Genomic DNA, 60,948 nt, shown 5'->3' with positions numbered 1-60,948 from the left:
TCCCAGCAATCATACAGTCCATCCACTCAAGACACAAACAACAGCAAACACAAAGACAAAAATCTGTTTTAGCATTCTGCCTTCATACTGTCCTCATAGTTCATTTTCTGCCACATGTACACCCACTGCAGCATTCTTATTGCTGTCTGTTAAAAATCTACACTCAAGACACACAAACACCAAAATACAGTAATTTAAGATTAAAGCTATAATCATTAAGTTTGAAGGAAACCAGGAAGAAGGAAAAAACAAAAACAAACACCTGCCTTTTATATCCCATCACTTATCATCAAGCCAGCCCAAGTACAGTCCCATTGCTGGAAATTCCAATCACAGCTATTAAAAAAAAAAAAAAAAAAAAACTACTTTGAAATGCTATTAGATTTACTTTAAAAGCTGAATTGAAATGGTTCTAGGAAGACCACAGCCTTTAGGTATGAAAATAACCATCTTAATTTCAAGGAATTTGGATGGAGAGGCAGGTTAGATGTGCTAACAGACTTTATCTTGAACATACTGATTATTCTTAATAAGCTGTATCAGACAATGATCTCGCCTTCAATGAAATGGTAAATAGTTGAATTGCCAAAGGGAAAGAAAAGGGGAAAAAATAAATAATTAAATAAAAATTTAAATGCCCCCCAGTTGCAAGACTGCCATTGGTCTCTTCATTTGCATCAATACAGATTTGTTTGGTGCCACTACTTCAGTCTATGACATTCAACATGTTAACATGGAGGAACAATAATACCCCCATCGCCCAAAAAAAGGAAGAAGAAACAACATAAAAGGGAAAATATTTTCATAAGTAAATAAAAAAAGAATGTGTAATGAAGCCATTTAAAACTCATAATTAGGGATTCTTATTATAATGAAATCAGGCCAAATGTCAGTCAGAGAAGACTGTGCAACTACTTCCACCTCAAGCCATTTATTTTACAGCATAATCATAAGGGAAATACGTGTCTAGTTGAGTGCAAAAATTAAAAAAGGCTGATATACAGATATGACATTTCTTGTTTCACTTCAGTGAATGAAAGTAGCACCACAATTCACCATAAATTCAAAGGCAAACTTTGTAATTATTTTGGATAATTGTTGAAATTATATAATGACTGAAATATCTAACTTTTTTTCCCCCCCAACTATATGTGTGATGTGGTCTGAAACTGGTGTAGTGAATTGTTACTGTGTGAGCTATTGAAAAGATTGAATATGGGTTTAACTGTGACTTGCAGTGGTGCTCTGTTGGGGACGCTGCAATAAATCCAAAGCAAAATAATAAAAACATAAGAAATGCACATAAATACCATGTTAGGTAGTTGCTCATTTTGTCCAAGCAAACCTTATCTACTGAAAATCAATTCTTCTAAAGCATTAACATAATAACCTCAAAGGCTTCACTACAGGCCCCTGAACAGAGAACAAGCAGCAGAAATCCAACATGTTTGATATGGGTTTCAGAACACAAACCAGATCTTAATACAATACACAATATCACTGTCACTACATTGAGTGTGGAACCCACATGCCCTTGATCCTGAGCAAACCTCTGCTGGAAAAGGGGACCTGCGGGACTGGAGGGTGATCAGTTGAAACTACAGACACTAAAGACAGGTTGATGTCAGGCTTGGTTTCTCCATTTTAAAAGGTAGGTCACCTCTTAGCATATTCTTATTTGTACACCACTGAGGGGAATCGTCTGATTCAGTTGTGCTCAGAAGATGTCAGGGCACATATCCCAGCTGCCTTGGTCCTTTGCCTCCCAGTAACCCCCCTTGTAGACATGCAAGGTTTCTCCAGATACAGGGTCATCTATCTTCTCAAACCACTGTGCCTGGTAGTTGTCTTGATGGGCACCTGAATTGGGAAAAAAAGAATATCATTTACCATGAGAAAGCCTTCGAAGATTTGATACAGGGTTAGGAAGCCACTGAGCTATGCCACTATATCATGCTGAAATTAAAATGACATACTCTTGAATAGTTGACTAAAAACAGAGATAAACTTATTAAATGCTACCAACTAGTTTTTGTGTCCTGCATCTGAAGACAGAGCAAATACAGGAGGCAAAATACTGAATCAAACTTGATTAAAACAATGGCTACTTTTGGATCATGTGGCATGTAAAGTGAAAAGAACAAGGCAAACAGCCCATGCACCAATGCCCAGGACCAATGGATAATGATTGATGACTAAGACAGTACTACTCCAACTACAACTGCAATTTCTACAGTTCACTAAAGCTAGTCTATTAATGCACGTTCTAATAACAGGGAAATGAAAAAGAGGACAATAGAGGGCATGACTTATGTTACTTGCTTTTAACTGGAGCGCCATATGGACTTTCCTTGCCTTCCACTAAGACAGAGCAAGATGTAAAGAACGTAGGGAGGGAAATATGAAAAATGAAAAAGGGTTTTTAAATCTAACCTCTACTAAATTGTGAGAAAATCTGAAACGATGGCACCGTGTGATATATCATAACCAGAATACTTGCTTAAATAAGGGAACATTGATGGTCCATAAGTGGCTGAAAAAGAAAAATGAAGGATGAATGTTTGGAAGCTAAGAATTCAAATAATATGGCATAAAAATGGTGTGCCAAGTAAAATAACTATGAGTGAAAATTCAAAATGTGCTACTTGCATGCAACAGGTGTATTAGGGGTTGAGTCCTCTGTGTCAGCTGAGCAACACCAGCACACACACAAAAAACAGTAAATCCACAACTTGAGGAGAAAAATACACACCTAATTCTTGTTTGTGTATATCTTAATTAGGTGCTGTTTGTAGCATCTTTGTCAAAAGAACTGTGGCAGCTCATCAATAACAAAATTTGCCAAAGTCAACAATTTAGGAGAATCTCATGCAAGTTTCACTCAAAGTTAAGGCAGATTTGCTCTGAATGCCTTTGCTTTGTGCTATGCCATGCATTTTTGCCATAATTAGTCTAATTGCCATTTATTCTGACAGAAAAAAATCCCAATGTATTAGCTAATGTAAGGGAAACATTGGTCACAGCTGGTCTCATTTGTTTTTTGGGATTATACTAATATTAAAAAATTCAGAAAAATTTTGTCTTGTAAAGTGGAAATTACATCACTTTCCCAGATATAGCTTTCTCCGTCATACACATGAGCGGAAAATGCCAAGTGACGTAATGTAAGTAATGTATTTTATGCCAAACAGCATGTGGCTTCTCCACAAAGGTCACCTATATTTTCAGTAACTGTGTAGTCATTAGATCGGCAAGACATCGGTCCTATTCGTCTCCTGTTGATATACCAAGTGCATTTTTCACCCACTCAAATGCCACTCAAAGCACTTTTAAAAGTACATTCTGTTTAACTGTGAAGTGATACTTGCTTTGATCAGAAACCTCACTTGCTTCTGTGCCAGTCTCCTGTGCATCAGCTAAACAGAACAGAAATGGATGAAGGGAAAGTAAAATGTGAAAGAGCTGTTATCAAGATGATGTAGAAGAAATTTTGCACCTTATTACATACAGAAACATGGTGTCTCTGTGTGCGTGTTTGATTCTAGTGTCAATATAAAGTGAAGAACTAGGGTGGGGAAAAAGACTAAGAGAGGAGTACTTGCTTTTCAAGGGTGAGTCATTGATTGAATCCTCAGTGACAGCTTAGGGTTGAGACAGAGACAAGCAGGCAAAGCATGCCAAGACAGACAAAGTGGAAAAAAGTTGAATGGACAGAAAACACTGAACAGAAACACAGTCGAAATACGTAACACCAAAGCCTAACTGCCATATTTGTTTTCCTACCTTCCTCAGGTGAGCTGGCTGCTTTAACAGCTTCCCTCTCCCTTTCTCGACGGGCCGTGCGCTGTTTTTCTTCCAGTCGCTGTTTCTCTGCATTAGCCTCATCCCAACGGCCATCCTCCATTAATCGCTGGTCAGGGCGTCTTCGGCTGTCTGTTGGTGCCACTCCCTCTTCAGGTTCATTTAGAGTCAAGGCCAGGGAGGAGAAGAAGTACATGTTCTCTGCTCCTTCTCTGGAAATTAATCGCAATAAGAGATCAGAGACACAACTACCTCCACACCTACATTTATTCTAGTTTCCTCAATATTACCAATGTTCTATGAAGTGATAACTTACGGTAAAGGGTTCTTCGTCCAGACTCCTTTGGCTTTGAGGGTTTGATAAACAGTCCTCTGTTTGCCTTCTGTGCCATTCTCGCCTTTACTACTCTGCATGACCCTGGAAAACTCCATCTTCTCATCCCATGTTCCTGACAGCACGTAATGGGCCTTTCCATCCTTGTCTGTTACTACTCCTGTTACCTGGAATAAAGCCCAATTTTCAGGTAAGTATATTATTAAAAAGCGACCAAAACAAGAGTTCACACAATAAGATTTGGGGGCTAAATAAATCGGTGCACAAAAACTTGTGAAAAGGCTACCTTTCTTGGTATATCTCGGGAGAAGTAACTATATGGAGCAAACTTGAGGTGGCAGCGATCTCCAGTCTTGTGGTTCACCACATCTATCTCCCCTGACTGGATAGAGAGAGCAAATGTAATTATATCTAATTTATTTCTCTGTGAATCATTAAGTTATTTTACATGTTTAACACATTTACATGTTAATTTAAATCTAATTCAATACTTCAGGGTTACCTGATCGATCCATAATTTCCCCACAATAATGTTGTGTACTGTTGTAGTGACTTTTTTCCACGAGTAGTGATTGCTGCTCTTGTCAAATATGCACTGGATAGAACCTGGTAACAAAGGGAGTCTGTTACAAATGCCCATCTTCATCTTTATCCCCATTAAAAAAAATGCACTTATCTTTGATCGCACATATCAACATAGTCAAAATATGTTCTTTTAAATTTGAAAAACCATTTAAAAAAAGTGCACTACCTAACAAACAGTTCAACACAAAACACACACACACACACACACACTCACCCAAGGGCATGATGGAGAGGTATTTTCCTCTAAACTTGCTGGCCAGTGTAATTTCCTGTCTGAGGGTCCAACCCTTTTCAGAGAAGGCATGGTGAGCTGCAGCAGGTGGGTGGTGACTAACCTGAGAAAAGACAAATGAAGAGAAGACAAATAGAAAAGTCAATATGGAATCATTGTAATTGTATTATGGTTGGAACTATTTCTAGAAAATAAACACACAGATCATGTGAATGCTGTTTCAGAACAGCAGTCTGGTCAAACCTGAATGTGATCCTCAACATTCAATTTTTTTCCCCTTTTTTTTGTTTGTTGTTAAAGTGCTTATTGGGTGTTAGCTTTCTAAGTTAGGATGTTTTGGCAACATGCCTGTTCACACAGGGAGCGGTAGCCGCACTCTCTGAGACGATCAAGCTCAAAGGTTTCTCCCAGCAGAGGATTGAAGGGTTTTCCTGTACGGTGGACAGTGGTGGAGTAGGAAGAGACGGTGAAAGCAGCAACATAACACATCTGCTCCAGTGAACTCTGACATTTAGCAGCCTTGTCCAGCAGCTCGTAGTACTCCAGGTCTTCAGATAGACGTTGCAGCATTGAGAGGGGCTCATTGAAATTTACCTAACAGGTGTGAAAGTCAGACAGAGAAGCCTGATTACTTCTGAATATAAAAAAAAAAAAGAAAAAAAAAAGTGAAAATGACTTGGATGTCAACAAATGTACAGGTTTCTTACAGGCATTGGTATCTTTGACAGCTCCTTTCCAATGCAGTTCTTCATGATGCTCCACAGATTGAGGTAATAGTTGGGTTTGTCTGGGATTCGAGTTCGCCGTTTTCTAACTGGTTCTAGCTCAAATGGTTGGGGAGACTCTGGATTGGATGCCAAAGACAGTTCATCAAACTGAAGCAAGAAAAAAGATGAACGCATGTAAGGGTGGGTTACAGAAAAGAAGAGACAATAAAAAAAAAAACAAAAAAACAAAAAACAGGACTTTTGTGTAAAAACTAACTTGACACACATTTACTGACTGATCGTCCATCCCAGCCTCACTGCTGAATCCACTAATGTTGCTGCCAGATCTTCTGTGGAACAGAAACAAGACAGCAGAAAATTCAAGACAACACACCACAGAGGGAATAAAAACAAACAGAAAGGACTTGAAATTCAATAGGTGACATTTGAAATGAAAGAGTTTTATAACCTGTGATACTTGGGGTCAGCGGGAACAGTGATAAACTCTGCTGGGTCTTCCATGGCATCGAAGAACTCATTGTCATCATCTTCATCACTGGCATCGCCTTTACCTGAAGCACCTGATGTAAAGAAAGACAGTGAAAGAATGAATGACTAACTGGCTCTATGTGATATGCTAGAGAAAATAAGGGGTTAAAGACAAAAGCTCAATTTCAGTTGAGAACGATACCTTTGCTACCTAATGCAGGATTGCTGAATGAAGGGGGTAGAACTGTTGCTCCTCTGAAAGCTCTTTCCAAGTGGTTGTGCTGTTTAGCAAGCTGCTCTAGAGTCTCCTCCAACCTTATCCTCTGGTCTCTTTCAGTCTGTAAGGCCTTCTGCCAGCGTTTACTATGGTTCTGGGCCAGGGAGAGGAAGTCTCTGCACGCCTTGGGGAGCATGTGAACATAAAAACAACATGTCAACTAGAGCGTTAAGAGCAGTACAGCAGATTTTAAACTTTTAAACTTACATTGATCATGGCATTAGAGGTGATTCTGAAAAGTGTGGCCCTCTCTGTAACTTGTCTGATCTTTTCTCCCATGTCCCCTCCAACACGAATCCCTTCCAGTTCTGACAAAGACCTGTAGGAACAAAGTATTAGACAATCACTATCGCCCTTCTTTGTCTTGAAAACATTTCCATGAATATTAATTGTCTTGAAAGTATTCTAACTGCCAAATAGCTGATACCTTTGGAGTGCAGACCCATGCTTGACAATGAGATCATTGCAAGTGGTGAGGTCCTCCACCTTACTGTTCAGTGTTCGCAGTGTTGACTGGATTTCTGCATTACGGCCACTTCCAGCCTGTCCTGCTGTGGGGGGTGCTGTGGGGCAATCATCACCCGAGTCATCTAAGGAGGAGGAGAAAAAGGAAAATATGACCAGCATAAATAAATCATGAACATGAGAACATGCGTTGCACACAGTGAAATGCAAGCATATGTGCCCTACATAGCTGCTGCTTTATAAAATTTAATAAAATGTTTTCTCTCTCTCACCAGATTCGGCCTGCATGTGGACAGCCTTTGCTTTGGCAAGCTCCAGTGCAGTGATCCATCGCTGGCGCTCTACTTCTGAGCTGGCCTTCAGGTGGTAGGTCTGTGCACCACCATTGGATATAACAAAATTGCACGAATCCTCCACAGCAATATTGGCTGTGGCCAAGTTGATGGTGCCTCGGCATGTGTGACCCATCTCTGCTTGGGTCCTGAAGACAATAAAACGAAAAGACCTAAATAACCGATTTATGTACTAAGAAGAATTATCAACCCATTTCAATTAACCCTACTTAAATATGGCACATTTTAAGCATTAATAAAGCAAAATTTTACAACCCTGGGATCAATACAGATTTTGTTACTGTCAGAGAAAAAGCCCACCCCTACATTAAACTTTCGACATCACATTAAGCGTTCCTCTGTTAAGTGCCACCATGGCTTCAGGTCTAGGAAATTCATAAAAATTATATTTAACTTACCTGTAATATGACAATAATCCATTGCTAAGAACAAACCACCGTCTCTGGTAACCTTTTATGTAGTTGGTCCATTTGAAGAGCCAACCCTTGTATGTGTCTCCAGGGGTTGGAGTTGGGGATTTAGGCTCTGACATCACAACGGTCTGTGGACTTCACTGGTTGAGGTTAGAGCCTGAGGTGAAAGATAAAAAATTCTAACATTTCCATTACATTGATATACAACAGCAGCAGCATATTTTCCATACATGGGATATGTGCACCAACTGGTCTAATGAGCGTAATAGACTCTGGTTAGTTAAAAGAGTCATTGACTTGATTTTATTTAATTTAGAAACTATTTTTCACAATGTAAGGCTTAACAAAGTGTTGGTCTAACTGTGTGGTTCTTGAAATGTATATATATATATATATATATATATATATATATATATATATATATATTCGACACACGAAAGACTGACATCAATGCATTTATCTTCTATATCCCAAATATTATGTTTATAGATATGTGTTTAGTTATTATAGATAATGTTTACTCATGTTAAACCAATGGAAGTATCCAAATATGGAGGTGGGAATAATACAGATCGTTTCCCATAACATCGCCTTGACAGTTTCATTTATATCGTTGAATCTGTAAACAACATAAATGGTGACGAGCTGACACGACTCTTAATGCCGCTTAGCCATTGATTATTGCGTCTTCACGACAACCCTTAAATTGAGGAAGCCAGTTAACGATAACAAAAGTCATCTTATCCCGCTAGCTGCGTGCCAACACTGTCAGGACAAACTGAGGCATTTGGAGGAACAAGGTGCCGTTTTCAAATATCAAAGCTCCTTAAAACAGCTCCCGTCACTAAGCTCGCTGCTAGCTTACCAGCTGACACGCTGAAACGGTGTTTCAACAGTTTGACACTCTAACTCTCTCGATGCTTTCCTGTTTTCACTGTCACCGGGTTATAAAAATATGCTGGTATTTTCCTGACACCTACCTTTTCCGTGTCGGACACCAGCCATCAGCTGAGCATCTCGTGTTGAATGAACCAACGTTAGCTTGCTGCTCTTTAGCTTCTCTAACTACTTTCCTGCAGCTTGTGCAGCCAAATAGCGGCCGGTCAACAACCTGACCACGACATTTGTTCCGCCCATGTAGGCAACAGACTACAAAACTGTTTATATTTAAATGACTACCAATAAAAATGGTCATTTACTATGAATACTACTGTTGCTGGCTACTGAAAGACTGAGAATGTCTTTGGTTATATTAAAACTATGTAGTTAAAACAGTTTTGACACCACTGACTGCACAATATGCTCCCTAACCACGATGTCAGTAAAATCTGGATGTTTAATGTTATATATCCAAATATAACTTCACCCTATTAAAAAAAACAAAAAACCCCAGCAAATTATCCACTTCTTTCGGCAAAACATCACAAGGCTGCCCTCTATTGGATAAAAAAATTTAAATATTTGTGAAAAGTACTTCTGTTGTGTTGCTCATATCCATGTTCCATTAACCAAATTCTATGTTTTTTTTTATTATAAAATGACCTTTCTGAGCTCCCTTGCTGTAAAAGGTGACATATCACTTTAAGAATTGATATACATATTCAAGATGAGCCTTCGAAATTGGACATGTGAATCTTTGTTTTAAAAAAAATACAATTCAGTGTTTACATTTTTACATTTATTATCAATGGAATATGTAGACTTTTACTGCTAAAATCATAACACAAATGCAATTTATCTCCTTAAGTATTTCTTATGCTATGGAAAAAATGACCATCATTTCAAACCTAACAGATGTATTCAAACTTACACTGCTCAATTTCACACATATCCCACAAGTTACTTGTGAATTTACTCACAGGAATCACAGGAACAAGAGCACAAAAAAGAAAACATGTATTTTTCTTTATTATTTTTATTCAAAAAAATCTTTACTACACCAAAGATGCTTGAAATAGGGCAAGAAATTGTAGAATGTACTTTACTTAAAAGGCCCTGCACATGGATATATATGCTCATATCAAAGATAATCTATTTTTTCCTATTCACTCATTTTGTGATGGTGTTTGCATTCATACTTTTCCCACTCCCACTAAGCACAATGTAGGGAGTTTTCTGTGATTTCTGCTTCTCTTGAAGCAAAGCCACAGTCCCCAGTGGAGTGTCACTGCTGCTCATCTTCTTCAGCAGTGCCTCTTCCTCCAACTTTTTCATCCTCCTCTCTGTCTTCATCTTTCCAGACCCTTTTCCATGGAATCTGTGTGAAAGCTGTCTGAAAGCTTCTTTTGGAGTGAGTTTCCGCCCAGACTCATCCACATACTCAATCTTAACATCAGGCTTATATCCATCCTTCTCTTTGAAGTCTTGGGTGAAGCCTCTGTATTCTTCTCTGCGACTGTACTTGTCATCAAAGCCCATCTTGTCCTCAATGCAGTAGTTATCATTGGGCAATGCGCCCTTTGGTGCTTTGACACGGGCTACTTTCTGCATTTGAGTGTCCAACAGACCTTTGTTTTTGCACAACAGCAGAGCAGCTGCTAGGCCAGAGTTGACAATGGGCTCTTCATCTAAAATGGTAGCAGAGGCTGTGGAGAAGTCAGGTTGTTTTTGCTCCTCATCCAAGTTCACAGTGCTCCATCCAACATTTTCGTCCATTTCTGAGTCTGAATCTCCTGCATCATCTTTCTCTTCCTCCTGTTCAAAGTCCATTATGTCTTCTTGGTCCTCTCTGTTGCCTGACAATCCATAAGTTGGAATGTCACCCAGAGTTCTACAAAACTCTGAGGTGGCATTGAAAACAATGTTATTCCTCCTTTCAGGATCATTGTCATTCTCACCATCACCAAGTACTTTAATCTGCTCTGCCACTTTCTCCCCAGAGTCTTTTAGAAGCTGCTTCTGCTTCAGCTTCCTCTGCTTCTCCAGTTGTTTCTGTAGCTCTTGCTCTGCCTCATCCTCCTCAAGTACAACTAATTCAGGAGGTTGGAAGTCTTCCTCATCACTAATTTCCATTTCTGCCATCCTGATATCATCAGACATCTGTGGGATCTCTGTAGGCAAGCTACACTCCACCTCCTTTACTTCTTCACCATTGTCATCCACCTGTTGGCGACCACGGCCTCGTGTCCTGGAGCCAAAGTCAGAGCTGCGAGTGTCATCAAGCACAAGCTCATCTGCAATTGTCTGCTTTTCCTTCTTCCTGATCTTCTTCACACGGCGTTTTGTCTTTTTGAAGCCCACCATTTCCTGAGGTGTGTAATACTCTGAGGCGACAGTGAGAGCGGGCATTTCCAAGGACTGGGCCTGATTTCGTAGAGTCTCTCTCATGGCCTGGAGCTCCCGCTCTCGCTCCCCATCTGCAAAGCCGCCAGTACTCAACCGGAAGCTCTTTTTCTTTTCGCCCTCAATTTCCTCATCATACTTTGAAAGTACAGAGCGGGACTTGAACGTAACCATGTCGTCCACGCTCTCCTCCTCTTCATAGGGCTTGTAATCTGGCTTTTTCTTTTTCAACTCCACATTCTTCTCTGCTTTTTCCTTGTCCTCAATGCCCACATTTACAAGCACATCTTCCTCTTCCTCAAGGACACCTTTGTCCTGCAGGGTCAGGATGACAGTCTGACCCTCAGCGAATGAGTCCACCTTGTGCTGCACTTTCAGTCCCTTCAGATCTCGGGATGTGTAGGCCTCACGCTTGCTTTGCGCGAACTCCTCCTCGACCAGACTGCTCACACCAAACTCCTCGTCCATCTCCTCCAAGAGTTTGGCTCTTTTCTCTGCCATTTCTTTTTCTTTTGCCAACTTTCTGCTCCTCTCCACCCAAGCCCTGGTGTCATCTCGCCAATCTTCCTCAGCTAGGGTCTTTACTTTTCCCAGTTTCTGGTTGAGGATGCGCTTCTCTTTCATGGCGGCGAGCTTCTCCTTCATCTCCTTCTGCTTCTGGATGAGAACAGGGTTGATGGTAGCAGCCACCATGGGCTCCTCTTTGGTTCCCAGCTCCTTCTTGTTTTCGTTAAGCTCCAGGGGTTTCAGGCCTAGTTTTGCTCTGAGTTTGTTGGTTTCCTCGATGCTGAGGGATGCATCTCCGCTGGCGGACTGGGGCTCCACTTCTGTGTTGCTCTCCTCATATTCGGGATCGGGTTTCTCCTTCTTCACCCTCGGCTCGCCGCTGCTCTTCTCTCCTTTGCTGCGGCTCTCCCGACCGCTCCTTTCTCTGGACCTGGATCGTTTTCGTTTGTCTTTATCCCGATTTGCATCTCGATCCGAAGCGTCGCGATCCTTGTGGCGATGTTTCTTATGGTCGCGACGTCGCTCCTCCGCATCCTTGTCGCGACTCTTTTCCTTGTGCTTCTTAGACGACCCCATTGTTGATCAGAGCAGTGCAATAATAAACAGCGACCTGCGTTCGAGGAGACAAATATGAAGGAAACGCAATTGACTTTTCACCGCCGATGAGCTCGTGTTAGCTTTCAATGCTAACAGGCTAACCGACGACACGACTCAGAGCGGGGAGACGAAAATGAAAACTTACACTCGGCGTCTAAAGTCGATCGACGGCCGATGGTGTGGGCATATTATTATTTCTTGTTTTTCCTTAAGTTCACTTTAAAGGTCGACTCCACAATGAGGTTAGCGAGCTGGGTATCTCAACAAACGACCAACGATCATCAAATTTCTCCGTTTCCTTCCTGTTGACTTCCGTTGGCTAACGGCTGATGCTTACCGCCACCTGCCGTCTGGGAGTGTTTATATCAGACCGAGGCTGCATCTATGAGCTACTGCATGTTGGGAGAGACAAGACGTTTTCTGCTCTCAAATTACTTTTAACCAGACTCGGGGAGGATTTGAGAAAGCTTTATTGCACACACAACGTGTTAGACGACTACAGTACTTCCAAGTTTCACTCTGAATGGTAACGTCAATATTATCGGTCTTAACGTGTAAGCTAACTTAGCTAGCGCGTAGTTTGACATGACTAAAAGCCAGTGTTTTGTCTACTTGCTACTTTTGTCGGCAGTTGACTAGTGTTAGTAATGGTTATGCCAGTTATAGTTAGAAAACCCAGCTAACCGACAAACAAACCTAATGTGTATTTGATTATCGTGTTCTTCAACTTTTAGCGAGACATTGAAAGTTAGCTAGTTGTTGAGCTGCGATTAGCAAAAGCGAGATAGCAACCTATCAGCTACCCGCCGATTTTAGCAACTTAAGAGACTAGTCGGCATGCGGGTTTTATAGTTGATTCGTTTTTCTATGGACACAGGTAACACCTGACCCTCTAACCAAAGAGAATCAGAGTAATGGAAATCACAGATGTAGCTGATGCAGATCGGGGATATTGCGTGTTGCCATGGCGATCGTGGGACGGGGCTAGGTTGCAGTTGTTGAGTTGCTAAAGTTCACCAAGTCAGAAGAAATTCAGCGTCTTTTTGAGCAAACTACGTGTTTTTTTTTTCCTATCAGTCGTCGCTGCGCTTCTGTCGTCCTTAAAGCTAGCGGTTGCTGGTGTGTGTACCCCCGGGGACTGGTGACGGAGAGCTGACGCTAGCCTGCGCGCTGGAGGTGGAGGGAACGTCTCATTGTACTTTCCCGGGAATCTGAGCAGGCCACACATTTACCAAACCCATCGGTGAATAACATCCACGAACAGATCGCCAAAACTGCTCGGTAACGTTACAACATGGCCGTTTGCTTCTGGGCTAGCCTGTGATTGAAGCGGTAAGGTTAGCTAAACTTAACAGCTGTCGGTTAAAAAATGACGCATTTGATGCTTTCCCGCAGCCGGTTGCTGTAACACTTAACCCGCACCGGCTTTAGACAACATAACTGCGTTAGCTACGATGGCGTAACGTTACCCTAAATGTTTGACGTTATGCCTGTTTTGTTACGTTTTTTGAGAAAGGCGTCGTTCTAATAGCTAACTACTGTAAGCTAAGTAACCCATCTCATGCGGTTAGCTTAACTGATGCCAACAAAACAGTTGTATGCTTTTAGTTACTAACATTAGATATTGGTGACATTTTTGCATATTTTGCCTGAAATACATAACTTCTGCCCCCTTTCTCGTTTTTTTCCTAATGAATTGTCTTCCAGCAATGTAAACAAGCAGTCTTCACAACTGAAAATTTATTTTTTTGTTGAATGTTTTCATATAGACATTCAGATCCCCCTTTACGTTCCAAGGGACAGTTATTTTGTATTGAATTTCAGTTAACTGTAAGCGTGTGGCATGGCAACTGGAGGCACTCCTTTCAATGACAGCTCAGAAGAGCTACACAACTGGGCTGTAGCCAATGGCAGTCTGGAAGACAGACTCAACAACATGGTAAGGACTGTTAGAAACCACACACACTGGGCTGGCAGTTTTATTCTGAGTTATTACGCCTGTGTTAGTCCTCAATGCTTTATGCTTTTATTATGTAGCTACTTTAATCAGAATTTTGTCAGTAAATTGAATATATCTTTTCTGTTGATCAGGACTGGGGTGTTCAGCAGAAGAAAGCCAACCGATCCACAGAGAAGAACAAGAAGAAGTTGACAGCTGCTGTGGTGGAGAGCCGCCTGACTAATGATATTTCACCAGAGTCCACCCCTGGGGCTGGTCGCAGGAGAGCACGCACTCCTCATTCCTTTCCTCATGTCAAATATACCACCCAGATGTCTGTCCCAGACCAAGCGGAATTAGACAAGTTGCGACAGAGGATCAATTTCACGGACCTAGATGAGGTAAAAAGCTGCCACATCCCAGTGGAATTATTTTGTTTTCCCCATGGTCACCATCCTATTAGTCTGTGTCCAAGGAATACAGATGTTAGACATACAATAAGTGAGTAACTTAATGGTGTTGTGATGTCACAAATGAACAGGAGTGGACAGAGTCACCTGGTGTTGAAAATGACAGTCAGACTGTCACACACTGAAGTGACATAGCATCTAAAGAAATGACAGAACGTTTTTTATTCATTATTGTTGAATGTAACCTAAGGAAGATGCCCTTTTAGACTTTTTGACTACTAAAAGCAGTGTTTTTATGAAGGGATCCTGGTATGGTAAGTAAGGGAACACATGTGAAAGCCTCAAGCAACAGCATAAAGTAATGTTACTTTCTCAGAACTATCAGTTCCCATTGCTGTCAAGTATCAAGTTTAAGCCAGTTAATTTGTTAGTTGCCTTTTTTTGGTTTGTTTGTTTGTTGTTTTTGTGGAATCTTTTTCTTGGGAAAAAGTCCACTCAAACGAAATAAAAAGTTGTATTTCTTTTCAGTAATTAACTGCCATTATGCGATGCCTCTCCAGCTGCCTATAAAAGAAGTGATATTTAATATTAAAATATAAAAGATAATATTTTTCATAGCTTAGTTTGGGAATTTTTGGCTGCCCGTGTTCTGTTGCAGCTCTGGGGGGGGGGGCGGTGCAGTAGAAGTGAAGACGTTGATAAATTAACTGAATGAAGAAAACAAAACTACAGAACGAAAATATGTAAATATTTGATATAAGATACTTTATTGGACAAAGCTAAGTCAATTTATTTATTAGATGGCAATTTTAACGCTGTTCTTACTAGGATACTTCTGGTGCAGAAAAGGGCACAAAAACAAATCTGAATATATCTGAGTTTTCTGGACAAAGTATCCAGAATCGTGAGTGTTGAAATTTCTGACTTTTGTCTTTTCTTTTTTTTTTTTAATGATTCAGAGGAGCATCGGCAGTGACTCCCAGGGGCGTGTAACAGCTGCCAACAACCAGCGCCAGTTAGCTGGAGAGAACAAGAAGCCCTACAACTTTCTACCTCTGCATGTAAACACTAACAAAAGCAAAGAACTCCTCCCTCCCTCGTCCTCTGCCCCAGCCACCCCAGCTATCACCAAGGAAACCAAGAAACAAAGCCCAGGATTCAGGGATACATTAACCCCTGTGGTTCCTACCAAGGAAACGTCAAGACACAGCCATGGTGGCACAGAGAGAGGGCCTTCGGTGCACAGAGAGCATGGGAGAGTAGAACCAAGAATAGACAGCAGCCAGGTAATAATTGATGTTTACTGTACTAACCCTAACCCTGTACTCCAACAAAAACACTGACATGAATCTGTAAATCCATCAACTATGTATCCCGAAGCACGCAGAAATCAGTTTTCCAAAAAGGTTATTGCAGTTATATTTCTAAGTTGCACCAGTCTCTCAGAAATTAAACTTATTAAAGAAGATGCGTGTCCGATGAGGGAATCTTAGCAAATGTACACAGACCAACTGTTAGAGAGGGTTAAGATACAGAAAGTAATTCACATTGATGAACCTCTTTTAATACTATAGAAATTTGTACAAAGGCAAGTAAATATTGATGGTTATAACTTTTGATGATTTTCTTTAACTGTAAAGCTTAGACAGAATTGATTTTACATTCAGTTGGTCCCTCTTCTAATGTGTGTATATATCCCATTGTGTATGTATAGTTGCTCTCAGATTGCTACTGTGAAACCAGAACTAGGATAAAAGTGAGAGAGGAAGCGCTAGTGCAGCTGAAACTGGGTTGTATTTAGGGCAATTTATAAATATGCCACCCTTGGTGCCCAGTGAGTTTTGTGCCCAACCCCCTTTCTGCCCTTGTTCAGTCCAGGCTGAGCTGTTGGTACAGATACTTGCTCACTTTTCCTGACGTCTTTTTCTGTCTTGTCTTCATTTACTTTTCCAAAATCCACACCCATACGCAACCCCTCTCGTTTTGTACGGTCTCAGGTGGTAAGCAAACTGATACAGATCCGGGAGTACATCAGTAAGGCCAGCTCCATGCGGGACGACCTGGTGGAGAAGAACGATGTACCGGCCAATGTGGAACGTCTGTCTCATCTCATCGACCACCTCAGGGAGCAGGAGAAGTCTTATTTACGATTCTTGCAGAAAATGCTGGTAAGCTTATCAGTTTTTTGTCTGGCTACATATTTGACATTTTATCACAGCATCTACCTCTCTCCCTGTCTTGTGCTACAATTTAAAGCTATATATTTTTGGATACATTTGCTGTCATCTGCAAAGGATGTTTCTTAGTTCATAGCTGAAGTGGAATCTGTTTTTGTTGGTTGCTTTAGGCAAAGCAAATTTATTTCTATAGTACAATTCATACACCAGGCAATTCAAAGTGCTTTACAGAAGCACAAGGTTACATAAATAGAAAATGCATTTCAAAGGCAAAGAAAGAAAGGGAAAAAAAGAGCATACCACACATTTTAATGGCTGTCTTTCTCTGTTGTCTGAAACACTTAAATAGTAGAGTTGTGTTTCTTGTGCTGATAAAATAGAACATAGGACGCCATAGGGTGACTTCTTTTACTAAAGGAATATTTTTTTTTTCTGACCCCTTTACAGTTGTTTAACAGTTTTACTTAAATGCATGGTAGTTTGTGAAAGAAACATACATTTGAATGTACCTAATTTGTTAACTGCAATTATGCAAAACTCTTGATGGACAAAATGTTATTTTGGTCATCTATATTACTGTTTGGCAGTGAATGGCTATTCTTTCTACATATGTATAGGCACGGGAAAATGAAGAAGATGATGATGTTGGGACTCTGGATTCAGCGGTGGGGTCAGGTTCATTAGCAGAGAGTGCTTCTCTTAACATTGAACTTCAGTCTTCAGATGCTTCAAATGCAGTGGTGTGTACCCTTGCCTGTATTTTTTTCTTCCTATCCTAGCATCTGATGATCCTTTTCCATGATTTTAGCTGGGTACTGCTCTCATGGTTTTTTTTGTACACTCTGTGCTTGTAATGGCACATGGGTGTGAATCTAATAGGGTGGGCGGCCAGAAGTTGTGCGTGCTGATCAGAAGGAAGAGCTGGAGAACCTACGCAAGCAGCATGAGTTGCTCAAGAAGATGCTGGAGCAGCAGGAGCAGCTTAGGGCTCTACAGGGCCAGCAGGAGGCTCTAATGGCCATGCAGCACAGTGCAGAGCAGGCACTTGCTGTAATTGAAGACACTGGTAAGATGCACACATAGTCACATAGTCACTGATCTGAACACAGCCAAATGCACGTTAATGTGCATTTAGCTGTGTGTGGAAGTTGGAGGTTTTAACATCCCAATTCTTTTGCCATTTTGTTGTCATTAGTTGTCACAGAAACCACAGGCAGTGTTTCAGGCCTGAGCATCACATCAGAACTGAATGATGAGCTAAATGAGTTAATCCAGCGATTCCATAACCAGCTCCATGACTCTCAGGTATATTAAAAGCTCAACTGGGCTGCAATGTTTTCCATGAATGATACCATAAATGCTAGTCTTATGATTATACACTTAATCCTTCTGATTTATGTACAACAGTTTTTACATTTCTTAATTATAATGACATGTCTGTGTCAGTATGTGAAGATATTAATTTAACTTTAACAGATTATAGTATAAAATACTATCAGGAAATGTCAGCCTGTCATCCATTTGACAAGCAGTGTCAGCTTTAAAAAAAATATTTACTTTGTTGAGATATGTATATTAGCTAATTTAATGTGAAGAAATTACAGTTCAGGTCTTGCATTATTTGTGTTCTGTAGACTAAAGCAGTTCCAGACAACCGGCGTCAGGCAGAGAGTCTTTCCCTCTCTAGAGAGGTGAGCTGGTCCAGGACTCCCCAGGCTGTTGGCCCACCTCACAGGCCGCTCCTCCACTCTGCCTCTGGCCCACACACTGGGCTAGATACTGGAGCAACAGCTGCCAGTGCCAAACTCACCAAACTCCAAGAACTACAAGACAAAAAGCAAACCATGGACAAGATCCTGCGGGAGCTGCATTCACTCAGAGACCAGACTCTCAATAATAACTCATGTAAGAGTGTTCCCAAATAATTTTTTTATGATACTGTCCCATGTTGTAAATTGTTGATGAACTCCATGTGGTTCCTTTCAGGTCGTGGCTTCTCAACACAGTGCAGTCTCAGTATGGGAGGATCTTCAGATTGTCCATCTGCTCTCTGCTCTAATGGGGCCTCAGCTTCCACTTCCTTTCATCACTCACTCACACAACACCAGGACAGCTCCAATTCAACTGACAAGCTCAGGTACACAAAAACCCACACAGCTTCAAGAAAGTGAATAGGAAGGTCAGCTGTTAGCAGCAGGGTGCTGTAGAGTGGTGAGTGTAACACAGAGAATGTAGTACAACCCTTCTGTTACAAAGCCTGTCAAATGTCTTTCTGTTGAAAAGTTTCACCTTCTGCTAAAGGTTCATGAACAAGACAATGTGTTTTTATTAGGCTTTTCTGTACTTTGACATATGGTAGTGGGTGAAATGGTAAAAAAATACACAAGCCTTGTGATTACTAAGCCAAGTATATATTTATTGAGTTAATATATTTGTTGTTGTTGTTCTTTTCTACTCCTTACAGGAAGCTTAAGGAGGTTCACAAGCGCTTGAATGAGCTGCGGGAATTGGTTCAGTATTATGAGCAGACCTCTGATATGATGGTGGATGCAGTCAATGAGAATGTGAAAGAGGATGATGAAGAGGATGAGGAGGAAGATGAGACAGAGGATGGTTCGATGTTTGAGGCCATGTTTGACTCTGAGCAGGAGAACCGCCAGCCTTTAACTAACATCCGGTGGGTGTCTTGAGTAAATATATTGGTAAATGAAGAAGAGACACTTTTCCTGATTGGGCTTCAATTAAAAGGACAATAATTATAAACATAATCAACAGCTAACAACATGTTAAAATGCTGAAATGACACAGAACTGTTCCCACTAAGAAAGGGAACTTTTTTAGCATTGTCAACAAGTGTTTTTGTATCCATAACAGATTTTACACCTAATCTGTTTAGAAACCCACAGCGCAGTAGCAACTGGACAGACTTGAACAGCCTGACCAATGGACGTAGTGTCAGGAGTAGTAACACTAACAACCGTGATGGCAGACTCAACACTGAGTGTGAGATCAATAACCGGTCAGCTGCCAACCTTCGCAGCCTCAACATTCCCTCAGCCATAGGTAATCTCATACAGTCACCATATGTCAACATGCAAACTCGTAACAGCAGTCTTTTTTTTTTTTTATTTTACTTGAACAGTTGTTTCCATACGACTTAAGTCATAAAATACAATTCAAGTTACATAGTGTGATAATTTCTATTTCTTTCAGGAGAGGCCTGATTTTAGGAGCGCAGATTTGGATTTCAGTATTATTGCGAAGTTTTAAAGAGGAAAGCAACAAATTTAATGACATGATTCTATAGGCAAAAAGACTGTAAATAATATTTCTATAAATTTACTCCCATTTAGATTGCCAGTACAACAGGGACCCACCCTATAACCAGGTGAAGGATGAAGATGAAGAGGAGGACTGTCTTGATAACGATGCAGAGGCACAGGTTGTGGCTCCAGACAGTGAAGCATCGGGCTCTAGTCGGAGGAGCAGCCTAGGAAATGACAGAGGGTTTTCCCAGAAAGTTCATCGACACACAGCGAAGCAAAAACTACGGCAGCTGCAGGAACTGGTGGCCATGGTTCAGGTGAGTTAAATGACAAGTGATTTGTCAATAGCTGGACAAAGGGAAATATTGATGAAGGATCTGTAAATGTTACTAATTGAAACCATCATTTTCTATTTTATACATAATCCTTAGCTACACAGCATTAAGGTTGATGTTTTTGTCTGTATGTAGAGTGACGACACAGATGGTACCACAGCTAATGAAGATGAAATGTTACACCAACAGCCAAATAATACCAGAGCTACTGCAGCTCGCACACCTGCGGCTGGATCTAAACAAAATCCCAGGGATCTCACTCTCTCCAGCAAGGCCAGGTAAACCATATGAAAGATTTCAAAAGCCCAACAGTTGTGCTTGACCATTGTTTTAGTTTTATTCAAATTATTTCTTGCTTTGTGGTTAAACTGTTATTTAATTTGCATCGTAAAACTACTCTGGACTCAGGGAGAAGTTGTATGAGGAGAAACTGCTTCAGCAAAAACAGGAGTTAAAGCAACTTCATGAAGAGCGCCAGAGACTCATTGAAATTCAAGGCAAAATTCAGGACCTCCAGTGGGCTTGTCCAGACCTCCAGGTATTTTACACAATTTTTGTCTCACGTCTTACGAAAATAATACGCCAAAGATCTAAATTAGGATTTCATATGATGTGACCCAAATTTAAGTGCATACCTTTATATACACTGCCTATCCCTGCTCTAGTCATCTGTGTCCAGCACAGTGAGTCAGCAGGGTTTGCTGAAAAAGGCTCCAGTTGCAGTTTCCACTCCAGCCACTGTCCAGGCTTCTTCATCTGTACCTAAAACCAACTCAGCTGGACTCAAACCCACTGCTCCAGAAGCAGCTACTTCTTCAGTGACCGACAATGAGGTAAGATCCTCAGCTAACATTGGTCAAAGGCTGAAATGTCATCTGCTTGTTCACAATAGTGAAGTTATATTAACAGACGCACTGTTCTGGCATTGTCAGCAGCTTTGGACAGAGATGCGTCGCCACCAAATCCTGCGTGAAGAACTGCGGCAACGCAGAAAGCACTTGGAGTCCTTGATGGCTGAACACCAGAGGCGTAGTGCTCTCAGGGATTCTCCCTGCAGGACTGAAGTCCAAGACAGTCTTGCAACACCCTCACAGCCTCTCAGTAGAGATGAAAGGTAGAAGGTGTATTGCTCCACCAGCCTTACTTATGAATGTCCAAGTTTGAAGTTGGTTGAATATTTTGTTTACTTTATCTAAGTGGTACATTATAACAAAATTTTGTACCTTTTTGCTGCCATTAGGACAATGGCTACCTGGGGTTCCCCTACATGCCACCTTGAAGATGAAGATGATGATGATGAAGACGATGATGAATATCACTCAGAGATAGGTGCAGAGGAGGAAGAGGAGCAGGAAGAATGTGCAGAGAGCAGCACTGATGATGACATCCACATCTACTCTTCAAGCAGGAACCAGTGCTCTTACAGTAACAGGAACAATCAAGGAAGGTCAGACAAAGTGGAGGCAGAAAGAATTGTTATGAACCACATCTAATATCTTTAATATTTTTTAAATCATGTACTTTTTTTCTGTGTCCAGTAACCTTAAGCCTCCACCAGCCTTCTCAGGTGACAGTAGTCAGCATCACCATAACAAGACTAAGCAGCAGTCTAGAGGTTTGAACCAGTCTGCGAATCAGCACGGAGGTACACGGCGGCAAGAAAACCTGCGCTGGGCCTCAGAACTTTCCTTTGCTGAGGGCTCAAACCACTGGCAGGAACAGGTCAGCCAGCTGCACAGACAGCTGGACTTCAGTACCAGCATGTGCCAGACGCTCTTGCAGGACCAGCAGGTTGGTCCACTGAACAAATACATGCACTCACAGAGACAGTGACTGATCTTTATAACTGACACCAGCCTAAATTTTTTTGTCTCACTATGCAACAACAGTGTATATTGGACAGGTTTATATAATATATATATATATATATATAAATAAATAATTTTTGTTGTCTCTCATCTCTTTCCACAGACACTGTCTTACATGTTGCAAACCATGCTGACAGGTCAATACAGTGTGTTACCCAACAACCTGTCATCACCTCAGGTCCAAATGGTCATGCACCAGCTCAACCAGTGTTACACCCTTCTGGCATGGCAGCAAAACAATGTACAAAGGTGAAAGCAACAGCATACATGGGTGCACCCCTTTATTTGCATCAATTAGTATATCTTTTTACATTTCCACATTCCACATTCCTCCAGACTAAAGCAGGTCCTGGGTGACCTCCTATGGCAACAGCAACAACTACAACAGCAGCAGCCACCACCTTCATCTTCAACAGCAGGTTGGCAGACTCAGAAGCAGGACTCTACACAAGAAACTAATTCTGGTCCTTCAGCCTCGCAGGGTATCTTCCCTTTCTCTTCCACCCTGCATCCTTCAACCAACATGTCAACAGCTGCCATATCCCCATTCCATCCTGGTATGACATGCATATTATAACTCTTGAGCTTAATTCTAACAAAAATTTATTTTCTTCGACTCTAGCTCAAAATGTTGTCTAAAAACTCTTTGTTTACAATATGCAAGTGTTAGAATGTTACCTTTATTTAAATAAGAAATAAGCGCTTATTTTCCTGGCTTTGCAATTTTGTTGCTATTACCTATATGATTACAGACTTTCAATTAATTAAATATTTGAAGTATGAAATATATTCCAACTCCCAAAGTCTTTATTTCTATTTTTGAAGGGTTAACCCATTATCCAACTTTTTTGCTCACACCACAGGCTTCAACTTGTATCCACTGTTCCCTCCTGCCATGGGTGACTTGTCTCAGAATGCAGCAGGTCATGCTGTACCTGACCACCAGAAGCAGCAATTAGACCCAAACACCTCTATCAAAACGGAGTACATGAGTTTCCCCCCTCCACTGCAGCGTTCTCCTCTGAACACAACAACAGAAAGAGGGTATGTACACCATTTCTCCACTAAAAGATATTTCTTTTTTATTTGTGTAACGTTATTGTTCTTTTTTTTTTTTTTCCCCCACACAACCCCTTTAGAGCGGCTGGCTGGCTCAACACCTCCCATGCAAACAGCACTGTCCAACATCACCTGTCTAAAACGCAGCTACAAGAGTCCCCTGCCTCATCTCCCACTTTCATTAACCGCCACTCCAGACCTCAAGACTTTGATCAAGTGTCACAGGAAAGCTTCAGCAGTATACCAGATCCTGTTGACCCCACTACAATAACAAAGACTTTCAAGGCTGGACGTAAGGCGTCCGCACAAGCCAACCTTGCCTCCAGAAGCAAGACTCCCAATTCTAAGAGTCGCCGTCGAAGGGGCAAAGGGCACAGTAAGAACAATGAAGGTATCAAAATAGGGCACAATTTCTTCAAATGTTTTTCTGTAACAAAATTTGTAATGCCTTTAATGAGGAAAATCTAACTAGTGGTTTTTGTGTTTTCCTCAGGCCATGAGAGTGACAGTGTAAGCAGCACTGCTGGATTTGCCCAGGAGAGGGCAGCCCTGCCACGTCACAAGGATCAGAACCAGAGTTTGCTTGACAAGCTGACTCAAGAGAAACTAGACAGCAAGACTAAGCCTGGGAATAAAAGAAACGACCTCTCCTCTGGTATGGCTCAAACAATTTTAATGAAAGCTCTCCTTACCCTCAATTTATGTTGTCTTTGTGTTTAATTTTTCTTTGCATACATTTAATATCTGCGTTAGGTTTATTTTACATTAGAATATTCGTTTCTATGATTAAAACATCATGACATTTAAAATCATTTTAATTTACTTTTCTTTGCACATTTTTCATGTTTAATTACTTTATTGTCACTTTAATTTATCTTACTCACAGCCTATGCTTGGAGAACACCCTTCCTCTCTAACAGAATTGCATGCACAGAAGCACCAGGTAAACTCACAATGCAAATCCAAGTATCATTTGGTTGTTATGTCACCTAAACATCACATGCATGTACTATTTTTTTTATTTTGGCTTAACCTAAACCAAACCTTCATGTTAGGGGTAGCTTGTTGTTTTCACACGTGTATGAGATGATGCAAATATCTGTTTGCTCATATTGAACCCATAGATGCAAGCAGCGACTTCTCTCTGTTCGAGGCACTGAGGGAGACCATTTACTCTGAGGTGGCCACCTTAATATCACAGAATGAGTCTCGACCTCACTTTCTCATCGAGCTCTTCCATGAGCTGCAGCTGATCAACACTGACTACTTGCGACAGAGGGCACTCTACTCCCTCCAGGTAAGTGTAGACACATGCAGCTGCTTGCTCCGAATGTGTTGTTTGAATCTGGAATGGATATTACCTTTTATGCTGAGCTCAGATTACGAAATACTCCACTTGGACATCTCTTTGATCTGCCCCTAAAGAAATTAACTGTTGATTCTAATTTTGTGATTGATTCTAGGTCAGGAGTGGTTTGGTGCAGAATATCTGGTAGTGCAGCCAATGACTGATAAGAATTTTGTCTCTGATGCTGTTTCCATAAATAGAGCTGTCCTGATCATTTTAAATCTTTGGTCATATCGGAGAGACTCTGGACCAAATGTCTGCTCTCAGGGAAGATCATACTGTCAGGAGACATTTAGGAGGAGGAAGGGGTGGGGGCACCTGAAACATTAAAAAAATGTGAGGAGTTGATGAAATCATGAAAGGGTGAGAGGGCAAAGAGAAAAGCAACTCCATTCCACTTCATTCATTTTGTGTCGATGTTCCTTTCTTCTCTCTGTTTTCTTGTTAAAACTAACAATCTACTAAGTAATCCAAAAATGTCTTTTTTTTTTTCTTTTTCTTTTTCTTTTTTCAAATCAAGGTGTTGATATTGTTCAGTGTAGATCCCCAAGAGTCATTCCCTCACAAAGCATCAACTACTATCCTAAATAATTATAAAAAAGATAACATATAAGTAAACAAAAACAGAACCTTTCTCAATATAATAACGGTAACCTCACTCAGCATACAAAACTTAAATTAAACAAAAAAATAGGTCTGAAGAAAATCAAGCATGCATAACTCATAACATTATACAATTCGCTGACATTATTTTCTTATTACCAGCTCTTTCCCTGTACATCACAGTCACATATCCTATGATCAGACCCTGGCCTAAGATATGAATGCACCATTTCCATGACAATGTCAGTTCATGGTGACGAAAGGCTCTTCATGCCTTTTCTCAGGACATTGTGACGAGACACCTGGCAGAGAAAAGTGCAGCGGAGGACCAGCTGCCCCCCCTTGGTCCCGTGGTGTGGGCTGCAGGCTCTCAGTCTGAGCTGACGCCCAGTGAGAGTGTGGCCACCAGTGATGCAGTAAGAGACCCATTATTACCTCCCAGTGTGGCACTGACATTTGTCCTTTCCTTGTTCTTCTTTTCTCTCATTTTCAGTTGAAGCTTCTGTCTGCTCTCTTCTTTCCTTCCTTCCTTTTCCTTTACATCTCAATACATTTTGGATTAGTTTCTCAGCCTTGTCTTCTTTCATCCTTTCATACTTAGTCTCTTGTAACCCTCCCATGTCTCTCTTTATTCTTTGTTTTTAATTTTCCCTCAACCCATATTCATTGTCTTTGAATTTAACCTGGCAGCAAAGCCTCAGAAACCCCACAGTTTAAAAAAAAGACCCTCTGATCACTCCATGTGTCTTTTCCAATATGAGACATTCACTTTGTTCTGTGCCAAGGTCCCAAGAGGTCTGCTAATTGGAAGTCAGACCTTTGGTCTTTCTAAATCATTCCTTTGTTCAAGAATGATGGATGAAATGCTTAATTTGCCATGTTACGATAACTCCAGGAGTAGCTACAATTGCTACCATTGTATATGGTGTACACAAAAATTTAAAGGATCTCTTGCGTCTGTGAATTATTTAAGGGGTTGTTAGGCTGCTAATGAAATGGGTCTGTGTTTTATCATCCATTGTCTTATGGATGGAAGAATCAGGGGTGAAAATTGGATGTTGTGTGTGCCTCAAAACAAAATTGTCTTTTTCAGGAGGTGGTGGAGAAAAACTTGAGGCTCCCCCAGGAAACAATGAAGAAGAGGGATGAGACAGAATCTGTGGACAATGAGAGCACTGTATCAACTTCCTCAAACCTGGAACCATTTGCAAATGATGACCTGGGTATAGTTTTGCGCAACTTTAGGATTTGACTTTGCAAAGCTTGGGGAACCTATATCTCTTTCCACATTCAGGGTTTCCATCTAAATTGCTTTGCTTATTTCCTCTAACTAAAGCAAATTGAAATTCACCCTTTCCTGCAGGCCTTTTATCTTGGTAAACCAACCAGTTTACACACCAGGATCAATGCCAAAGAGCCAAATTAAACATTATAAGATCTCAGATGAAGGAGTGAGGATTGTGTAGAGGAGACAAATTGAAGGGGAACTTCAGTATCTTAGAATAAGAGTGGTGAGGCCTGGCATGCTTTGGTTGATCCTCTAGTGTAAACCTGGCTGTAGACGCATTAATATCCATTACTGTCCTCATTTCTCTCGCAGCATTGATTTTTGAAAATTTCATATCCCATTTCTATTTCTCCTTGCTCTCCTTTCTTTGCTGCTGTGATAGGCAACACGGTGATTCATTTAGACAAAGCTCTGGCCCGGATTAGGGAGTATGAGCGCATGAAGCTTAAAGCTGAATTTAACCACTCCAACGCCAGCACTGCAGGTGCGGGTGGCTCTGAAGTCTCACATGCTGAACATCCTTCTGCTAACCCTGCTGAACCAGTGGAAGGTACCCACGTAACCTCGCCTGATTGCAACATGATCGCAGCAAAGAACTGTAGCAACAGAAACACTGCTTTTTGCTGTGGTGTTGAATTTAGCAGAATTTATGGGGGAAAAAAAAAAAACATGTTATTTGTGTGTAAGCAGGCAGAGCAGCTGATGACGTGCGATGTCCTCAGATTGACACTCAGCAGCTGGATCGTCAGATCAAAGCCATCATGACAGAGGTCATTCCCTTCCTCAAGGTAAGATGGCCAACGCAGGGAGCTGTGGGAAATTTTAGTTACACCAGCAGAGAATGCACTGGAACCGAAAAAAATATTAGTTTCTTGCACTTGTAATGAACAACAAAACAGTAAGTCAGTAATTGATTGCTGAACATTTTATGGCTCAAGTTGAATTGTATATAAATAATTTTCATCTTGATAAATTTCACTCTTGAATCCATTGTAGGAGGTTTTTTTTTTTATCAGTACTGAGTACCATACCATTATTGTCACAGTCATTAAATATGGTAAATATTTTCCATAATTAGGAGAACATGGATGAGGTGTGTTCCCTCCAGCTGTTGACATCTGTGCGGCGCATGGTCCTCACTCTCACCCAACAAAATGATGAAAGCAAGGAGTTTGTTCGCTTTTTCCACAGACAGCTGGGAGGCATCCTGCAGGTATGCCCAGCAACAGATTCCTCAGACACTGGCCCTATGTGTTTAAGCAGATCAAATAAAGAAGAGTCTCTCTGACGTTTCATACTTTGTGCCTTGCCCCAGGACTCACTCAGTAAATTTGTTGGCCGCACTCTGAAGGACTGTGGAGAGGACCTTCTGGTGGAGATCTCAGAGATCCTCTTCAATGAACTGGCTTTCTTTAGACTCATGCAAGATTTGGACAACAGCAGCAGCATTGCCTTGGCAGCCAAACACAAAAATAAGAAGAGGGCTGAGCAGCCCACTAAAGCAAAGCCAATTGTTGAGGTCAGTTCTTTTTCTGTTTCCATGTTGTATTTTTGGGAGTATGATAAAAGAAGTGTTTAGAGAAAATAACACTGATTTGTTTTTTGGTTTGAATTTAATCCTCTCATTAGGGAAATACAGGACCCAATGGCGATAAATCAGTTTCTCCTGCCTACTCAGATGAAGTTAGGGTAAGTTGTTTTAGGACTGATAATGAAATCTTCAATACTCAGTTCATCTGTGTTGCAATAATTTCATCCCTCCTTTTTCTTGTTCCAGGACCAAAATGAGGCTGAGCAAGAAGGTGATTCCCACCTCCAGGATCTTTATCTGCAGACAGAGATGAAGAACAACAGAAGCAGTGAAGGCTCAGAGGTTGAAGAGGATGATGAGGATGAACAAGATGGACAGGAGATGCCTCTGTCAATCAGTAAGTGACAGTGTTTTTTTGTTTTTTGTTTTTTTTAAGTGCCCCATGCTACTAGTGAAGAGAAGGGCAGGAGGCCAACGTATAAGGTTGGTTTGTTATTTACACATCTAAAATGGGAAACTGAAATCAAGCTTTTCTCCTTTTTTAAAATTAAACTTTTAGGACTTTAGGAATTTTAGGTTATGTCAGGTCCTGTCTTTTTTTTTTTTTTTTAGGGCGGGAAACAACAAAACCAACAATCTGGTCATCACTAGAAGTTCTGAACCTTGTTGCATTAAAACATCACTTTTACTTGAGTAGAAAATATCATACATCATTGTGTCAAGTGTTTTAAAATAATAACTTAACAGCACAATGTGACAGGAAATTAGCATAAATACAAGTCCTTAAATTCTAAAATGAAAATGTTTGGAGTTTTTTTTTTTTGTTTTTTTTTTTTTTTTTTGTTATCTCATGTTTGCACATATATGCTAAATTTTTTTTGTCTTTCTTTTACTGCCTTTTTTACAGGCCTTTCCAAGGCAGAAACTCAGGCCCTGACAAACTACGGCAGTGGTGAGGATGAGAATGAGGAAGAGGAAATTGAAGAATTTGAGGCTGGACCTGTTGACGTCCAAACCTCATTGCAGGCCTCTGCTGATGGACACGTGGAGCAGGAGGTATGAGTTGGTCACAAGAGAATTTTTCCATAAATTACCATCTTACAAAAACAACTTCTGTCTCAGTCTCACTTGCGTAATTTGTGTTGTGTTCTAGGTGCCACCAGCCAGTGAAACCCAGGAGACCACAACACAACAGCAGAGTTCAGAGCATGATGATGGTGAGGATGTTTTGATACATTTAGTGGAGAAAAAAGTAGCAAAATGTGAGACTGGATCTTGTATTTTCAGAACCCTCGATAATCTGTTATCTTGGTCCTTCAGAAATCAACAAGCCAGTTGGGTCGTTAGATTCAACGGCAGATGAGCATAGCATCGTGCCGTGCCATAGTCCTGAGGAGAGTAAAGCTGGGACAGCTGCTGTGTCAGAAGAAAACACTGTTGTCTCTGATAATCAGGATGCACAGAAGGAACCAGCTTCTACAAGCAGCCCTGACACAGACTCACCCGTCATGATCAATGTGGATGTGAGTGTGAAGATGCTAGTTTAATTGACCCTTGTCAGGATATTTGTTTTCATCCTACCATTCTACCATGACAGTTCTTCTTTGTGTAATGAATGTTTGGTATTGTTGCTGTCATGTATTGTTTTTATTTATTTACTTTTTAACTATGTTGATGCAGGAGATGGGGTCAGGTAACACTAGTCAAAAGTCTGATGAGGAAGACTTTGTCAAGGTGGACGACCTGCCTTTGCAGCTCACAGTCATGTGTGAAGTGCGTACTGGCAAACCCATGAAATGTTAATCAATTTTTTTTATAAAAAGTGATGAAAATAAAATACCCTGTAAAAAGACATGTGATCTAATGGAATTTACTGTGTGCTGTAACCTTAGGAAGAGCTTCAGAAGAGAATAGTGGAGGAACAGCAGAATAACAACCTGTCTGCAGAGATCCTGAATGGGAATACTGAATCGCTGACTGGGCTGGTGGGAAATGCACAGGAACTGAAGGAACCAGGTATTGATTACAGTCCTTGTCACTTCGGATTACAGATTAGTTTGTGTTGTTCGCCTGATACCCAGCAAAAGCCAAACCACTGTCTCTTGTTACCGAGTGCACATCCACACAATTCCAAGAAGCTGCTGTGTATATCCATAAACTAATACTCACAATACTTTGGGAGTGAAAGTTGTGTTTTCTTTTGTTTTTCAGACACTGCAGGTGCCCAGAGCGTATAAAGAATAAGAATGTCTCAAACTCTGTCTTCACCCCCAGTCTGTTCTGGATTGTTGATCTAATCTGTTAGTCTAAAAGGAGCAACAGCTCATAATATTGGTCACAAATTAGTTTTTTCACACACAAAAAAACTAAAATCTCTACAGAGTCAACAGTTGATTTTTATTTTATATTTGTAAGAGTTTAATGTGATTTATAGGTAATCTGGGGTTGGGTTATCTCTCTGCTGCTGATTTCTGTTTAAATCTAGTCCTGAAACATGTTCAGATCTGCCTTAGTCTCTTTGGTTCTGGGATCAGTTGGACATTAGATGTAATTTTTCGTGGTTCTGCCTTACCGCTACAAAGCTCATCTTTTCTGCACTTGATTCCTAAATAGGAAAATATTGCATTGGATGGAAGTTCAGCTGCAGCCTGATGGAATTCAGCTAATTGTTTTTGCCAGCTTGAACTCTATTTCCCCTTTATGTCAGAGCTCAAAGATCAGACTTAGCTTTTATCCCTTCTGATGTATCTTTATATACTGTTCTGTTTGTTTAGTCTCATTGATTTTCATGTAATTAAATGTTAACTACAGTAATAGATTTTAAATAATAAAATGCTGGAACTCTAAACAGTGGTGGTGTCAACCTTTCTGATGTTGGTTCAAAGTCACAGCTTCATTCTTCAGATGCTTGTAGTGTTGTAATACGTAAATACTCAAAGCTACGTTCAGTAACTGTAGTTCCCATGGCTGGCCCCAGCTTTACTCTGATATAATACAAAGAAAGACTACCATGCTCAGAAGACCAGGGGCCTGGGGGTCCTGCTTCAGAGACATAACAGAAACGTTTCATGTGGGAGTTGATGTTCCATTAAGCTATGATCAATACTACAACACAAAAACTTAATTTAATTTAGCTCACATTGAACAATTTGCATCATGGTAAAAAGCCAACTTCTCCAAAACAAAAAAAAAAGCATTTAAGTACATTTATCAGTACTATGGTCAGTAGTGATGTGATCAGGCAGTACCTGTAACGTAGTTGTTGAACCTTTTGAGCCATTTGAAACCTTGATTTAAGAAAAAAAAAAAAAAAAAACATGCCCATCTGCTACCAATGCTGTGAACGGGCTGCATCTGAAAAATTATGGATTAACATTTTTACATTAACTTAATTCTACTTCTTGATCTCAGGCGTCCTCAGGGCCATGTATAATAACAGTAAAAATTAAAAATGGAACACATTTGCAGGTTTGAGCCATCCAAATTTCCCTCATCTCAGAAAAAGTAGGATTTAGCTTTTTCATCAAAGTGTCATTAAAGTTTTCCAGAACTGTGGAAAAAGAGGGGAAAACACCATAACAATATCACAGAAAAACTTTGGTTCAGAGGATTAGTAGGTGTGCAAACAGGAACAATTTAATGTGTTGTCCCAAGATCAGCTGAGCTTATCTTAATCGTTGCCTCTGTTTGCAGCGAAGCATTTACAAACTGATCAGAATTCAGCACTTCGAGGATCACCAGGGCATGCAGGGGTTCGGGCAGTCACGGATGTACGACTCCAATTTGCCTTCAGACACTTGCATCAACGTTGTGTACGTGGTCAACTAAAAGTAAAAATTACAGACAGGGAAAAAAAAAAAAATATTTACACCGGAATAATCCAAATATCTTAGAATACAGAAGCAGACTCACCTTGTTTAACACTGGTTTGGTTGAGAGCACATCATACATGGTCTTTAGAGAGATGCCCTAAACAGAGAGAGAAAAGTCTTTGATAGAAGAGGAATGGACTTCAGACCCAAACTCACATGACTGGGCTAACTTTACTGTTTCTAATCAGAAACAGAAAAATTGTGCAGCTTCGTAGAGGAAGTGGCTGACCGTGCAGACTCACCTTCTGTGTAGTTTGGTTCATGCACTTCATGGCGGGCGTTCTGCGGTCATCCAGGAACAAAGGCTCCTCCCAGTGGTCGTAGTTTGTCTCCAGGACAAACCATCGGCCTAGTTTCTGGTCGATCCTGTGACAGAATAATGAAATAAATTCTCAACATGTGACGTGCGATTGATTTGTGAGGTTGAGTTAGATCAGGTGATCTAAAACCACAACAGTCATCATTTCCTCTGTGAGCAAATGGGTGTTTCACAAGACAAACACGAGACAAGCTGCTGCATCATTTGAGCTCAACCTCAGCTATTACATTTTGTTTTAGTGGTGGTTTGAGGGCCCGGGATTGTTTATATTGAAGTCAGCCTTGATGGTGGAACTACAGGAAATGTAATAGGCAAAGTAATCAGAAACATAACGGTATAAGATCCGGTACTCACTCCAACAAATCGATACTGAGCAGTCTGGACCGGGTGATGATGCAGCCTTGACCCGTCTGGTTTCCCCCCAGAATGAAGTAGGCCGGAGCGAGCAGCTTTGTTTGAGCCAGGCGGGTTTTGGCCTCCTCATAGCTGATGATAATGAGGAAGGAAGGCACTTTTTTTGGGAACATTTTCATGTGTCATTGAGACTCAGCAATCTGCTTTTATGCATCACAAGACAAGAACAAACATTTTTTATTGCAGTTGAAAAATACCTGTTAGCATTTTCTAGTACAGAGCGAGTCAGAAAGCTCATCCACATCCCATCTCTCTTGCCAAGGATCCACTCCAGGATTCCTGCATGTAGACAGAGAGGATCACATATTAATCATGAAACTCAGTGGATTTGTCCTCTCTAATGTCTGTATCAACAGAGCTGAAAATAAAAGTTTCACTCACCAATGTATCCTCCATCGAGACTGAAGCGTTCATTCATAGTCAGAGTGAAAATGTGCTGAGAAGAAAACAAGTTTACAAGTTAAATATTCCATACATCTAGAAGTCTGGAAGAAGTATGCGCAATTTAGCAGCCATCACATCATGTTAAATATGTTATATGCCATTTGAATCTTCAGTAATGATACTAAATGACTTACAGGCTTAATCCCAGTCAGCATCCCAACGTATCCGGCAAAGTTTGTAGATTTGAAGACAGTCTGGTTATTTCTCTTGAAGTCCAGGTTGACCACCAGAGGCTTCAGCTTCTCACTTATGATCCATGACTTGTTTTTCACATCCCAGCTGTGAAGCGGGACAGTTTTAATCTCATGAATGTTATTTTTACTATCTTAGCCAAGATGATTAAGACTGAACATTGGTGATATTCTTACCCCAAAAATAACCCAAAGTCCAGATTTCTGCCATGAAAGAGGTTACCTGTAAGAGTGCAAAGCCAAAAAAGCTTTTCATGACTGATGCAGAATCATTTTGACTGAATCAATCAAAGTGACCCAGAACAACTGCCTACCTTTATCATCTTCAGCAACAATGGATGTGCACACAGTGAACACCTCATAGAATATGTTGAACAAGACAACTTCACCTTGAGTACAATAATGAAAAAAGAAAAACAAAATTAAAGATAGTAAACTCAATTTTTGAATGGAGAGTTGATAACATTTGTGTTTTCCTACCAAGAGGAATTCCTGAAACAGCAGCAATTCCTTTGATTTCGTCACTGAAAGGGTGTGGGAGTGTGTCCACCATCAAAGGCTGCAGAACATTAGAAATCATTGTGCAGTCACAAAAGGCTTTCATGACAATCAGTATGATACAGAAAGAAATGACACTCACCAGCGTAATGTCCACCAGCTCTATCAGCCTACCACTGGGCACAAACGCATTGGCCAAGTCTCTGATGGCCTGAATCATGTTGACCAGCTTCAAAGAAAATCATCATCAGTAAAAACTGGAGAGGTTTCTGTTGAAGCTTGGAGGATTACATTTTTAAAAAAAAATATTTGACTGGATTCTTACATCTGCTTTTTTTTCAGTAATCAGAGCCGTCCATCTCTTGCTGGGTGGTAAGTTCAGGTCCACTGTGTACCAGCTGACAGCTCCTCTGAACCTGAAATAAAACGAGAAGATGTAAAAATCCTCCACCGTGATGATAACGGCACTGATCAGATATGATTTTTACTTACTTATTAGTTTTGTATAAACTTGACCAAACAGCAAATCACTGACCTGGTGCTAAGTGTCTCATTTGGTAGCTAGAATAATTTCTAACCTAACCCACCATGTTCACATTCAAACACCAACACTTTAATTTAATTACAAAATGCATCATACAAAACCCAAACAGCAGAGGCCGAATGATCCTGACTGTTGTTCTGTAGTATTTTTCTTTTTTTGTTTTTTGTTTTTGTTGTTGTTAAATATGCAGCGGTCAACTAAATGAAAAATGAAATGAATGATATACATTATATACAATGTTGTGTGTTATCAATTATTTGTGTAAAACATCTGCGTGCATCTTCCTACAGTTCTTGACCATAAACACAGCAGGGACAAACTGTACTTTTGAGCATTTGGACAGTGAATTTAACGAGCAGAAAGTGAAAGCAGCACAGCTCCGTTTCAAAAGTCACCGATGACTTCACCACAACACGGCGTTTCTGTCCCCTTTCGCTGTAAAAACGCGTCTTCTCGGATTATTATTTCACTCACAGACTCATCTTACTTACGTGGGACCGTTTGGTGGATACATTCCTGTCCGACAGTCTTCTGTGTACTGTGAATAAATAAAAAAATGGAAAGCAAGAAATCACAACGATTGATGTTTTTGTGTGTCACTTCATCAACGCAGCGCAGCAGCAGTTGGACAACAGTTGTCAACGACACAATGGCGGAGCCCAACGCGGCTTACCGGAGGAATGAACTGCGTAGATGTGACAAAAATCAAAGTGGCTAAAACGAGAAGGACCCGTTGAGCCATTTTCACGGAAGACTTCACCAAAACTTGCAGCTTCGGCTCGTTAAATGAAGTTTACTCCCGTGACGGAGAGCTCATCTCCGCTCAAAGAGGAGGGGGAACAGGAAGCCGTAAACATGAAAATAATTTTCATATAAATATGAAACAAATAAATAAACTATTCACAATATAATTAACAATAAAACACAGTGTTATTTTTTATTTTTTGTTTTCTTTTTGCCAAAAAACAACAGTCTCGGACAAATTACATAACGATGTGATCCAAAACACCCCTCAAAACGGCTCTGGTGGTCGTTCCGACGCGGAAGTGAAAATAAAAACGTCATCATCAGTGTGGTTGGTTGTGTTTATCTCCTCCGATGACATTTGGTGCACTTATTTAAAGGATGTCTGAATATTTGAGTTTAAAACAATAACAATAACGCTACATTTGGTTTATTAATCAAGTGCCGCACTGTAGAAATATTTATCAGTCTATACGAGAGGGAAATAAAAAAATAAAAGTACTTTATTACATTCACCTGGAGGCTGTATTTACTTTGTAAGTAAAGAATTTCCATACAAAAAAATCTGATCTATACCTAGTTAAAGCTTTGTCATTTTAGTTAATAAATCTTAATGATATTAAATGAAAGGGAAAATATGACAGTGCTGTAATAGTACAACTTAGTTGCAACAGAAAATATGTGTTCTGACATGAGGTCATAAGATTGGTGGTCCATTTGTGTTTAATAAAGCAGCTATTTGCAAATGTCATTTTATGATATATTACAGGTATAGTCAACACTGATAATACAAACCTCTTGGATGTTTTCCATTAACTAAGGCTAAAAGAAATCAAACTATACAGTTTCTGTGAACATTAGCATATCCAGACAAATACAGACCAAATATGGAAATTTGGATTTATTGGTTAGGGGCCCATTGATAATTAACATTTTGTTTTGGACAGGGTTAATATAGGCCGAGTCACTGATCATAATATATGACCTCATAGCAACATTTTTTTAGAGGAGCTGGTTCCAATTTCAACATGACAAAACCTTGTCCTCCTACGTCAACGCTGTGCAACACTCACTGGCCAAGCAAACCAGGTCATACTGCTGAATGGGTGCAGTCAATATCCTAAATCTAGTGGAAAGTCTTCCTTAAGTTTATTGAAACAGCACTTTTTGAAATGAGACTTTGATCAATCAACACAAGTGTAACGTTTATTTGCACTGATAGTCCTATCTTTTGCTAATGAATGGAGAAAAGGGAAACATAAATTTCATTCACTCATCAAGTTAAAGCACAGTTCATGAGTGGATACTGTCAGACTGATTGGTCATAGTACAAATAAATAATATATTCTGACCTTCCATAAAAGATTATTCAAAGGTCAGTATTGATAGCTGTTTACCTGACAAGTACCACCTTAATTGTAGATTACAGTGCAATGCATTGACCAAAACATGACATAATCATTCTAAAAACAAGAACAAAAAAACCCCAAAACAAAACACGAAATTCATTGCAAAGTGAGATAATTATTTATACTGAAAAGGCCAATGTTTCACCTGAAGTGTATAAATGTCAAATCAAAGGTGAATTCAACTGACTGCAGAAAAACCAGCAAAACAGATTTGAACATAAAGTGTTTATTAAAAACATAAAAAGAAAAACACAAAGTACATCAAATGTTCGAGTAGAAGTTCAGATCTGTGAGATGATATTACAGATATGACAGCAATGCATTCAGTTGAGTCTTCATTTGCAGTACCTGTCTGCTTTCATTTTGCTTCTTCTACAAGGAAAAAAAGATGACATATTTCATAATTTCATCATTCATAGTATATAACTGGTCTATTATTTATAACCCTGACATATTTACTTTCAGACCAATATATTTTACTGTGATAATCACAAAGTGAAAAATCGGCTTTCTTTTGATTTTTGACGACACCCTTTACTAATTCATGCTGCCTTATTTTATTTTGCCTTATTTACCTTCTTTCTCACGTCTTGTCATTATTATCTGTTATGACATCTTGATGCTACCTGAACCATCCAATAATGTTTCCACAGATGTTGCTGTGATCTCAACACAGTTTCAACAATAGCTGTATAGACTTAATATTACACAAATCTCGGATGATGAAATGACAGTTTATGGCTCTAGAAATAATTTAAGAGAGAATGATTACATAAAATATATATTATATAACTTATTTTCATACCTGTCAAGCAAAGCTTCATGAAACTTCCCATCCATTCTGGCCTTCTTTAACGTGGTGGGATCTTCCTCATTAACCCTGAGCCGTCGATCTTGAAAACTCTGAAACTTCTTCCTGTAATTCACATGGCAACATTAAGGTTATGCAAACATAAATAACTTACAACCACAACTACACAATCTTTATTATACACACAAAATTTAATAACCCCCCCCCCCCTTTTTTTAAACTGACACCTAGGTTCTAAGCAGCTTAATCAAAATAATGAGCACAAGTACAAAGTCGAGTATTTAAATGATGACAGTGGCAGCCAAAGAGCAGTAAACTAGTTGACTAAGCCTGTAAGCTGCCACAAAAAAACATTATTTAAATTATTTAAATATTCTGCTAAGGCTGGTGGCTTTTCAGAGGATAACAGTGGAATCAGCAAATGAAGGTGATAGGAGGAGTTCATCCTCTTCCACAAATATGCTCCCTTACAAAAGAGCAGCTTTATGATCCCAACTCTCTTAACACCAATCTAAATACCCTGCACACCAGTGTCATAAACAATCATGGCAACTTGTCAGAAAGCTTTCATTTTTTTCTTTGCTCTTTCTGTGTTTTATGATTTGCAAGCTGCATCCATCCTGAGAAGACATTTCAGATGCTAAACACTACATCAAGACACGCTCAAGGGCAGCCATTATCAACATGTCAACATGACGAGTCCATTTCCCAAGCATTCATCTGAAACAAATAATAGAGTGGGAACACAAGCCAACGCATGCCAAGCAAAAAAACAGCTGCAGACATACTGCCTGGAACTTAATAGGCCTTGGACGGGCCATATATAAAACACTCAGCAGCAACAGAAGCTAAAACATTGTGTTGCCTGTTTTCTCATCCCACTCTAACAGCACGCTATCTATTGTATTCTTCAGGCAAGGAACAATGAGATGGTAGCTTCAATGTGTGATCTCACATCCAGGGACGTTATTTTGTGAAGGTTTGTGTGCAGGCTGCTTAGAATGTGAGGAAAACAGGAAGGAAATTATAAGGTTTAATTTCCCTTCAATGTAGATTCTGCAAGGTATATGCATGTGTAAAAAATGTTATTTATTTATTGAAATAGTCAGCAGGGTGCTGTTCGTTGCCTGCTTGTACATACCAGTAAAATGTGAAATGGTTGTGAAACACAAGTACATTTACTGAAAAGTTGACATTGTTCAAACAACAGTTTAGAGAATAAAGTGGGAATAGTTCTGAGAACCCAATTTGATTTCCAGGGCCCCTTGCTGCTTTGCTTTTCCTCTTTTGTCCCTTATCCAGTGAAGATATCAAAATGCAAAGAAATAGAAAACCAAAGATAAATGCAGTGCCCCCCCCCCAAAAAAAAAAAAAAATTATAAAAAAAATAAAATAAAAATAAAACTAAAACTAAACATATTTCTACTGGCATTGCTACTGGCCAGGTCAAAGATGGATATTTGCCTTCGTTTCATTTAAATCATTTGCAGGGAAATTATTCATTGACAGCAGAGGGATGAATTTTAAAAAGTTAATTTAATGTTGTGTAAGAAAAATGCATGTTTTTTTTTTTCCTTTCCCATTCCATCTTACAACCCCTCATATGCATGTTTTGTGACCCCTTTGCTCGAGTCCTGACCCTTAGGTCAGGAACCACAACAGTTATAATATATTATTTACCTCAATATGAAGGTTCAGCAGGGATAAGACGTGACTGGTGCACTGCGTTGCACTGTAGCCAACATGGCTATTAAACAAATACATTAGTGGCTAAATTTGCAAGCGCTTGGGTGAAATAACTTTACCTCGAACCAATGATGGATAAATGGCAGAAAATGAATGGATGTATAAATGGATTTTTTAATCTTAAAATTGCTCATTGAATGCAAAAAGCTCCACTAAACAGAGAATAACAGTTAATTTGAAAATTATATGTTGAGACAATCCAACGTAGGTTCCCCTCATTAGTTTCTGATTGGGCTGCTTGTGTAATAAGCTGATAAAGTTATACCCAGCGGAGGTTACTTACACATAATTGACCTCACAGGACTTCACGTTCCCCCTGTCCTCGTCTGCAATGTCATCTTTATGCTTGACCTCTTGTTCTGCACTTGATCTGATCTGTTTATCATTCAGGAAAAAAAAAAAACTGTGAGAAATGATGGATTAAATATCATTACCATGGACTCCCCTGAAGTGAGGTCAAAGACGTGTTTGCCTCCAATCTCAAGGGTCAGGCCCTCACAAAAATAGCATGCTTAAAACAAAAGGATTTAAAAAAAAAAAAAAAAAAAAGGCAACCGCATAGAAGAACACAATTTACACATCACCTTCACCATTTCGCCATCCCCTGCTGTCTTGCTCTTGGCCACAATGTCCCCACTGTCACTGTAGGAGATGAAACAGCTATTTGCTGCCATGAGAGCCATTTTGCCCTGAGGCATAACGAGAGAATGGCAGAAGGTTAGGAGTCTTGAGGTTGTGCCAGGAAGGTTGTTTATGGGTTCAAAAAAGCATCAAGCTGAGCAATGTGCTATAGTGGCAAGGTAAATGCATTCTGCATAATGAATTAATTGTTCACGGCCGTAGCTAAGTGTTATCTCTCACAGGCTGAACTCCGTTCATCAGTGAGGCGTGAAAGGCATGTGACATCAGGGAACATATATTTATTTCAAATGATAATTACTGTTCATGTGGGCATTCATGGAAGGAAAACATTCACTTGAATGTATAGTGGTTGTATCTTTCATTTTGTTATGACATTTTATAGACAGAACAATATTATTGAGAGAATAACAAGCAGATTAACTGATAATCAAATAGGGTAAAAGTGCAGTAACGGCAAAAAAAATATATATATATCTATCAGTTTTACAGATTTTTCAAGCTAAACCCCCAAATATTCCTCTCATTATTATACAATTACAAAAAAGCATTCAATAGTAAATATTGAGATTTTGCTTAAAAAAATAACTAAAACTTTAAAGGACACTGTGACTGCCCTGTATGACTACAGTTCATGTTTGTTTTTTGAAATTAAATCTACATTTTCCCCGATATAAAAGGTATTTTTTACAGCTTGAAGTAAAATAAATAAATAAATAAATAAATAAATGTTTGACATTCATTGACATTCTTCCACCACAATTTTCATTCTGATTCTGTGCACAAGAAAAAAAAGTCTTACAACAAATATGAACAAAATTGTCATGGTTAACATCCCAACCCATCTCTCAAAGAAAGATATTGTTGTCATATTTAAATATGGTCAAGGTTGTTTAAAAGTAAAGAAACAGTAACATTGGAATAATTGTCAACTCACATCCTGGAAGACTGGTTCCCATTGTTCCCTGGAGCTGATGGCATCAGACCGCCCTATTACCAAACCCTCAGAGTTGATACCAAGGTACTTGCCATATCCAGACTTCAAGGCTATTCTGCAGCAGAAAAAATTACAAAACTCGCTATTAAAGGTTTTAAAAGGAGACAACAGAAGAAAGGCCAATCTAAAGTTCATAGCAAAAAAACAAAACAAAAATATAAATCAATGAAATTAGCACCTAAAGGTAGCATAGTAAGAAGAATTTATTGGAAGAGTTGCCCTTTGGAAGTGTAAATTATCTAGACAATATAAACATATTCTTCATATAAAATTCAGAAGTGATGCATTAAATCTGTAGGTGCAAACACAAACACAATTTGTCTTGTTCTTACCTTGTGTCTGAGACCTTGATGGCAGTAAACTGCTCTGGAGGGTCCGGTCCTTCATCATCTGAAACAAAAAACAATGACCACCTTTTAAATATTTGTGATAGCTGGAATTACTATTTGAAATGCAGTGTCATTTTTTCAAATTGCATTTGGGATTGTTTTCTAATTAGTTTTATCTCACATTATCGATTTCAGTGTCATTTCCAGTTGTACAATGTAAAAGAGAGTGAACTGCTCCCCCATGTCTCTCTGGTTTTAAATAAGTGTTGAATAAATTCATGATTAAGATCGTGTCTACCTGTTAATTAGCAGTTAAAATATTCTATGATGAAATATGTTTGATCCCTAACAAAATTCATATTTTTCAGATTTCACAGAAAAAGTTTTTGCCACACAAGAATAATAATATAGTGTTTGATTTATTAATGAGCAGAAATGATGTATTATTATTAAAATCTGCATGATTTCTTTTCACACCAAAGCTGTAAAACCTGTTTCACATTTTACTCATGCATTCTTGTAATTAATAATGCAAACCCTCCAGCTAAGTGATGCTGTGCAGATTTGCTCACTAATGTAGATATTGTGAATATGAGTCAGGGGGAACTGTTGTGTTGCAACTGAATGCTTTATTTTTATTTTGAACCCAAGCTCCTAATGATTTAATAAAAATGTGATTAGGCCACTTGCCGACCATTATGATAAATTCAAGCTTTGTGCAATTTAAACTGTGTCACATCTACTGACATCTGGTCAAGGAAGAGCGGAGGCTGCAAGACATTAATGAGGGGAGCATCTAGGAATCGGTTCCAAAAAAAGGGCTACTTATCTTCGGAATATGTCAGACTGTGACCCTCTGTGTTGTTCCAAAAAACATCAGCATGTTTCCTTCAGCATGTAGGTGAACATGAATGACATTTAAGCTTGCTAAAAAGGCTGCATCATCCACAGTGTGCCATCAGTGCAGAAAATCCAGTAAAGAGGGGGAAAAGCTATAATCTCTTCTTTCATACTGCTAGCTCGCATTTTCTTTCATCTCCTAGAAATGAACTCATATGCATGCGAAGGAAAAGGACCCATTAAGGGACTTGCAATATTTAAATCTCCAAACCATTTTCAGTGGTTCTCACAAAACATGGAGTGAATTGGTTGTCAGTTAATGTCTCTTTCCTTGCAGACTGTTGCAATGAGCATCACTCCTTCAGTTGTGCCTGAAGTCAGAATTGAGTGGCTATTCTGACTTATTCTGACTTAGCTCTGTGCTTCCTCTCTTCCCCAACTCATCCTCTGTTCAGCCTTTTCAGTCTGGTGTCTGGACTTACTCTTTAAATACTTACTGCTTTGTGGACTTTAGGCAAAATCCACTTTCATCCCTGATTGTCAGGAGTCTACAGTACACTTCTCATCAAAATGGAGTTTTAAGTTCTCCAGGTTTCTACGGCTAAGTCATCAAATGAAAAGATGCAGAGATTTCTAATTCCATTAAAGGCAGACAAAAGCAAACACAGTGGAGTTAATTATCATTTTTGTTAATAATTCACACATCAAGTATGACATTTACAGATTGATTTTGTCTGTAACATGTCAAGAAATATCACAAAAACTTGTTTTTCATTAGGAAGATTTTAAAATTAATTCAATCAGATTTTTTTCAAATACTAAAAAATATGATTATGTCACTACAATGCGATTTCATTATTATTTATTGAATTCATTATTCATTTCAATATTATTTTCCAGGCACCAATTGTCATGGGGAAATTCGATTATTCTATCTTCTATCATATTACACCATATTAACTTAAAAAAAAAAAAAAAGCTTGCCATTAATATTAGTTAAGGCTGAAAACCTATTCCAAAGTCCAATAACTGTCCATGGAATTGCAAATAGAGAGCTGGTGAAATACAGCAAAAGTATACCAAAAGACAGCTGTCACCCACGGGCCATCGCACTGAATGTCAAGGAATTATTTGGGAAAAATTGTCAGAATAAAACGGCTACCAGTGGTAGAAATTACATCCGAACACAAACAGATGACTATCAAGTAAGACAAAAAACAAATATGCAAATAGTTCTTTCAGTAGCCGTTTCTAAGTCAGGTATATTCTATTATGTTGACAAAATGTGAATGCACTAAGTTGGCACAAAAGCTGAATTAAAATACAGACACATGAAAAATAAAAAAAGTCACCTCAATGTGTGTACCTACCTTTGTGCGGTGCACCAAGTGTGAAAAGTCCAGTATCCAGAGCATGGATGTACGCATTGTTCTGCATCTCTATGGCAACCGTTCCAGTAATTTCCCCAAAGCTGCTGATGGCCCACCACCCACCTGGGGAGCAGATATTTCCGTTTAAAGATGTATCAACAGATGGCATCAGAGTTGTTGTAAAGCCACAGCAACATTTAGATGCAATCTCCCACTGGAAGTCAATTTCTGAAGCAAACTGAGGCTTACTCAGACGAAACCATGATTATCTCAGTGATTTTATGGTAGCTGGTACTTAAAAAAGCTCAGGGCCAAACATTATAAGCTAAAGTTATACTTCAAAATAGTAGTCAATGCCCTTTAGAAGGTGCTACCGATGTTTCAAATGGATAATAAATAAATAATAAATAATAAATATATAATCACAATTTTGTGGCAATAAAAAACCCTGAACATTTATACCAGTTGATTTTTTTTAATACATAAATGTGACGGTAAAAGATGTGGTTATCAAATGATTCTTTTATTGTATTAGAATGTAAATGTGTATTTTATACATGGCACACGTATTATCTGAGCCAACTGCACTACAACTTGTGGAAATTTCACAGTTCAGTAGTGATGTAATCTATCTTTAGTGGGCATTTTACCATTTCAACATCCAGTAGATTCACATACCAATTACATCAGGTTTGTCTCCATCATCTGCTGCTTTTCTCTTATCTTTATGCTTCTTCTTTTTTCTACCAAGAAATAATATAACAAGCATTCACAGTAAAACTGAGATTTTAACTACAAACATGAAGCTCTGTATATATGAAGTCAATAGCAGAAAATGTGAATGGATGAAAAAGGACAGGAACACTTCAGACTGTGACTGTGATACATTTCAGCTTCAGAAATATACACTTTTAAATTTAGCCAAACAACTCATACTATTTGGAGAACATTATGATCATAAAATGCTATTTCATATGGTCAAATTCCTCTGTGTTAGATACATGAGCTGATGTTTGTGGTGCCGATTTATCTACTTTTCGACTAAAGCCCAAATGTGCACGATGTTTTCTGTTAGCTATTGACAGTTTAGCACAGCTAAGGTGCTAAATGTGCTAACGACCAGGGTGGTGTTACAAAAACCCGAATGAGTTGGTGTGATTCTGAAAAACGTTGACTGTGTTTACACTTATAAGGACACACTGCTAAATGAAAAGTAGACACCATGAGTGTTAACATAGCGATGACTGCAGCGTCGTTTCAGTCGTGGACGGTGTAGCATTAGCTAGCACAAGCTGCAGGGAGCCACCTCATTAGCTGCTAATGACACAACAGGCGCCGACGACAACAGCTGCCAAAGAAAAGCGAAAGCCTCACCCTTTGTTAAGACCTTTCAGAACCAGTTTGGTTGATTTTACATGTGAATATTCGGCCATTTCTCCACCTGACCCAGAAGTTGGAACGACGAGGCGACACCAAACGGCGTCAGGACGGTGGCTGCGGAGGGACATGCACGTTTCTCCACCTCTGAGCCAAACGAACAAGCGCTCATCTGAAGATGTCTCTGTATTTACCTACATAGAGTTTAATATCACTTCAAATGTATTATTTACTACTTATATCACTAATGTATATGGCACAGACATTGGTGATATGAATATGCAAAATCTTCACATAAAAAAGTAATAATAATACAGACTAGCTCTACAATGAAAGTGTTGCAGTTAAACTGTTTAACTTTTAATAAGTGCAGGTAAAAGTACTTGCTCGCTGATAGTCATTCAGAATCAAATGGCCAGAAACTTTTGGTTCATTTTATACCAAAGGAAAGAAAAACCAATAGTAAAGGAATACCAAACATTGAAAAAACATACTTCATAAATGTAAAATGCAACCCCAGCCTGTGCAAAATGCCCATGTAAACATATTTTCTTACAAATGTAGTACCGGTTTATATTGTATATATATATATCAGTGGTTGGGCACATGAATTTGCTTTAAACCATAATCCTTGTCATTGCATATGAATTATTCAACTTATAGTCATGTTACTGCATATCCACCTCAAAATAAATCTTTTGGATGTTGCCTTTCAGAGTTATGGAGTTGCATCTCTGCTGGGTTTAAGACCAGTTGAGAGAAAAACATCTGGTGGAAAGTGTCCAGGTAGACCTTGATCAGACAGTCGCACCTAGCCACAGGTCTTCATGTTGTGTCGCAATCATGCATCTTGGAGTGATTTTTGGCATTCCGTACAAAACAATCAAGTCAAAAACATGAGCATAATCCCTCCTTTCATTCAACATCATCAGATTTAATCATAGCAGATTATAAATCATATGATCATAAATCTCATTCTCTCTCTCACACAAACACCTTTGCTTCAAATGCAAGACTCACTACAATCAGCGAGTCAGGAAGGCAGGAGTGGGGTGACCTCACGTAACTCTTTATGCTAATGCTACCTCACTAAACAGGAATGGCCCAATCAGCAGCCTGCGACAGGAGGTGATAAATCATTTGTGGACACTGTCAAGAAGGAAAATAAATTAGACAGACCGTTGTGTTATCTGCCGACTGCAGTGAAACTCAGCTGGTAAGGACTGAACAAAATGAGTGAAGGCTGCACAAAATTAGATGGACCCACCATAACAACTCCAGCACAAAACATGTCTTAACTGATTAAGGAAAAGAACTCCAGTAATACCATGACGAGATAAAAGTTTGAGTCCAACTGCTGAGGATCAGTCTTGTCAGAAAAGTCCTGGAAGCTTTGAAGTTAACCAGCAGAATGTACAGAATCATGAATCATGACTCAACATTTTCCCCTAAACTGCATGTGTACTCTTGTCATTTGCCAAATTCAGCAATGTTTTGACAGCAATCCCTGCTGTTGGCGGGATCAAACAGTCATAACGTGCTGAGCGGTTAAGCCCCTGACTTCTTAAAAAGGGCTGAAGGAAGACAATGTCAGGCAAAATGCTAGCACACAGTACATGAGACATCAGGCCCTTGGTTTTAAAGTATAGCATGCAGGACACAGGTCTACCGCCACAGAAACCCACGTCAGGCAATATGACTTTCAAATTTAAAATGCCCCACAGGGAGCTTTGTAACTCATGGCATAGCTAACGGTTCATTAATTGTTTACACATAACCTGTAAATCAGTTTTTAAATGTTTTGAATTTTTCGTACCACTAGCCATCCTGCGTTATTCTAAATTATGTAACTGCATCCTTACATAGGAGACTTTGTAAATTTGTAAATGGCACAAAAGATTCTATTCCCCTCATTTGATTCACATTACTTATCTGTAGAAGACATATATATATATCAACGGTGTCAACAACTTCTCCAAGAGATTGGGGTCAAACAGACTGTTGATAGGACACACAATATGAATTTTAGACCGTCCTCAAAAATGATTAGAGATGGATTAGAAGCAGCTAAAAATATAATTCACACCTTCACAAGTGTATTGCTAACTATTAGTGGACGTAAGCTTGTTAATGGCATAAGAAATTCCAGGAAACAATTTATGAACTGTCAATAAAGGTCATAAAAATCCTGACACCAACAAAATTACCCTGTTTGTATTTAGTAAAGGGCAGACGATCTTATTGTTTGGGTCTCGATGGTCCAATAAATGGCATCCTGAAACAATTTCCAAGAAAAATAACAGCTCATAAAAATATTTTATGGGAAATTAAAAACAGCCATTACTTGCACTTATTGTCAGAGATTTGTCACCTGACAGAAATATCATTAATTCACAGTCCTGATCTCAAACTCAATGGAGCAACTGAAAATCCTCACACCACGTTGCATGATACAAGTTACAGTGCGACACCCCTCACAGAGTAAATGGTACATCTGTCATCTGGTGAAGGATGAGTTAATTCAGGAACACTCCTCTGTCCTTTGTGTCTTTCATGTCCTTTTTAAAGTGCCTTTTGTCTAACACGTCTGCCTGCTCCATTAGCTGCCTTTTAACTGTGAAAAACACATTTATCATCCTTTATATACTGTACAAAACCCACAGCAGTGCTGACAAGGAATTAACTCTGTCTTGTTGAGGTGAAGTCCACTGCTTGTATGTTTTTGGCCTCAAATCAGGACAAAGAATTAATAAATAAAAAACCCCAGAAGTTTTATCTTTTATTTGTTTTTAATTTCTGTCTGCCTGTTGGTTAAGCCACACACACCTTGGTTCAGAATCAATTAACTTGACAAATATTGAACAGATTGGCATGAAACATTCATGACATTCATGGTCAGATGCATCGTAAGTAATATGATGGAATTATGCCTTTTCATTTTAGCATCACCATGAAGTTTGCATGATAGTTTTTGACAGAGAATTTTGAATGATTACTTATGTGATGAAGCCAATATCAATATTTTAGAGAACAGAAACTGATAAATATTCAGCCGTTGATATCACATAAGCACATCACATATGAGCACATTTGTGGAGGATCTTTTTGCTTTCTTTTGTCAGTAACAGTGACCAAGACACGTACTGAATTACATTTTACATTGTGCAGTCAAATAATTTTTCAATTAACAACTGCTGACATGCTGACAGGTTAAACTAATTTGTCGGCACAAATATTTTGTACCAGACATCAATATCCTGGCATGGTCTTTTCTTAGTGTGTTAACCCCCAAACATCTACAGCTTTTTCAGGGCATGGCTGTGGGTACAAATAATTTTACATATCCAACCCTAATATATGCAATAATAGGATTTTGGTGTCAGTTTTGGTTCTGGTTCTGGTAATAACATTCACTCAGCTAAGAGCAGGTCACACATTGAAGTCACCTACAGCCAGCATGGCCCTGCGGGCCTTAGGTGCTGGTCTATTTTTAGAGGGGGCTTGGTATGTTACTCTGAGCCTAAATTAGCTCAGCTCCATAACAATATGCTGATGATTTCAACATCCTCTCATGCCTACTTTAATTACCACTCTCATAGACTTAGTTATGCCTGTGGCTGCTTTCTATTTTTGCTCTCCCCTAAAAAACTTTTAGTTATGAAGTCACTTCTGTCACTGCACTCTTCACCTCACCCTTGCCCGACCCCTCCCCCCATCCCCTGACCCCCTCCTGTCCTATATCTGTCACATACAATTCTCCTCTGGGGATTTAGGTGATGGAAGGTTAACTTGCTGACAGTGTGGAGCAGGTGTTTTTGTAAGTGCCAGCGTGCTGTTACATTGCACTATGGCCGCACTCTCGCTTTGTCAATGTCACCGCTCCTTTGCTATGTGTTTCCTCGGCTTTCGTGGTGTATGTTTGTAAAGGCTGCTGGAGTTTATGATGTTGTCGACATCTGAGAGCTGAAGATGGATCAAGTAGTTGCATGCCCTGAGGCTTCCCAGTTAAAAATGGTGGAATGATGTAATTTCCTGAGAGTGACACTGGGGAGGAGACCGAGATATTGGACAGGCGGAGAATTTAAATGTATAGCCTGTTCAAACCACTTGTTTCTCTATGATGTGCACTTATTTTCAATTTACAATTCATAACATACTCCAACAACATTTGAAGTAAATTACAATACATAAAGCTCAATTTAAGAGTTTGATGAATGGCATTTATTAAATCTTATAATACTATGACTGTTTTGCCAATGAATTCAGGGTCCTCCTGACTAAAATGGCTTTGTCAAACAGTAATCACATGATGAAATATTGTATCTGAGCTTTTGATTGAGCACAGAGTAAAAAGGAATTCTCTTTGCAAAAGATCGTGTGTAAATGCATATTTACTCTCATATTATTACACAATGGATGCGAAAACATTTATTCACTAAAGACACACAATTAAAAAGATTGGATGAATAGAATGCCTGCCTTAATACCTTTCATGGTGGACTGGACCACAGTATTACTTGACTTCATGGAGCTCTGGGTCTGGAAATTGACTACAGTCTCCAGTCATTTAGAAGTCTTATGGCAATTTGGCTGCAGGTTATGGAAGAGAGGAGTTCACAGAATGGATAAACACCTGTGACATTTCCTTTTAGTACTATGTTCAAGGTAACAGTCTCCACTCTACCCTTTTCTCTCCTATTACTGGATTTTTGATGCTTCCTTTTAGTACTAAATCTCACCATATTGGATGTTGATGAACATTATATGTCAAACATAACGTGGTTGGTTTTTTGAATACAATTTTGTAAAAAATGTTGACTTCCACATCGGGTTGAGTCACAGTTGACAGGTATCTCGCAGAAAAATGTGATGTGAATTTTCCGCTTTGCTCAATAACAAGTTAAGCAGTCTGCGATCAGAAACTGCTAAAATGGGAAACATGTACCAGAGCATGTTCTATTTGCAGATGAAGTTGTACAAAAACATAAACCATCGGGCCATCAATAACCTCTTTCAAACATATGTTACTCATCAGCGTTATGGAGGAATTAAAAACTGTTAAACTTTTACGGCCCGCTGCCCTTGAAGACCATGTTCAGTGCCAGGTTTTATAAAAAGTATACTGGCTTGTGTCTATTTATAAACTCTCTGGAACTAGTCATTTTGTGAACCACTGAAACGGAACTTTTTTTCCTCTAAAAAGTCTCTCTCTTAGATTGCAGGATTGTTGCAAGTATGTATTTTTCCAGGTTTAAAATTATGACCCCCGCCCCCATCTCTGTCTCTCATGTCCCATAGACAATGACTGTGGTATTTGCTCTGAGTGGTTAGTGTCTTTGGCTCAGCTCTGTTGGACTACAGGCTTTTTCTTGCCTCACAACATCCAAAATCCCTGCTTCACCCCTTCTGTCACTCCCCCGCATTCTCCTGTCTTCTCTCTCTGTGCACACCATCTAAACAGCCTTTTCAACACCATCTTCACAGACCTTCACATTGCCTTCCATCAGTTGTGAATGTTAAAAGAGACTAATTTATTATCCAGCCCGGGTCCCTCTGCAGCAGGGCCGAGGAAGGCAGCTCAGGCTGCATCAATGAGTCATCTGCGTCACAAAGTCCTGTACATCTTCACAAGGTGGCAGTATTCACACACGGCTCCATGCACCGAGCACAAACGACTCGAACGCCCAGCATGATACACTCCCCACTGATCACAATTGGCCATCGTGAATTTTAGGAAGCATCCCATAATGAATCAGGATTAGATTTTTTTTGAGTCATGCATATATGTATGATTCTGATGAATAGAGAAGACATTCAGTAAGATTTTATTTTGCCATGAGATTCTGCTTCATTCTAAAGTCAACAAGAACTGAGTCTAATCTGAAGAAAAAAAAAGTTTCAATCTTATTTAATCTTATTCAGTATAAAGGAGACTATACTAGAGAATTTCTTTATAAACTTATTCCAAAGAATCACTTGCTGTTATTTCAAGTTGTGACTTTGACAGCATAACACATGAGAGTGAATTTAGCTGTGTGGCGACAAATAAACAGACTTATTTGCACTCTCCACAGGTGGTACAATCCCACCTCCTAATTATTCCAGTATCCTTATTAAACTAATCTCACCTTTCTCCAGTTTGAATTAAATTTGGCTGAAGGTTTAGTAGCACTTGAGCATAACATACAGTTGCCTATTCATTTGAATGAGAATGTGTGTCCAAACTTTTGGCCTGTACTGTAAATGTTCACATCAGAGGTTTTGCCACCCTCATCTAACCTCTCACGGTCTGCTCACTGCTCATTTGCAACTGCTCATTGCGCCTGTGTAGCATCAAGTCAAAAAGCCTCTCTGAATGTGAAGGGAGTGGCTGAATAATTCACAATCTTGTGTATTTTTAACTCATCCTTACATTTATAATGCAGGAAAATTTGAATCCTATCACACTGAAATGCTGTTAATTTTTTAGCATTTGTCTGTCGGATTTTATCAGTGAATCACTGCCAGTTAACAAATACATAGGATGCACTCATCCATCTGCACAAAGTGAGATTTGTAACCCTGTTTTTGCTTTTAAATCTCCACAAGCGCAGGTGGCCTCTTGTTTTCCTCTTGTCTTTCCAACAGAAAGGAGTTACTCAGTTTGACAACCATGCTGCAAATTGGCCAGAATCCATCAGCAGCTTTGAGAGTGCTCCAAAAAATGACTGCGATCAATCACCATATATATCATTTGCAAGATTTAAAGATAGCATGTCTCTTCAATTAAAGACACCTCTCTGATTATTATGCTATGTACAGGAGGAGATGGAATGAGGCAGGACATGAATCACCAGCTGGATCTGAACCAGGTTTGAACCCTCAGTCTCACAAGCATATGGTAATCATACTATAATGAACTATTGTCTGCTGCACTCTGCAAGGTATTCTCCCTAACATATTGCAATGAGTCTGTTCATACTGTGGTGGAAACAACACTACCAAACACACACGAACACACACACACACACACACACACACACACAGACACGCGCGCACATGCCCTCTCTACAATCTGCACCACTCTCTGGGTAGTCAATGATTTTTTTCACGATTCATAATGAATCAGTCAAACATACGCGTGCAGTTTTGTACAAACACAGATCTGCGTGTAGCCTCCCTTTGAAATTGTCACTGTTATTAAATAAATTTATCAATGACAGTAAGTATGAGACTTTCCCGTTCTTGTAGCACATCCAACCTTTTTGTAATAGTGTGTTAGGAATAAACTGGAATGGGAAAGCAGTTAAGGTTTACGAGTCAACAAACACACAATTTTTATTTTCGAAATAAAGATTTTATAGCTTTGGAGAAACATTTACACTGAACATTTCCATCCGTTTCCATTACACCGCCTTATAAGGCAACTGGAGCACAATTAAGGTATTTGTATCCATGGACAAAATGGGATTGTTTTCTGTAGAATATTCACAAAATTACCTTTCCCAGGTGCTGATGTAAACCAGACTCATATATCAAAATCAAAAGTGAACGGTGGCACACTGTGAGGGCTTTGTGCCATGAGTCTTCATAAGTTCATATTTAATAAAACCTCATGCGCTGTGTGAAAAACTGGTTTCCTCACAGATGGTGTTCAAGTTAAGCATCAGCAAGTGAAACCGGATTCCAGAAGGCTTAAATATTAAAACTGACTTGAGGTAGGATATAGGAAGCAAAGCCTTTTGGAGTGAATTTACCTTGTATATTCATCCATCACTCCATCAGACCTTATTCTTCCCACATGACACAAAGCATTGGTACTGAATATTACCTGTGAGTGTAAGTTCTTGGTGGCAAATGATATTTGCATATTAATTGATTTTTTTGAAATTCAAGCATGAGAGTGGTTGTAGTGCTACTTGTGCCTGGTGTGTAGCGTTGCCTACTTTTTTTTAATACATTATAAAAATAACTTCACCTGCTTATATCTATGAAATATGCTGTACAAATAAACTTTCCAAACTCTGCACATCTTCGCGGACGTTGGTTACCAACACGGATGATGCCTGATGGAAATGCTGGCTAAATTGAAGATGCTGCATGTTTGTTAAAAACCAGTAGAGTGTTGATGAGAGCAGGCAGTGTCATATTAGAAAAATAACCAGCTCTACTAACACAGTTCAACTGGAAAATCAATGCAATTTTTTTTTAACTCGTTAACCAATATTTTTCATACCTGTAGATGAAAGATTTATTATGATCATGTATCATCATACATGATCATAATATGATCAATGATTGAAATTCAGAATAAAAGATTATTATTTGTTGTTTGGTCCACTCGGGTAGCTTCTTTCACCACATATTTCAAAACTCAAACCATGATCAACATCACAAATGCTTAAAAAGATAAAATAATTTCTAGTTTGCTTTAGTATATTTCGCTATTTGGGTTAGGGTTTTAAAAACAGCGCTGACTTACTGATAGTCTATTGGCAACCAGTTTTTTTCTTCTTACTCTATTGTAATTCCATAGAAATTCTGTTAGGATTATAAACAAAAGATGCCTTTTAGACAGTGATTTGTATGTTTGGATTAGTAAAGACTTGTAATGGAAGCTTGCAAAAAGCCACCATCTTTCTCTGACACACATACTAAACCGACGCACGTTTTTTTTTTTGGTTTTTTTTTGCCATTAACCACCAGACATTAGTCATCTGTTTGTGTGCCAGCTCAGATAATTTCTTGCTGGGAGGAATTTGTTCTGTTGTTTATAGATGTGGAAAGCGGAGGGAAGAGTCTCTCTTTTTTAATTATCAACCTCAGTAGCCAATCTCCTTGCCTCTACAGTGTTGTTTGAACAACAGCCACTAGATCAAATACACTCATTTGCATTTGAGGCGTCAAGAAAATTGTGTGAGTGAGGCATTGCTTGTACCCCATAGTGACACCCAGCCAGATTTTAATACATCTGAAACACAATTTACATTAATATATGGTACAAAATACAGATTGTGTTGATACTTTCAATTTCAGTATTGAAACCAGCTCCTTGAGATCTCATTCTGGCTGGTTTCTTGAGAAACTTGCTTGGGGAAAGACAGGTGTCCTACGGGACTAGATTCCACATTAAAGTGCATTATGTTCATGCACTGGAAGGCACAGCAATCAGCTTGTGAAAGTCACAGATCTCAGTAACACGAAATGAACAGTTGCAGATCATAGCTTCTTCCTCTTAAAAAATAACCCAGCATAATGAGGTGTGAATAAACATGTATAATACCATGTATCAAACAATAAAAGCACAAATTCTACTGATAGTAATGTGAGAAATTGAGCCACCCTATCTATTACAGTCAGTGTGAGTGGAAAATTGTATGTTTGACAGAAATAAACGTCATATCCATATATTGCATTCTGAGTTTTACTTCAGACACTATATTTTGTAACAGTACTAGAGAAAAAGCCACTGCATGCTTAGCCGACATATTGAGACATCATGTCATGTATGTTCATATGTCATATTTTGATGAATTAAATTTACTTGTTAAAGACTTTAAAACATCTACTGGAAATTAGGATGGAGACAGAGAGCTGAGACTAAACAGGAGGTTTATAGGTGATACAGTAAAACCTAAACAGTGAGTCGCAGGACTTTAAACCCTGTACAGATTTATGAGCACACCACTTAATAAAAAACATTGATAAGAGAAAATTTAAAATGCATGAAGCGTTAATTTCCCTCAGGTTGCTAGAACATTGACATCTGGGATGCTGCTGATAGCAGGACAAAGTGTGATAAAACCTTTATTTTTTTAAATAATGTGCAGTGGATGCAGGCGAGGGCATCTCAAGTGTCTCTCGTTCTTAGTTCACTTTATTTTTGATACTGCAAGTAACTACATTTATTTTACAAATGTATTTGATATTTGTGCTATTTTAAAGAGTTATATGCTCTGGATAAGGCATTTATAGTTTTTAAACTATTTAATAAACACAACACTGCATATTTCTAAATACCCCCTGAGTGAAAGCACAGCAGTGTAGAAATTACAGTAAACTCAGACAGCCATACAAATCACGTCACAAATGTAATTTGGATGTGCAATTCCTATCATCAACAACATCGGCATGGGCACCAGACACAGCAGGTTTGTATTCATCACAGTACAACAATGTAATGGTTGTGGGAATTTGATAACCGCACAGTTGTATTTAACAGCTCGCTATTATGTTTACCAGTGGAAAGATGAATAACCAGCATCTCTAAAATATGATAATGACACACATTCGACATGAAATATTAATGAATGCTTTAATAAATATAATAAATACCCAGTGATTTATGGACACACACCCACACACACACAAATTATGCACACACTTTGTACTCCCATCCGATTCATGAGACATCTTCACTTCATCCCGGTTTTCCAGCTCAAGCAGCAGCACTGGACATTATTGTAGGCAAATTCATGTAAGCTTCTGAGCTTTCAAACATACACAGTCATGAATATTCTCATCAGGTCTGGACCAGCAGCCGGTCAGGACCTTGCTCAGAGAACACCCAGGGGGACCAATAGAGCAGCCAATCAAGGCCTAGAATGAGGGTCACTGGTGATTATGATGCAGGGCATATTTTTCATTAGCATCCACTGAGGCGAGACAGCATGACACAGGCCACAGGTTGGTTAGTCATTCTTTACAGTTTCTCACACTTTACAACTTCAAGTCTGCTGCGTTTAAAAGGAAATATTTCGCCACGCAGAGCAGTGTAGCACATCTTAAATTTAAAATTAGACAGGTCATGCTTGGGAAACATGTATTTGCAGCCTAAGAGAATCTTTAAAACTACATTGGATAGTAGAGAGAGAGTGACAACTCAAATCCAAATTGTTCTTTTATTTTAAGTGAATTTACCTGGAAGACAGGGAGTCTAACCTAAAGGAGTAATTCAAACTTTAACAGATAAGTTTAGAGCTGCATTCAACTGCTGGATAACTTAGCATAAAGACGTGAAGCAAAGCAAAAACTATAGCACAAATTTGTCATTTATACACCTCCTTACGTTTACAAATTTGACAATCAAACAGTAACATGCAAATTAGTGCTGTTCGGCAAATTTTCTCACCTTTGTAAGGAGTCCTACCAAATATTTCCCTCCTATTCTGCTCTTTATGCTTAGCCAACCAGCTGCTGGCCGTATCTTTATATTAAGCACCATCTCATCAAACTGAATTTAGGAAACAAAGAAGAAAAGTGTCAAAATGTTGAATGGAGCTCCAGCTGGGAGGTGACCAGCATAAAGGCTGGAAGCAGAGGGAGACATCTCACGTCTCTTCTTGGTACGGGAATTTGTTGCTTTAAGACGAGTTATGCAGTGTAAATTATTTTCACAAACAGATATTGTGTCTTAAGAAAGCACTCAGACATTTTGGTTTAGTTATAATTGGAAGAATCAATTATATCAAAATGAAAATATGTTTTTTGAGTTTCCAAAGGGTTACATGTTTGTTCACACAAACCTTTTTCTCAATTTTCTCAATTCCTTTGTGGTTTTTATCTAGTCCCTCCACCATCCAGGCCTGATCAATGGGGGTCTACGGAGATGATTCCTTCCAAACCAGTTCTCTAGTCTCTGCAGGGGATGCCTGCAGCTCTGTTAGAAAGATCCTGGGGTTCTTGATTACCTCCCTGACTTCTACTTAGTTTGGCTGGACCACCAACTCGATAAGAGGAGTCCAAGTGTCTTCAAACTTTCTCTATTTCATGATTACTGAGGTCAATGTGCTCCCGAGGAAAATCAAACTTTTAGTAATGGGTTTTATACTCTTGCTTCCATCTATACCTTTGGAGGGGTTTGTCACAATAGAGTTCCTTGGGCTTAAAGATTTGTTTTTTTTTGTCCTTTTGTGCACTGTGAATTGTGGGAATGTCCACAGGTATGTGTGCATCCAATCAGCTCAGTTTACCATAAGCTCTTTACATATTTTCAGGGAGATCTTTTTGATAATTACATTATCCACAATGATCTGCCTCCATTGTCATTATGGATAGTTGAATATAGCTTGATGGACAGCTTATTATACATTCAAAATTAAACACACAACACAACAGAACGGGGTGACAACAGACTCTCAAGCTACTGCATATCCATCTACTGATGACTTTTTTCTTTCTTTGCTGGTTGCTTGGCAACCCCACTGTGATAACACAACTCTAGGAAGTCGTTATGCCTGAAATAGTTACAACATACAACTGTCTGGAGCCATATTTACTTTTTCCTTCACATGACTGTTTGCGGGCAGCTTTAGAGGTGTTGGAATGACGGTTCTGGACATGGATGGAGCAGAGTAGCTGTTTCCCTGCCTCTTGTCTTCATGATAACCTCTTCAGTGGTTGAGTTGTTTGCTAAATGCATGGGTTGGGTTTTTATCCCCAGCTCCTTTTGTCCACACGCTATTAGCTGAGCCCCACATCACTCCTGATGGTTAGGTCAATGTCTTGCATCATAGGGTGCTTCTGTTTGTTTGCATAATTGGGTGCAGAAATAGCAAAATTGTGTGCTTTCGATAACATTTTTGTAAAATGCAATCACAGTGTCCAAATGTACTTTCCAAATTTTGAAATGTCTCTGAACTGACGGTGGGTCTGCCTGAAGACTACCTAACTCACCCCACCCACTTATTGATGTTTAAACTCAAACTTGGTATCAGATGTCTCAGACAGCAGAGACAAATTTCCTCTGTCTCTCCAAAAGTATATTAGTAAATCCATTTATTGTTTGTCTCTGCCTCTCCTGTCCATTACCAAGAACAGAATGGCTCATTTATCATCTGTGAATGAATTAACAATCAGGCTCCAGATGTCCTCTGCCTGGTTATGTCTTCTGTGCCTTCTTGGCTCTGCCTTGTCTTGTCTTCCTCCTATCTCTCTTGAAACCTCTCAGTATGCCGATGGTGCTGCTGTGATTCTTACGGCATTAGACGGACACAGATGAGAGATGAGAGAGGGAGAAAAGAAGAGGAAGAAACTCTAAAGGTGAGGGTAAGTAAAGAGGACAGAGATAAACTATAAATGTGTTTGTAGTAAAGACAGAGATTGTTCAAAACAGAGGGGTCTGAGAGTTGAAGAGAGGCAGATAGTTTTACATATGTAACGAGAAGAGAGAGTAGATGTGCATTCATGTATGCATGAAATATTTCCCCTGTCCTCTCCAGCGCTTGGCATTATCCCCCCTCAAAGAGCCAGTTTAACTCCAGCCAATGTTTTATCAACCCAACACAGAGCTGCACCTTCCCTTTGAAGATGCAGGTGCAAAGATGAACCGTCCTCAGTTAGGTCAAAGACACAGGTCACCGAGGCCCCTTTTAATCTCAACAGGTTGCTTGTAATTGAAACCAGTGCCGCTGCAATTTCATAAAATGCATCGGATCCACGGAAGTCTTCTTTCTTATAAAAATAAGATGCAAGCGATCATTTAGATAATTTCTTCACTCATTTACACTAAAAATAGAGTAACACAAGTACAAGACAGCTCGAGGGATTTTCAGTTTGCATGAAAAAATGCGCTGATACATTTTTGGCCACTAGGTGTCAGGAAGACATTGAAATGAGCTCAGAGACCCCCCCCCACCCCCCCATTCAGTGCCACTCAGTGCGGCAGAAAGCCAAATGAAGTAGCCCAGACATTCTTGTTCCCAACCTCGTCTTCCTGTGACTCCTGAAGCATCCTGAGGTGTTCCAGTGCCTGATGGGAAATGTAATCCCTCCTGTGTGCTCTGCCCTTAGGTCTAGTCCCAGATGCCTGGAAAACCGCTGAGGGGTGATGTCCTCGAGGCAGCTTTGTCAGTACTAGGCCACCTCCTTTCCACACAAAGCAGCAGCGTTGAGACACCCGCTCTTTTATTTCTCTTTAAATAAAGATTGGGCTTCTAATAGATGACTTGTAGTTGACTAATAGATGAAATGTTTTTTAATATCTACACTTATCCCACTTTCCTTTCATTTGACTGCCAGTTTTTGTTTTTTAGAGCTTCTCTGAAAAATGCTACATAATGCAAATAACAATAATATTAATTATTAATAATAGTATTCCCAATTATAATATAATTAAAGGCATTTTGCAGAGATGTTGATGCCAAGCTATTTTGGAAATGGGTTTACCATAAAACCAAAATAATAAGCAAATAAAGGTGAAAGGACTCCAAAGATTTGACTTGTAACGTTCAGACCGTCAGTTTTCCAATTTGTAAATTCAAATTAGGATTGTATCTCCACTTCTTTTTGTGTAGTGTATCTAGCAAGGAGGTTTGCGCGTTCAATGAGCTGCAGTTGTGCGGCTGGAGGGTTGGCGGAGCTGGTTTGAACATCCATAGATCTGCGAATAAATGGCACACATGTAGAGTGCCTCCAAACCACTTTAAGACCATGAGGGAGTTTTGTGGGAAATTACAAACCGCAGAGAAAGAAAATTTACAGAGGAAGGTTGAATAACAGCCCTCCCCCAGCAAGGAGCTGCTGAAAAGAATCATTTGTAAAAAAAAAAGGCTGATTCCCTGTCTAGGATGAAGAAATCTGCCAAAAAAAAAAAAGTAGATCTGAAAATACAAAACCTTAGTAACAGATGATTTTGTTGCATTTGAATCACATATCCATTTGTCATGATTTAATTATTCAAACTTGTCTGTTGCTTTTAAAAGAAATTAGCTTCCTACTCACTAAAAACAAAAGTGATTTTATTAAACTCACAGGATTTGTAATCACTTATTATTTCTATGTTTCTGACCAGGCTTGCAGTCACTTTTGGTGTATAAGGCATCTGTCGTTTGGTAAAATACTGATTTTGTGCTAAATTAGTTCCTCCCACACACAGGCACATAAACACACACTTTAATGCACTCCACAGTCAGAGAGAGAAAACTATGTGTTGCAGGTAGAGCCATTAGGGAACAACACTAACTGAACAAGCACTTCATTTTGAGTGTTCCTAGGAGAGTGAATAAGCCTCTGGTGGTGTTGAGAGATGCAACATAATTGATGTGCGAGCAGTTTGTTCTAGTGCTTCGTAATATGGCTGTACCTGTATCAAAATGCTATGACAGTCGACTCCTTGCAGAAAAAGGCCACTCAGTATTTCTGTCAACAAAACAAAACCTTGCTTTGCAGCTTTCCCCACTTCTGGCTGATAATAACAGGGAAAATATTCTCTTGTTTTTTTCCCCCTCTCACACTCAAACCTCTGCTCTAGACAGAAAAGAAAACGACAATGGGGGAATATTGAGCTGGCTAACAGACTATGACAGTGTTGCTTTAGGAAGGTGTGAGTGACATCAGAGAGGAGGCGAGTTTGTGGGTGGAAATTCAATCATGCTGTAGATCTGGTATGCAGAACAATCCCACAGACACAGATTGAATAATTCAAACTCTTTGATGAGGCCAAATCATCTCAGGACTTTTGCTCTGCTGGGTGGGAAGACATGCTAAAGAGGGCCAGAGCAGTAGGAGAAGGATGAGGAGTCGTCTCTGAGTGTGGGAGAGGGATGAGCGTGAAAGTGATGGAAATGAGCGTTGCTGTAATGGGATATATATGTGGGTATGTGGGAATATCTGCCTTTGTATTTTCTCATAAGGAAAACAAATTCATCGAAGAAATCAAGCTACCTCAAGAAACACCCAAATTAACTGGACAACATAAAAAAATTTCCATCATGGTTGATTATTTCATCAGTTAGCCTATCTACTCCATGCAGATGGTGTGAACGACGGAATAAAAATATTCCAGTCCAGCCACAGAAAATGACTGATAGATGAATATAGATTATGAAGCATAATATGTAGAGTTCATTCTCACATAGGGTGAACAAATGCTCATTGAAATGTAACCTTCTTGGTGCATTTGTATAATTTATTTTACAGTTCTTTTACATCTTTCTGCAAGGAGTAAAACGAAACAAAACAAAAGCCTTTTACCCTTTTGGGTTGTTGCCTTCCGGGAGAAATTTTCAGGTAGACGCATCAAAAGCTCAATTGGCAACCGAGCTATGTAGCAACTGCCTCAGGGAGCCAGACCTCCAGGGGCCCCCAGATTCAGTGTGTGTGAAGCTTCAGCCCAACTGTGTTAGAGATTTTTTCCTCCACTGAGTACAATATTGATGGAGATGGTTCTTGAATTAGTTATCAAATCAATCACCATTAATTTTATTAGTTAGTAGTGAAGAAAAACCTGGTGCCATGTATTCAATCTTTTGTTTTCTGCTGTATGTTCTTATATTGTAGTTGTGCAGTTACCTCTGAAGTTTTGGGTTTGCACACTTTTAAGTTTTTAAGGAAGATGTGAATACATGGTCACTGTGTTTTTTTGTAGGCCACCCTGCCATTATGGATTATTCAAGTGTTTGTCATATGTACAGTAAAGAAACACATTCCCCTGTACAATGAAATTCTTTTTTTGCTGTCGACAAGGAATGTGCGCATATATAGAAAATAGATAAATAGAATCTATAAAAAAGAATAAAAACAGGACAATCTCAAAACGGCAATAGAAATAAATAAATAGA

General features: G+C 39.3%; 5 protein-coding genes across 6 annotated transcripts; 1 reads left to right on the top strand and 4 right to left on the bottom strand.

Moving 5' to 3' along the window:
* Positions 1–347: 347 nt before the first annotated feature.
* LOC115039980 (oxysterol-binding protein 1-like) lies at positions 348–8,740 on the bottom strand. Of its 2 annotated transcripts, none has more exons than XM_029497344.1 (16): positions 8,637–8,740; positions 7,642–7,813; positions 7,163–7,371; positions 6,853–7,015; positions 6,633–6,744; positions 6,351–6,549; positions 6,129–6,240; positions 5,946–6,009; positions 5,660–5,827; positions 5,301–5,546; positions 4,935–5,055; positions 4,638–4,741; positions 4,422–4,517; positions 4,118–4,302; positions 3,784–4,013; positions 348–1,860 (listed from the first exon to the last, which is right to left on the bottom strand). In XM_029497344.1, the coding sequence occupies exons 2-16, from the start codon at positions 7,773–7,775 to the stop codon at positions 1,718–1,720; spliced, it is 2,286 nt and encodes a 761-aa protein (XP_029353204.1). In that variant the 5' UTR covers positions 7,776–7,813; positions 8,637–8,740; the 3' UTR covers positions 348–1,717. The 2 variants fall into 2 exon arrangements, with proteins under 2 accessions (XP_029353204.1, XP_029353203.1); XM_029497343.1 differs by having other exon boundaries at positions 6,360–6,549.
* A 559-nt stretch (positions 8,741–9,299) lies between these two features.
* sart1 (spliceosome associated factor 1, recruiter of U4/U6.U5 tri-snRNP) lies at positions 9,300–12,341 on the bottom strand. Its single transcript, XM_029504853.1, has 2 exons — positions 12,188–12,341; positions 9,300–12,055 (listed from the first exon to the last, which is right to left on the bottom strand). The coding sequence occupies exon 2, from the start codon at positions 12,019–12,021 to the stop codon at positions 9,706–9,708; it is 2,316 nt and encodes a 771-aa protein (XP_029360713.1). The 5' UTR covers positions 12,022–12,055; positions 12,188–12,341; the 3' UTR covers positions 9,300–9,705.
* Positions 12,342–12,407: 66 nt separating this feature from the next.
* On the top strand, positions 12,408–30,713 carry pcm1 (pericentriolar material 1). The gene is made up of 39 exons (XM_029501102.1): positions 12,408–12,568; positions 13,867–13,981; positions 14,134–14,382; positions 15,351–15,677; positions 16,389–16,559; positions 17,186–17,308; positions 17,448–17,634; positions 17,764–17,873; positions 18,203–18,306; positions 18,367–18,473; positions 18,555–18,705; positions 19,033–19,245; positions 19,465–19,631; positions 19,922–20,151; positions 20,305–20,447; positions 20,578–20,707; positions 20,835–21,002; positions 21,102–21,283; positions 21,410–21,616; positions 21,708–21,960; positions 22,141–22,286; positions 22,374–22,594; positions 22,901–23,081; positions 23,177–23,500; positions 24,228–24,393; positions 25,332–25,463; positions 26,141–26,270; positions 26,718–26,885; positions 27,032–27,123; positions 27,414–27,548; positions 27,651–27,854; positions 27,965–28,024; positions 28,113–28,263; positions 28,774–28,922; positions 29,020–29,083; positions 29,187–29,389; positions 29,547–29,639; positions 29,759–29,882; positions 30,078–30,713. The coding sequence occupies exons 2-39, from the start codon at positions 13,886–13,888 to the stop codon at positions 30,101–30,103; spliced, it is 6,087 nt and encodes a 2,028-aa protein (XP_029356962.1). The 5' UTR covers positions 12,408–12,568; positions 13,867–13,885; the 3' UTR covers positions 30,104–30,713.
* Positions 30,714–30,972: 259 nt separating this feature from the next.
* asah1b (N-acylsphingosine amidohydrolase (acid ceramidase) 1b) lies at positions 30,973–34,963 on the bottom strand. Its single transcript, XM_029508036.1, has 14 exons — positions 34,822–34,963; positions 34,640–34,686; positions 33,930–34,020; positions 33,747–33,833; positions 33,587–33,665; positions 33,421–33,495; positions 33,284–33,329; positions 33,050–33,194; positions 32,853–32,907; positions 32,669–32,750; positions 32,412–32,543; positions 31,981–32,104; positions 31,779–31,835; positions 30,973–31,690 (listed from the first exon to the last, which is right to left on the bottom strand). The coding sequence occupies exons 1-14, from the start codon at positions 34,888–34,890 to the stop codon at positions 31,601–31,603; spliced, it is 1,179 nt and encodes a 392-aa protein (XP_029363896.1). The 5' UTR covers positions 34,891–34,963; the 3' UTR covers positions 30,973–31,600.
* Positions 34,964–36,214: 1,251 nt separating this feature from the next.
* frg1 (FSHD region gene 1) lies at positions 36,215–44,517 on the bottom strand. Its single transcript, XM_029501829.1, has 9 exons — positions 44,408–44,517; positions 43,712–43,776; positions 43,034–43,156; positions 40,827–40,884; positions 40,435–40,549; positions 39,443–39,547; positions 39,142–39,233; positions 37,107–37,217; positions 36,215–36,673 (listed from the first exon to the last, which is right to left on the bottom strand). Exons 1-9 carry the CDS (start codon positions 44,464–44,466, stop codon positions 36,637–36,639), a joined length of 765 nt encoding a protein of 254 aa, XP_029357689.1. The 5' UTR covers positions 44,467–44,517; the 3' UTR covers positions 36,215–36,636.
* Positions 44,518–60,948: the final 16,431 nt, after the last annotated feature.

Source organism: Echeneis naucrates, chromosome 1 (assembly GCF_900963305.1).
Source record: "Echeneis naucrates chromosome 1, fEcheNa1.1, whole genome shotgun sequence".
Classification (NCBI taxonomy): Eukaryota; Metazoa; Chordata; class Actinopteri; order Carangiformes; family Echeneidae; genus Echeneis; species Echeneis naucrates.
The sequence above is the reverse complement of the archived record's forward strand: the minus strand, read 5'-3'. Positions and strand labels throughout refer to the sequence as shown.

What these genes read in the sequence shown, in the direction of transcription:
- asah1b (XM_029508036.1), bottom strand. Translation starts at nt 34,890, where the DNA reads ATGGCTCAACGGGTCCTTCTCGTTTTAGCCACTTTGATTTTTGTCACA. An exon ending in TTACTGAAAAAAAAGCAGAT is followed by an intron (nt 33,834 to 33,929) that starts GTAAGAATCCAG and finishes TTTTCTTTGAAG; the next exon opens with CTGGTCAACATGATTCAGGC. An exon ending in GACTTTGGGTTATTTTTGGG is followed by an intron (nt 33,195 to 33,283) that starts GTAAGAATATCA and finishes CCCGCTTCACAG; the next exon opens with CTGGGATGTGAAAAACAAGT.
- frg1 (XM_029501829.1), bottom strand. Translation starts at nt 44,466, where the DNA reads ATGGCCGAATATTCACATGTAAAATCAACCAAACTGGTTCTGAAAGGT. An exon ending in ATCAAGGTCTCAGACACAAG is followed by an intron (nt 40,550 to 40,826) that starts GTAAGAACAAGA and finishes TTTCTGCTGCAG; the next exon opens with AATAGCCTTGAAGTCTGGAT. An exon ending in CATGAAGCTTTGCTTGACAG is followed by an intron (nt 36,674 to 37,106) that starts GTATGAAAATAA and finishes TTTTCCTTGTAG; the next exon opens with AAGAAGCAAAATGAAAGCAG.
- LOC115039980 (XM_029497344.1), bottom strand. Translation starts at nt 7,775, where the DNA reads ATGTCAGAGCCTAAATCCCCAACTCCAACCCCTGGAGACACATACAAG. An exon ending in ACCGCTCCCTGTGTGAACAG is followed by an intron (nt 5,056 to 5,300) that starts GCATGTTGCCAA and finishes GTCTTTTCTCAG; the next exon opens with GTTAGTCACCACCCACCTGC. An exon ending in CCTCTCCATCATGCCCTTGG is followed by an intron (nt 4,742 to 4,934) that starts GTGAGTGTGTGT and finishes CTTTGTTACCAG; the next exon opens with GTTCTATCCAGTGCATATTT.
- pcm1 (XM_029501102.1), top strand. Translation starts at nt 13,886, where the DNA reads ATGGCAACTGGAGGCACTCCTTTCAATGACAGCTCAGAAGAGCTACAC. An exon ending in TGCTGTAATTGAAGACACTG is followed by an intron (nt 17,635 to 17,763) that starts GTAAGATGCACA and finishes TGTTGTCATTAG; the next exon opens with TTGTCACAGAAACCACAGGC. An exon ending in GTTGGCCCACCTCACAGGCC is followed by an intron (nt 18,307 to 18,366) that starts GCTCCTCCACTC and finishes AACAGCTGCCAG; the next exon opens with TGCCAAACTCACCAAACTCC.
- sart1 (XM_029504853.1), bottom strand. Translation starts at nt 12,021, where the DNA reads ATGGGGTCGTCTAAGAAGCACAAGGAAAAGAGTCGCGACAAGGATGCG.